The sequence below is a fragment of the Bos indicus genome, chromosome 4 (genome assembly GCF_029378745.1).
Source record: "Bos indicus isolate NIAB-ARS_2022 breed Sahiwal x Tharparkar chromosome 4, NIAB-ARS_B.indTharparkar_mat_pri_1.0, whole genome shotgun sequence".
Taxonomy (NCBI): domain Eukaryota; kingdom Metazoa; phylum Chordata; class Mammalia; order Artiodactyla; family Bovidae; genus Bos; species Bos indicus.
In genome coordinates this window covers 76,998,006-77,055,761 of record NC_091763.1, presented here as the reverse complement: position 1 = coordinate 77,055,761, position 57,756 = coordinate 76,998,006, and the positions used below count along the sequence as shown (strand labels likewise).

Here is a 57,756-nt window from a genome sequence, read left to right as displayed (position 1 = left end):
TGTGGGATATAACCCGTCGTCTCCTGCATTGGCAGATGATCCTTTACCACTGAGCCACCAGGGTAGCCCTACACACCAAAATCTAATATGCAATTAAGCAGGAAGAGAAGGGGACGACAGAGGATGAGATGGCTGGATGGCATCACTGACTCAATGCACATGAGTTTGGGTAAACTCCGGGAGTTGGTGATGGACAGGGAGGCCTGGCATGCTGCAATTCATGGGGTCGCAAAGAGTTGGACACGAGCGATTGAACTTAAAGCGGTTTAAGTAGGGAAATTTATAGATGTAAATGTCTACAAATAGAGAGCTCAGTCAACCTAACTACAACTAAAGGCAGTAGAAAAAACTAAATCCAGAGCTCATGGAAGGAAATAACAGAAGAGCGAGTAGGAAAACAATAGAGAACCATTGTCAGCAAAGTTGTTTGCTTTGAAAAGCAACAGAATGAACAAACCTTCAGCTAGACTGACTAAAGGAAAAGAAACAAATGACCAAAATACGAAATGAAATCCAGGGAAATTACTAATGAGCTCATCTTAGGAGGATCAGTCAGTCAGTTCAGTTGTTCAGCTGTGTCTGACTCTTTGTGACCCCATGGACTGCAGCACCTCAGTCCTCCCTGTCCATCACTTACTCTGAAGCCTACTCAAACTCATGCCCACTGAGTCGGTGATGTCATACAACCATCTCATCCTCTGTCATCCCCTTTTCCTCCCACCTTCAATCTTTCCCAGCATCAAGGCCTTTTCAAATGAGTCTGTTCTTTGTATCAAGTGGCCAAAGTATTGGGAGTTTCAGCTTCAACATCAGTCCTTCCAATGATTATTCAGGACTGATCTCATTTAGGATGGACTGCTTGGATCTCCTTGCAGTCAAAGGGACTCTGAAGAGTCTTTTCCAACACCACAGTTCAAAAACATCAATTCTTCGGCGCTCAGCTTTCTTTGTAGTCCAACTCTCACATCCATACATGACCACTGGAAAAACCATAGCCTTGACTAGATGGACCATTTTTGGCAAAGTAACATCTCTGCTTTTTAATATGCTATCTAGGTTGGTCATAACTTTTCTTCCAAGGAGTAAGCGTCTTTTAATTTCATGGCTGCAGTCACCATTTGCAGTGATTTGAGGGCCTCCAGAAATAAAGTCAGCCACTGTTTCCACTCTTTCCCTACCTATTTTCCACGAAGGGATGGGGCTAGATGCCATGATCTTCGTTTTCTGAATGTTGAGCTTTAAGCAAACTTTTTCACTCTCTTCTTTCACTTTCATCAAGAAGCTCTTTAGTTCTCTGTCTGCCATAAGGGTGGTGTCATCTGCATATCTGAGGTTATTGATATTTCTTCTGGCAATCTTGATTCCAGCTTGTGCTTCTTCCAGCCCAGCATTTCTCATGATGTACTCTGCATATAAGTTAAATAAGCAGGGTGACAATATACATACTCCTTTTCCTATTTGGAACCAGTCTGTTGTTCCATGTCCAGTTCTAACTGTTGCTTCCTGACCTGCATACAGATTTCTCAGGAGGCAGGTCAGGTGATGTGGTATTCCCATCTCTTTCAGAATTTTCCAGTTTATTGTGATCCACACAGTCAAAAGCTCTGGCGTAGTCAATAAAGCAGAAGTAGATTTTTTTTGGAACTCTCTTGCTTTTTCGATGACCCAGCGGATGTTGGCAATTTGATCTCTGGTTCCTCTGCCTTTTCTAAAACCAGCTTGAACATCTGGAAGTTCATGGTTCACATATTGTTGAACCCTGGCTTGGAGAATTTTGAGCATTACTAGCGTGTGAGATGAGTGCAATTGTGCAGTAGTTTGGACATTTTTTGGCATTGTCTTTCTTTGGAATTGGGATGAAAACTGACCTCCAGTCCTGTGGCCACTGCTGAGTTTTCCAAATTTGCTGGCATATTGAGTGCGGCACTTTCACAGGATCATCTTTTAGGATTTGAAATAGCTCAGCTGGAATTCCATCACCTCCATTAGCTTTGTTCATAGTGATGCTTTCTAAGGCCCACTTGACTTCACACTCCAGTATGTCTGCCTCTAGGTGAGTGATCATACCTTCATGATTATCTCGGTCATGAAGATCTCTTATCCTTAGGAAGGTAAGAGAATATTATAAACAGTCATGCACCAACAAATTATATAACTTAGGTGAAATGGTCTAATTCCTAGAAACACAAATAACCAAAACTGACCCAACAAGAAACAAAATAGGAGCAGACTTACCAGTACAGAGATTGAAACAATAGTTAAACCTCCTCCAACACAGAACTAAGTTCTGGGGGCACATGGCTTGAAGGGTGAATCTTACCATGTAAAGGATTACACCAACCTTCCTCCCACTTCTGTAAACATTGACAAGGAGGGAATACTTACTGTTCCTTAGAGGCGGCTCCCTACGTTGCCAGCCTTGTCTCCCTCTAGGTTTGGCGGTCTGTGTCCTCTCCCTGGGGCTTGCAAAGTGGTGCTAGTGTAAAGAACCTGCCTGCTGAAGCAGGAGAAAAGAAATGAGAGTTCAATCCCTAGATCAGGAAGATCCCCTGGTAGAGGGCATGGCAACCCACTGCCGTATTCTTGCTGAATCCAATAGACAGAGGAGACTGGTAGGCTACAGTCCATAGTATCAAACAGAGTTGGAACCACTGAAGTGACTTAGCACGCACAGCCCACACACGTCCTCTCCTTGCAGTAGGGGGCTGCCGTGCCACCTCGTTCCTCTTAGCTCCACTCACTGCAGCCCCAGCCTCTCTGCCTTTCCAAGCTTGGATGGCCATTGAGAGTGTCCTTACCTGCCACAGGTTCAACGAGAGAAGGCAGGGATGGTAGGGCAGTGGTTGGAGGGAGAAGTCTAGACAGCATTAAGCAAGTGTTTCATCAGCCCAGGGACTGTGGAAGATTTTTTTCTTTTTTTTGCTGTTTACTTTTTGTGTTGGAAGTCATTGGCCTAATCCATTTGTTTAACTTGACATACAGAAGTGAGTTCTCTAAGGCCGTGCACCTGTGAATCCACTGTCGCAGTGACGACAGAATTTTCCACCACTCCCCCCACCCCCTCAGCTATCGCCGATCTGACCTCTTTCACCAGAGATTAATTCAGCCTGGACTTGAGCCTGATATAAGTGAATCATCCCTTGGTTAGCTGCCCCTTCCGTAAAGTTCATGTTTTTATTTCCATGTAAGTTGCTCCTGTTTCCTCATTCTTAGCTGTGACTAGCAGTGATTGACACTGCTCCCCCAGTGAGACACTCAGCTCTTTCTGGCCAGGGCGCTCCTCTATTAAAACCATCTCCATGGGGTGTTAGCCACCACCCAGCTGCAGGTGACTGTGACCCACCCAGAACCAGCTTGCAAAAGAAGGGTTCAAAACTACCATCCTGAAAGGGCCACCAAGGACCTTGGGGTGAGACAGGCTGGGACCCTGGGCCCTTTGCTGCAATGCTGGTACCTGGACAAATGTCTCTTTGAGCAACAAAATACAAAGATACTATATGGGACTAAAAACAACTGGGTGTATGTGCAGCTGGAGCAAATTATGGACAAAAAGATACAAAGAGCCTCAAAACCCAACTGCCACTTTTGAAGAGCTGGGAGGAAAAAGTGGGTGTTGGGAGTGAAAGCAGGGTACTGCGTATACCCCCTGCACTCAACACCATCCAAGGGATATGCAAACCACCTAAGCCACGCCTCCAGCTCAACCCCTGAACATACCCCTACCCTCACTCCGTATAAGGAACCAACTCACGCCTCCAAACATTTCATCTCTACATACTCCAACATGCACCTTGGAGAAACAAAAATGTTCTCTGCTACCAGTATCACACCTAAGAAAATGAACAGTAATTCCACAGCCTCATCTATTACATTCAAATTTCCCATTTGTCCTAAAATGCAGCCCCCAGTTTTTTGGTTACACTGGGTCTTTGTTGTGGCTTACACAGCGAAGACACATGTACCCCAATGTTCAATGCAGCACTATTTACAATAGCTAGAACATGAAAGCAACCTACATGTCCATCAACAGATGAATGAATAAAGAAGCTGTGGTACATATATATGATGGAATACTACTCAGCCATAAAAAGGAACGCATTTGAATCTGTTCTAATGAGGTGGACGAAACTAGAGCCTATTATACAGAGTGAAGTAAGTCAGAAAGAGACATGTAAATATCATACACTGACACATATATATGGAATCTGAAGAGATGGCACTGATGAATTTATTTTCAGGGCAGCAGTGGAGAAACAGACATAGAAAACAGACCTATGGACATGGTGGGAGGAGAGGAGGGAGAAGAGATGTATAGAGAGAGCAACATAGAAATTTACAATACCGTTTGTAAAATAGATGGCCAATGGGAATTTGCTGTGTGACTCAGGGAACTCAAACAGGGGCTCTGCAACAGGCTGAAGGGTTGGATGGAGATGGAGTTCCAGGAGAGAGGGGACATGGGTGTCCCCTATCTATGGCTGATTCTTGTTGATGTATGACAAAAATTCTGTAAAGCAATTATCCTTCAATTTAAAAATTAAAAAAAGACACCCCCCCAAATGCACCCCCTCTTTTGGTTGCACTGGGTCTTTGTTGTGCTTACAGGCTTTCTCTAGCTGTAGTGCACGGGGGCTTCTTTAGTTATGGAGCACAGGGTCTAGAGCACACAGGCTCAGCAGTTGCGGTGCGCAGGCTCTCTGGTTGAGGCACGTGGGCTTAGTCGCACTGTGGTGTGTGGGGTCTTAGTTCCCCAACCAGAGATCGAGCCTGCATCCCCTGCATTGGAAGGCAGATTCTCAACCGCTGGACCACCAGGAAAGTCCCCTGAAATGCATTTTATCACTTTTCTTTTTCAATCTGGGATCCAATCAAGGTTTACTTTTGCAACTGGTTATTGTATCTCTTTAGTCTCCTTTAGTCTACAACAGTCTTTGGCCTTTTTTCCCCTTGCATTGAATTTTTTTTAACGGTTCAGATAAGTCACATTGTAGAATGTCCCACACTCACCTGGCTGATCCCTCCTAGCATTGCTCAGTTTTCTCCTTTATCTCCCATGTGTCCTGTCCCTACCAGGGAAGTCTAGAGCTTGATTAAACATTCCTGAGCAGAGGAGATCATAATTTTTATCTGTTCTTCCCCACAAGACTGTGAACTCCGTGAGGGCAGGGACCAGATATCTCCTGTATCCCGATTTATTCCGACGCCCAGAACATTTGTCAACGAGATTAAGGCAGAAACAAATAGGGTGGATGCAAAGCTGCCTGTGGGAGGTGCTGTGGCCTGGCCCACACTCCCCAAGGGCTGTCACATCTGCCCATTGCTAAGCATCTCACAAGCACACTGCGCTCTTGTTGGCATCTTCTCCATTTAGGTGTCCAGGGGGCATTTGCAGGTTTGATTAAGGAAGAGTTCTGCCCTCTGCTTTGATGCTTGATAGCAGAGCAAGACCTAGATGTGGTAACCTTGCCCTCCCCTGGAGAAGCAGCTTCCTTCCTGGCTCCCCTGAAGCTCCTTATGGCCCCTTCCGGTGCTGAGACCCTGGCTGGCTTCAAGGGGCTGTCTCCTCTGTCCTGCTCTTCCCTCCTGCTGCTGGATGTGGGCGGGGGTCAGGACTGGACCAGGAGGTGAAGGACGGTGGAGCAAGCTCCGCCAGATGGACTGGCCAACCGACCCTGCTGACATCAAAAGAGACCATGTGACCTGAGCTGGTGTTGTTTGGTGTTTCCAGTCTGTAGCCAAAATCCCTCCTGACTGCGATGGAGTGGGACCACAGAGCCCAAGTTCTCCAGAGGTTGGGGTCTGCTCTTTTTCCCCAGGAGCCCATATAAGAAGAGTCTGAAGTGGAGCTGCTGCCTACTCCCAACAGTGTCACTTGACTTTCTTCTGCTTGACTTTCTTGCAACCCGAGCAGGAAATGCTGCTTTTGTATAGAAAATACACACTCATGATAAAAAATAAAACACCAAGGCAACAGGAACCCTCATTCACAGCTGGTGGGAATGCAAAATAGTCCGTCCACCTTGGAAAACAGTTTGATGGTTTCTTATAAAACTCAACACGCTCCTACTACACAATCCAGCAGTCAGACTCTTTGGTATTTATGCAAAGGAGTGGAAAACATGTCCACACAAACTTGCAGAGATGTTTATAGCACCTTTATTCACAATTGCCAAAATCTGGAAGCCACCAAGATGTCTTTCAATAGATGAATGGATAAATAAACTGTGGAACAATCAGACAATGGAATATTATTCAGCACTAAAAAATAAGCCATCTGTTGTACACCTGCAACTTTTATAATATTGTGCATCAACTACACTTCAATAAAATTTTTTAAAAAAGAAATAAGCAGTTGAACTACATAGAGGAAACTTAAACACATATTACTAAGTGAAAGAGTCAACCTGAAAAGAATACATACTGTGTGATTTTCACTATATGACATTCTGGAAAAGACAAAACTATGGAGACAGTAAGAAGATCAGTGGTTGCCAGGGGTTGGGGGCTGGGAGATGAACAGGTGAAGCACAGGGGATTTTTAGAGCAATAAAAATGTTCTGTGTAATCCTTAACAGTTCAGTTCAGTCACTCAGTCATGTCCGACTCTTTGCAACCCCATGAACCGCAGCACACCAGGCCTCCCTGTCCATCACCAACTCCCGGAGTTTACCCAAACTCATGTCCATTGTGTCGGTGATGCCATCCAACCATCTCATCCTCTGTCGTCCCCTTCTCCTCCTGCCCTCAATCTTTCCCAGCATCAGGGTCCTTTCAAACGAGTCAGCTCTCTGCATCAGGTAGCCAAAGTACTGGAGTTTCAGCTTCAACATCAGTCCTTCCAATGAACACCCAGGACTGATCTCCTTTAGGATGGACTGGTTGGATTTCCTTGAAGTCCAAGGGACTCTCAAGAGTCTTCTCCAACACCACAGTTCAAAAGCATCAATTCTTCGGTGCTCAGCTTTCCTTATAGTCCAACTCTCACATCCATACATGACTACTGGAAACACCATAGCCTTGATTAGACGGACCTTTGCTGGCAAAGTAATGTCTCTGCTTTTTAATATGCTGTCTAGATTGGTCATAACTTTCCTTCCAAGGAGCAAGTGTCTTTTAATTTCATGGCTGCAATCACCATCCACAGTGATTTTGGAGCCCAGAAAAATAAAGTCTGACACTGTTTCCACTGTTTCCCCATCTATTGCCCATGAAGTGATGGGACCGGATGCCGTGATCTTTGTTTTCTGAATATTGAGCTTTAAGCCAACTTTTTCACTCTCTTCTTTCACTTTCATCCAGAGGCTCTTTAGTTCTTCTTCACTTTCTGCCATAAGAGTGGTGTCATCTACATATCTGAGGTTATTGATATTTCTCCTGGCAATCTTGATTCCAGCTTGTGCTTCTTCCAGCCCAGCGTTTCTCATGATGTACTCTGCATATAAGTTAAATAAGGAGGGTGACAATATACAGCCTTGACGTACTCCTTTTCCTATTTGGAACCAGTCTGTTGTTCCATGTCCAGTTCTAACTGTTGCTTCCTGACCTGTATACAGGTTTCTCAAGAGGCAGGTCAGGTGTGGACACTTGTATTTATATGTTTGTTAAAACCCATAGAAGGGACTTCTCTGGTAGTCTGGTGGTTAAGACTCTGTACTTCCAAAGCAGACGGAACAGACGGTTCCATCCTTGGTCAGGGAACAAAGATTCCACAAGACATCAGGCATGGCCAAAAAAATCCCCAAATCCCATAGAATATACAACACCAAGAGAGAACCCTAATGTAAACTGTTTGGGTCAGTACAAGGTGTTGATGCAGTTTCATCAGTTGTAACACATGCACTGTTCTGGTAAGCGATGTTGATAATGGGGGAGGCTGGCAGGGCAGGGGATGGGTGGGTGGGGACAGGGAATGTACAGGAAATGTCTGTACTTTCCCCTCAATTTTGCTATGAGTCTAAAACTGCTTTTAAAAATAGTTTCTTTTTAGAAAGTCTGTTAAAAAATTGACGTCTTATGTATTATTTGTAAATACAATTCTTAGTTATTGTTACTGACTTAAAAACAAAGCAGAACAAGGACTTCCCTGGTCATCCAGTGGCTAAGACTCCAGAGCAGAGGGCCTGGGTTCGGTCCCTAGTCATAGAACCAGATCCCATAAAGCTGAAAATAAGACCTGGAGCAGCCAAATAAGTAAATAAATAAATGCCTTTAAATAAATCAAGTCTCTGCCTTATGACACAGGCCGTCACTGGGTCTGGCTCCACTGACTGTTGTCTTTCTAGATGATGGGTCACTTTATCTAGTGTTGTTTTTTTTTTTTCCTTTTCCTTCTTTTTTGTGTCTATATTTAGAGTTCTCCAGAGAAACCGAATCAACAGGAGATACGTATATTTGTTTGTTTATTATGAGGAATTAGCTCACATGATTATGGAGGCTGACAAGCCCCAAGATCTGTGGGGTGAGTCAGCAAGCTAGACATCCAGGAGAACCAAAAGCGCAAGTTCCAGTCCAATGGCAGGAAAAAGTCAATGCCCCACTTCAAAGGCAGTCAGGCACGAGGCATTCAATACTGAATTCCAGACACAGTGTGTAAAGAGCAGCAGCGGCTGAAGTAAAGGGTCAGGACACCCAGGAAATGGAACATCCTTGCTTGTCAGCTGTTGGGCTCAGCCTGCCTGGCCTGTGGGTGAGCTCTGTTGCGGCGTTAGATTCAGTTCAGCACAGACAGCCGGACTGGGCCTTCCTTTGCTGGAATCGGCATCTGAGTGTGTGAGCGTCTCTTGCAGCGGGCGCTGGGCCCCTGCACCGTGGGGGGTGGTCTCACTCTGCTCTTTCACCTCCTGGTGCAGCTGGCCACGTCCTGCTGTCAGGACATAGAGGCCCCACATGCCTGTCCTTCAGGAGGTCTTGGCTCTCCTGCCACATCCCCAGTGGCACGTGGTGTCAGGGCTGGCATGGTTACTCTCAGGCTCCAGGAGCCCCACATGCTTGAGCCTCAGACCCAGGTCTCACTCGTTGTCCCCTCAGGGGCAGACAGTCACTGCCGGGTGCTTACTGCCAAGCCTCTGTCATTGGAGGGTCCCTCAGGCCCCTGTTCCTCCCCCAGAGCCTCAGGTAGTCTCCATCTCCTGGACCAGCCTCCACTCTTCCTCATGAGCACTTGGTGATGGCCTTGGAAAACAGGGGGTGTGTGTAAAGTTCCCTGTGCCCAGGGCTGCCAGGCACCTGATGCTTTGCCACCAAAAGCAGTGGCAGAGCTGACTTCAGGAGCTGCTTGTAACCCCCATACCACCACCCAACCCCTGAACTTGGTTTAATATTCTGCTGTCTCTGTCCTGGAACCCTTGATAATTTTTTAACAAGGGGCCTCACATTTCATTTTGCTCTGCGCTCTGTACATGATGGGCTTCCCTGATGGCTCAGATGGTAAAGAATCTGCTTGCAATGCAGGAGACCTGGGTTCGATCTGTGAGTCAGGAAGATCCCCTGGAGAAGGGAATGGCAACCCACTCCAGGATTCTTGCCTGGAGAATCCCCATGGGCAGAGGAGCCTGGTGGGCTACAGTTCATGGGTCGCAAAGACGGGCACGACTGAGCAACTAAAACAACAACACAACCGTATGTGCTGTAGCTGCTCCTGGGCAGTGGGCTGAATGGTCCTTGCCTCAGTTTCCTCTGCTGGCTCTGCCTTCACCTGCTGCAGTTCTGCCTTCAGCATTAGAGAAAGAGGCCTGGATGGTCACCACAGGGACTTGGCAGAAATCACCCCAGGAACCTGGAGAACTGGGCTGTGTGGGTAAAGTGACCTTCCCTTTCTGGTAGGACTCAAATACAAACCCAAACTGAGTGTGACTTATCACACAGCCAAAGATGAGATCAAGATAATGGCTACCGCCTGGGAACTCAAAAAAATTCATGACACTCTCAACAGAATGAAAAGGCAACCTACAGAATGGGAGAACATATTTGTAAATTATATATATGGTAAGGGATTAATATCCAGAATATGTAAAGTCTTCCTAAAACTCAACAACAAAAAGCCAGACAACTCACTTAAAGAATAGATTAGGCTTGAACAGATATTTCTCTGTTCAAGGAAGACATATAAATGGCCAAAAGCACAAGAAAAGATGCTCAACAGCACTAATCATTAGGGAAATGCAAGTCAAAACCACAACAAGGCACCGCCTCACACCCATTAGGATGGCTCTTGTAAAAACAAACAGAAAATAACACGTTGGTGAGGATGTGGAGAAATTGGAACTGTTGTGCATGGCTGGAATGAATGAAAAATGGTGTAGCTGTGGAAATGGTGCAGTATGGAAGTTCCTCAAAAAATTAAAGCAGTATTATTGTCTGATTCAGAAATTCTACTTCATAGAATATGCACGAAGAGATTGAAAGAAAGGACTCACCAATGTTCATAGCAGCGTTATCCACAATAGCCAAAAGATGGAAGCAACCTAAGTGTTCATGGATAGAAGGATGGATAAACAAAGGAATATTATGCAGCTACAAAAAAGAAGGAAATTCTGACACAACCTGAATAGAGCTAGAGGACATTATGCTAAGTGAAATAAGCCAGTCACGGAAGGACAAATACTGTATGACTCCACTTATGTGAAGTTTCTAGAATAAGCAAATTCATAGAGGCAGAAAGCAGATCTATGGGTGCCAGGAGCTGGGAGTGGAAGATGGGTAGTTAGTGTTTAATGGGGACAGTTTCAGTTTGGGAAGATGAAAAAGTTCTGGAGATGGATGGTGGTGATAGCTGCATAGTAATAGGAATGCACTTTATGCCTATAAACTGTACACTTATTAGTTAAAATGGCAAACTTTATGTTACATATATTTAACAGGATTTAAAAAAATTTTAGGATGTGGCATGACAGTGAGTAGCACAGGACCCAGAGCCAGGTAGAATGGGCATCAACCCTGGCTCTCTCTCTCCAAGGAAGTTACTCAACTTCTCTGAGCTTGTCTCCTCTTGTGAAAAATAGCGAAAATAATAGTACCTACTTCAAAGGACTGCTGTGAGAATTAAATAATGATCTTAATAATGGCACCCAATTCCTCCTGGAATCCTGACTTAACTATCGTAAGCCATATTTATCCATATTTATCCTTTGGTTACTGTGCCCTTTTCTGTATTAGGGAAATGCCCCACCTTCTGAGTGGGAAATACATGAGAACACCAGACACCACTTTTCCCAGCCTCCTGTGATCCGGGGTGATTGGGGAGATTGGAATGATCAGGGCTCCACTAAGCAGATGCAATCCCCACTGTGCCATCAGATCCAACATTTCTGGTGGGGGTGGGGCGTGGTCCTCCCCAGCCAGGCTGAGTGGGGTTTCTCCCTGTGCCCTATTGTGCAGGTTTCCTGAGGACTGAGAACGCCCCCATCCCTCCCAGTCTATCCCTTTTCTGCTGGGTGACAATAATTGGTGCCTTGGATGCTGCCTGTTATCTCCCAAAGCATCCATTTTGCCTTCCTTCTTACTAACAGAAGCCGGGTGGCTCGGTTGGCAATGTGCCCAGATCAAAATATTCATCTTCCTGGATTCCTGCAGCCAAGGGTGAAAGCCACTGGGCGGGGCTCCTGGGAAAGCTTAGCCAACAGGATTGTGCTGGCGTAATTCTCGGGCTTCTTCCCCTTTCCCTTTCTCCCTCTTCCTTAGTCTTCGCGGCAACCAGACTATCTTGAACATGAACTTGGGGCGATGCAGGAGGGGAGGGGAGGGGAGGTGGTGGCACCATCCGGAACTGTGAAGTGACAGTCCTGAGGACAGAAAACCAAAGGCCCTAGGGCCCTTGACATGTAGACTGGAGTCCTGCAGCTTCTTTTTTATGTAAAAAAGCCACTCAGTGTTTGTTACATTTTATATTTGTTTTATTATATTTTCACAACTGATATTTAACTTATTAAACTATCATTTTAAAACCTAGTTCTTTAGCTTGTACATCATATTAGTCTCTTTATAAACATGGCAGATTTGAATTCTTTTACTACATCTTCCAACATTTAAACTGCATTTATAGGTGTAATACATTTGGTTTCCTTTTAAAGTACTTAATTGTCCAAATTAGCAAAGAAAAAAACCACCTTGAGCAATAAATAGTTCTAATAGACTTTCGGATATGTTGAACCTAAAGTTCTCTTAAATGTTTAAACACCATATATAAACTTTATAGTATTTCCATTTCAAACCACAAGTCTAAATCACTTTTTAACTACAGAATTTTAAAAGCAGTTGCTGGGTGGAAACAAGGAATTACTAAAAAAGGGTACAAGGTACTTGGGGTAAGGGACATGTTCTAAAATTAGACTGTGGGGATATTTGCACTGCTCTGAATTTGCTAAAAAATTACTGAATTGTATGATTAAAACAAGTAAATGTCATGGTATGTAAACTACATCTCAATAAAACTTACACACCATGAAATTCACTTGTTAAAAGCTGTTAAAAAAGAAATGCAGGGACTTCCCTGGCAGTTTCTGAACCAGTTAAGACTCTGAGCTCCCAATGCACTGGGCCTGAGTTTGATGCCTGGTTAGGGAACAAGATCCCACATGCCCTAACTAAAAATCCTGCATACCACAACTAAGACCTGGCGCAGCCAAATAAATTAAAAAAAAAAAAAAAAAAAAAGGAAATGCAAGGAATCCCCTGGCAGTCAAGTGGTTAGAGCTTTGAGCATTAACTGCGGAGGGAATGGGTTCGATTCCTGGTCAGGGAACTAAGATCCCTGCATGCTGGGCAGTGCAGCAAGGAAAAAAAAAATTGCATATCTAAGTCAAAGAGAGAGAGAAACCTACTGCATGTTTTAACACCTGACTCAGATCAATAATGGCCAGGCTGGCCTGGCTGCAGACAGACTCCTTTTGGCCTGCCGCAGAGGCCCCCATCTTGGTCCTGCACAGAAAAGTCGGCCTTCCTTTCAATTTGAATGAATCCTCAGCTAAATAAACATCTTTTCTGTCCGCATCTGATCATCTCTGTATGTGGTAGGCATTCTGAACTCCTGTATAGACTTCCCAGGCCCACATAACTCTCAGGGGTGGGAAAGTGGTCCTGCTGGAATTTCGACCATTCCATGCAGCTTTCCTAACTTCTAACCACAGCTCAGTAGGCCCATCTACTCAGCGCCACTCTGATCAGCGCCCTGCCCTGGATTTCTATTGTTGAAACCGGCTCCTGCCTGAGGTTTCTCCTGCTTGCCACTGAACACATTCTGAACAGCAGGATGGGTACCTGGGGCTGAGAGCTCAGAACCCTGCAGCATGATGGGGTCAAATGCCAGCGATCATAAAGCAAATGAATCTCAAGTTTATAAATGCGAGGTCCCTGGAGGCCTTGGCTAGGGCAGCTTGGGGTTAAGGGTGGGAGCAGGAGTCTGATGACATGTATGGAGTGGGGAGTGATTGGACAGATCACAGAAGCGTGGACTACTCTTGCGAGTGAATTAGGAGGGAAGAGGAGGGTGGCAAGGATGTGGTCTTCAGGGACTGGTGGATAAGGAAGATCCAGGCAGCCAGAAGAGCTGCAGGAAGCTCTTTTCCTCTAAGGGGGAAAGGAAGAGCAGACATGGAGCTAGACAGCCTGGATGGGCCTGGATAGATGTGGACAGGAGCGAGGATGGAACCAGCAAGGAGTGAGGGTGCGGGCAGGCATCCTCCGCAAATGGGTGGACAGTATGATGGGGCTGAAGTGAACGTCTTCAGCTCCTGAACGATGATTTTCAGTGAGGAGCTGCTTGTCAAGTGGCTGGATGATTACTGATGCCTGAGTGGGATGCAGAGTCATTAGCTCTGAGCAGTGTGTGCAAATTAATTAACAACCCCACTGACGAGTCGCACTCCAGGGCCTGCTTTTGTTTTTGTTTAAGCAGTGTGGCATGTGAGATCTTAGCTTGTCCACCAGGGACTGAACCCTTGCCTCCTGCCGTGGAAGACCTGAGGACCACCAGGGGAGTCCCCAGGGCCAGGTTTTGGTTGGCCCCTTCTTCATGGATTTATGCATTCATTCAATACGTGTCTTCTGAGTTTTGAAGCTGCAGAGCAGACCCAGTACCTCTGGGAGACCTAAGGAAGATTTCCCATGGGGACCACAGGGTGAGGTTTGGTGGCACAGGCCACAGGCAAAGAAGGAGTACTGGAAAGGCAGGGTGGGGGTGGCAATGAGAAACTCAACGTGGCAGGAAAAATCCCAGTCAGGAGGCTGAAGAGCAAGTTAAGACCAGACTATGAAGGGGCTGCCTGGTCACTATGGGTGACCAAGAGGTTGTACAACTTGGGAGTTACAAAAGCAGATTACTTTGCGAATGACCATTCTAGAAATAACAAGAAAAACCTGGGCCAAGTAACCAGTTAGGAGGCTACTGCAAAAGGCCAAGCCAGAGTTGTTGCGGTGGGGAGGGAGAGCAGGCCTAGGGGACGGGGAGGCCTGGGGAAGAGGGGTAGGTGGCAGAGCTCTGTCTGAGGGTTTATTCTTGAGGAGAGACCCAGTGGGCAGGGAGGAGCCACCTGCAGCTCTGGAGTAAATGTGGGCCTGGAGCTTGGTTGAGAAGTTACCTGAGAATCTGAGCCATGAGAGTGAATAAGGTTGACCATAGCCAATGTGTAAGGAAGAAAACAAGATCATATATATGACTATGACAGGACAAATGTGTGGAACAGTTCAAGAGGAAAAGGTCAGGGTTGGAGAAATGGGAGAGAAAAGTCCAGCCCATCAAGGAAGCAGGAGGTTGTGCCTGATGGAGAGTCATATCAGGGAAGATGAGGCCTGGAGAAAGCCATGGGTATGTGGGTTGTGATGTCACTGCGGGTCTCAGCAGAAGCCACGTGGCAGAAGCACAAATGAGGCCCTGGGCAAGAAGTGCATATGAGACAAGTTACCATCTTCCGTCATCTACCATGAAAAAAAAGTAGCCTGTTTTTATAATTTTGAATAACCTGACCTTTCCCTGTTACATTCTCTCTAGAGATATTTTTGAAGTAAGCATTTGTTTATAATATGCTCCATGGACAAAGTCACAGACTTCTGCTTACCAGTTGGTGGTTGGTATAGTACACCTCCAGCTAACCAGATCAGGGCTCTGTTGAATTCAGTTGGATTTGCTTTTGGTCAGAATCATCCAAATAAGGCACTGGACGGCCTCACATTCCTGAGGTTCTATGTCTGCTCAAATTTTACTCGGTAAGGAAGTCCTATTCAAGAGATAATACTAATAAAGGATCCCCTACAACACTGGCTCCCCCTTTAACAAACAAAACACGTGCATATTTATTTTCTTGAGTGTACATATGGTATACCTGTGTGAAGTGAGAGGATGGTAGTAAAGAGAAGACTAGACTTTGAATAGTAATGTGAGGGAACCCATAAGTGATGCCCTTACTATTCATTCATTTATTTCTTAGGAGGGGTTCCTAATTGCTTTAAGATTCAGAGTGAAGGAGATAGAAGCTGAGAGAGTTTACCCCTGAGGGTCTTGGGTCATTTTTTCTGTACCAGATAAGGACAAGCAGCTTCCTTAGGGTCACAAAGCAAAAGGTGATGTGGAATGAGCAAAAAAAAAGGCAGTTCAGTTTCCAGTTCTGGCTTTGTTAATACTCCTAAACTGGTTATTCTGAGCAAGCTATTTAACATGGAAGATGCTCACTTTCCACTTTTCTGTAAATGGGGATTATGGGGTGGTTGTGAGAACAAAACCACACTCTATAAACTCTGAGCACATGTAAGCTCACAATGCCATTATTAATAATGATGGCATGATGCCAGACACTGGATTTCATCAGTCATAAATTCTCATTTGCTTCTCAGATCCCTATCCTGGTTTTGCAGATGAAGAAACTAAGTTTCAGAAATACTAAATAACTCTGAATGTTGCAACTAAATGTTGGAGGATATATAAATTTTTTTCTCAAGGTTTTCTGAACAGAAGACCAGGGTCATATAAGTGCATTTAGTACTAGTAATAAAAGCATTATTAATATCTTTGACTAAGGGAATTCATTTTTAAGTTGTGCTTTGTCTTTCACCCAGAACTCAATTCTGCCTCTGAAAGACGGGGTGCGGGGTAGAGAATTTAAAAGATTTAAAAGGAAGGCAAAAGTGCGCAGTGTGTCTTTATAGATAAGTGTCTGCCAGCCTCTTGCTTTAATGTCTTCCTCCTGGAGAAAATTCAAGTAGAGTGTACAAGATATTTTCGGAAAGTAGGACAATTTGGAAACATTTCATAACCTCTCAGACTAGAAGGGAGAGGGGGAAGCAGAGAGGGAGGTGACTGGGCCTTAACCTCATCTGCAGTGAGAAAATGGTGATGGCCAAGGCCACCTAGCCTCCCAGAGAGGCGCGCTCCCTGGACCCCAAGCGACCTTGGCGGGCGGCGCGACCTTGAGGCCTTCGTTCGCCTCAGTTGCCCCCTCTGAGCAATGGGGAGACGTCCTGGTCGCGAGGCCGGGCAGGTGCACGGCCCTCCAGCTCCCACCGGCCCACCAGGACCATCGGCACTCCCGATCCCCATCCCCATAGCAGTCGCTAGCGCGCGACCTCACGCCGCAGCGCGGAGACGGAGCCCGCGGGCGGGAACCTGCCCGCATCGCCCAGCACGCACGCGCGTCTCCGGTCCTGCCTCTAGGGCGCCATCTCTACTCATAGGCCAGCCATGCCGTCATTTCGACTGACCCGTGGTCGCGATTGGCCAGAGATGAGGCGCGCGACCGGCTGTAGGCGGGGCTTGAACTGGCTATAAAAGAGGAGGGCGGCGGGGCTCGTGCTGCCTTGCAGACGCCGCCACCTCGGAGCTTCCCTTGCCGTTTAGCCATGGTCAACCCCACCGTGTTCTTCGACATCGCTGTCGACGGCGAGCCCTTGGGCCGCGTCTCTTTTGAGGTTGGGGCAGGCGGCGACGAGCCGGGTGGGCCCGAGCGGGCGGCGAGGGGAGAGGCCGAGTAACCGGGTGCGGGCACCCTGCTTGAGGAACGCGGGCGGCGCGGCGCCATTTCCTGATGAGGGGCCATTTTGGGAGGCCGGGGGCGGCGGGTAGACAAAGGCGGGGCAGGCGGGGCGGGCGGGGGAGGGGCGGCCGCGCCCTTCCGGCAGCGCACGTGCTCGGGCTGCTAGCTGTTGGTCGCCACGCGGGACCGCAGGCCCCAGAGGGTCGACAACGCCCTAAACAGAAGGCAGACGCCGGCCCCAGGCCGCTGCCACGGTCGCGAGGCCACTCTCGAGGCTCGGAAGCGGCTCCCTTCGCGCTGACGCGACGGTCGCACCTGAAGGCTGCTTTTCCCGCCCCGGGCGCGTCAGGGTCGGTGGGGTTAGCAGTCTAGCCTTGGTCCCGGAGGACGCCTGCTAGTTCAGGGTTGGGTTATAGGGCTGCGGGGCTGGCAGACTCTAGGGTTTCCCCAGATGTCTTTAAAATCTTGAAATAAATGTAAAAAGAGGCCCCTCGTGCCCTTCCCGGCCCCCACCCCGAGCGGAAATGCACAGGCGGCCTTCCCTCCGCTGGCGCCGAGGCCCGCCTTCCGCTGCGGTGACGGTGGGTGGGTGGGTGGGTGGGAGGCGCCCGGGCTCCTCCCGGTCGTCGTCCTGCAGAATGGGCTAGTCCAGACTGGCTCCGCGGCAGGGCACCTCTGATGGTTTCTTAACTAGTTAGAGTACTTATTAATCAGTTTGTGGTTACAGCAAGGTAGCTAAGTTACTCAGCCTGCTCTTGAAACGGTAAATGCGATTCCGTTCCAGTTAACCGGTAGGTCTTGAAGTGTCCAGTCGCTAAATCGTGTCCAACTCTGACCGCATGGACTGCAGCACGCCAGGCTCCTCTGTCCTGCAGTCTCACTTAGGGTGTAGCCCTAAGTGGTTTTATCCTCCTTAACGACCTCTCAAAAGCTGTCAGTGGTTAGTTTTAGGATCTTATCCCAAGGATGGATAGGCCCCCATACAGATCATGAGGGCAGAGGGTTTCCAGTCATGATAACTGTCCACGTTGGAGACACATAGAAGACGCCTAAACCCTGTTAGAGAAAACATTAGGTCCTATTGAGTCTGTACCCTACTCGTACTGTAGTCAGAGCTAAGAATTGGTAAGGGCCCATGTGGAAGCTTGCCCTGAGGTAAAACTCTAAGGAGAAATAATAGATCCTATTGATCTACGCCCCACTTTTATCTGTAGTCAGCTGATAATTGACTGGGAGCCACGTGGAAACTGCCTAAGCCTTACGCTTCCTAGCGTGTCTCCGGTTAGCCAGACGGCTTAATGGAAATGAGATAGGAGCTCTTGGCATATCCATTGGTGAGAATAGAGATGGAACTGCCAGTACGGACTTTTAACTTTAGTAACGGTTTACCAGGGAAGCGGTTGAGTACAGGATTTGAGAAACGTTAGACTTAGGAGAGACCATATGTTTTACATACAATACTTAGAAGCTAAGTAACTAGATCTAAGAAACATACAGGATTTCAATAGATGATTTAGTCACAGATCTCTGGAATAGTTCATAAAATATTTTAAAGGGTTTGTTTAAGCGTGATGTTTAAGCATTTTTGGCCAGAATGTTTTTTATATATGCAGGAAAGGTTTGAAGCAGTTGTACTAGAAACCAATCTTTATTTTTTACCCCACTACTAGGTAAGGGACCTGGAAACCAAGAAGTGACTGCTCATCCAATCCATAAAGCTATGTTAACAGATTGGAGGTAGTAGCATTTTCATTACCAGTGACTGAAATTACACCTGTTTACTCCCTGATCAAGCAGGAGTACTTGCTATTCCTGAAAATCTTGTCCTTAGGTTCAAACTGAAGTTGGGGGAGGTGATGTACATTTGAGAAGCCATATATCTGTTCAGAAGTAGGTGTGATAACACGTAAAAGTTTTAAGTCACTTTTTAGAAGCCTCACACTATTTGAGTCATTGCTGGTTCTGGATTTTTGGCACGTCTTTGGGTCTCATGTTGCTAACCCAACACCACAGGACTTAAGGCTGTCAGGAACAGTTCTTATTTGGGATTCAGAGCAATTACTGAAGAAGCATTATGTTCTTGTGAGAAAACGAATTTATGATTCAGAAACCCCTAAAGACAAGGGTACTAAGCAACAAAATATGCAAACAGATGTTGTTAATTAACTGTCATTTTTGTCTTACAGCTGTTTGCAGACAAAGTTCCAAAGACAGCAGGTTAGTTTAACAAAGGTATTCTGATTATTAACTTCTGTGTGTGTGTGTCTCCCTTTCTGTCCCTATATATATATGTATATATACTTTTATTTTAACAGAAAACTTTCGTGCTCTGAGCACTGGAGAGAAAGGATTTGGTTATAAAGGTTCCTGCTTTCACAGAATAATTCCGGGATTTATGTGCCAGGTATGAAATAGACTGATACTTACTTGGGTTGTCTTAATTTAGGATTGAACTAGAATACTCCAGAATGTGTATATATGGTTTGTCTGCACTGGTGCCAGTCTGCTGTTAAACTTTTCTGGTGCATTTGTTTGTTTTATGATTTTGCACTGATAGGATGCCATCTAAATTGCTATAGTTCTATAATGTTATTTAAAAAAATATGTGCACACATGAAGTGCTATTCTACCATTTTGGTTCCAAGTGACCTTCTAGTTTTATTTATTTACTATTCATTTATTTGGCTGCACTGGGTCTTGGTTGCAATGTGTGGGATCTAGTTCCCTGACAAGGAATTGAACCTGGATCCTCTGTACTGCAAGCACTGGACCACCTGAGAAGTCCCTTGACCACCTTATTTTGAACTTGAGTCTTAAAGTTTGAATCTTGTAGACATGGCATGTTTTCTGACTGTGTCCAAAAGTGACATGTTTCTCTTTATGTTCACAGGGTGGTGACTTCACACGCCATAATGGTACTGGTGGCAAGTCCATCTATGGCGAGAAATTTGATGATGAGAATTTCATTTTGAAGCATACAGGTCCTGGCATCTTGTCCATGGCAAATGCTGGCCCCAACACAAATGGTTCCCAGTTTTTCATCTGCACTGCCAAGACTGAGTGGTAAGACAGGAGATGGCAAAGGCACCCTTTCCCTGCTGTTGCCTGCTCTAAGGTAGTGGAAGGGCATGGACCATAGTGAAAATTTCTAGTGTGCTTATAGAAAGTAAGTGGAGATACTCTAGCAAAACAGGGCATTTAGCTGCTTGTTTTAGTTACAAGTGGTGCTTTTATCTAATTTGCTTGTGATTTGTTGGTTCTTTTTAAGGGATCCGTTCTAAAATTAGGATTCTTAACAGTGGAGACTCTTTATGTTTCTTAGACTGGCCTAAAGCAATCTATTGGTGTTGCCAACTTTTTTTAGGTAGAAGAATAAAAATGTTTCCAGTATTTAACATCTCTGGTCACAGGTAATAATGTTTTTTATTCTGTTCTAGGTTGGATGGCAAGCACGTGGTCTTTGGCAAGGTGAAAGAGGGCATGAATATTGTGGAAGCCATGGAGCGCTTTGGGTCCAGGAATGGCAAGACCAGCAAGAAGATCACCATTGCTGACTGTGGACAAATCTAATAAATTTGACTTGTGTTTTACTTAAGCACCAGACCATTCCTTCTGTAGCCCAGGAGAGCACCCCTTCACCCCATGTGCTTGAAATATCCTATAATCTTTGTGCTCTTGCTACAGTTCTTTGGGTTCCATATTTTCCTTATCCCCCTCCAAGTTTAGCTGGATTGCAAAGTTAAATTTATGATTATGAAATAAAAACTAAACAATTATCTGTCTTTGTTTGCATTAGAGTATTGATGTAGGTTTCATTTTAAGCAGCAACAGGTTACTTCTAAGACAAAAGTTGTGTTTAGAATCAGCTTTTGTTCAGTTGCTAAGTTGTGTCTCATGACCCTATGGACTATATTAACATGTCAGGCTTCCTTGTACATGGGATTTCCCAGGCAAGAATACTGGAGCAGGTTGCCATTTCCTCCTACCCAGGGATCAAGCACATGTCTCCTGCCTTGGCAGGTGGAGTCTTTACCATCAAGCCACCAGGAAAGCCCCAAATCTGCTTTATTAAGGTACAGTTTCTTTACAATCAGTGTCTTAATGCTATTCTCCCCCAACCCCACCATGATCTAACCTAGGTTTTACATATTTGAAAGTTGCTCAGACATGTCCGACTCTGCGACTCCATGTACTGTAGCCTATCAGGTTCCTCTGTACGTGGAATTCTCCAGGCAAGAATACTGGGATTCTTCCCTACCCAGTGTTTAAACCCAGTTCAAGCATTGCAGGCAGATTCTTCACCATCTGAGCCACCAGGGCAGTCCCTAGTTTGCTGTGTGTTCAGTTGCTCAGTAGTGTCCTATTTGCAGCCTCATGGACTGTAACTCACCAGGCTCCTCTGTCCATGGAGTTTTCCAGGCAAGAATACTGGAGTGAGTTACCACTTACTACTCCAGGGGATCTTCCCAACCCAGTGATGGAATCTGCATCAGTGGATTCTTTACCCCTAGTGCCATCTGGGAAGCCTATTTGATTGTCTTTTTAATCTAGAACAGTCCTACTTTCTAACAATTTCTATTAATATTAAAAACTATTGGTATTATAATGTGTAATATACACTACATAATATACCAGGTGGCGTAGTGGTAAAGAATCTGCCTGCCAATGAAGGAGATGTTAAGTAGATGTAGGTTCAACCCCTGGGCTGGGAAGATCCCCTGGAGGAGGGTATGGCAACCTACTTCACTATTGTCTGAAAAATCCTCTGGACAGTGGAGCCTGGTGGGCTACAGTCCATGGGGTCACAGAGAATCGGGCACGACTGAAGTGACTTGGCAGGCAAACAGGTATATACCATATGCTGTATATATACCATAAAATTCACCCATTTTAAGAGTACAGTAGTGAATGCAACCATCCCTGTAATTCACCACACTAGGAAGAACCTCATGCCCATTTGCAGTCCCTCTGACTTGTACTCTTTAAGTCCAGCACATTGACCTGGAATATCATTGACACTGGAGCTGCTGCCAATGTCTCCACTTTGTGTTACCTGCTTGTTCTACTTAATTATCTGTAAACTGGAAATTAGAGAAGGTTCAATGGACACGAGTTCAATGTTTAAGCAGAAAGGCATCGTTCAGTCAGTTATTTGTGCCTGACTCCGTGACCTCATGGACTAAAGCATGCCAGGCTTCCCTGTCCCTCACCAACTCCTGGAGCCAACTCAAACTCATGTCCATTGAGTCCGTGATGCCATCCAACCATTTCATCCTCTGCATCTCTTTCTCCCGCCTTCAATCTTTCCCAGCAACAGGGTCTTCTCCAATGAGTCAGTTCTTCACATCAGGTGGCCAAACTATTGGAGTTTCAGGTTCAGCATCAGTCCTTCCAATGAATATTCAGGACTCTTCCTTTAGGATGGACTGGTTGGACCACCTTGCAGTCCAAGGGACTCTCAAGAGTCTTCAACACCACAGTTCAAAACTTCTTTGGCACTCAACCTTCTTTATAGTCCAACTCACATCCATACGTGACTACTGGAAAAACCATAGCTTTGACTAAATGGACCTTTGTTGGCAAAGTAATGTCTCTGCTTTTTAATATGTTGTCTAGGATGGTCATAGCTATTCTTCCAAGGAGTAAGCATCTTTTAATTTCATGGCTGCAGTCACCCTCTGCAGTGAGTTTGGAGCCCCCCAAAATAAAGTCTTTCCATTGTTTCTCCATCTGTTTACCATGAAGTGATGGGACCGGATGCCATGATTTTAGTTGTCTGAATGTTGAGTTTTAAGCCAACTTTTTCACTCTCTTTCATCAAGAGGCTCTTTAGTTCTCTTTCTGCCATAAGGGTGGTGTCATCTGCACATCTGAGGTTATTGATATTTCTCCCAGCACTCTTGATTCCAGCTTGTTTCTTCCAGTCCAGCGTTTCTCATGATGTACTCTGCATATAAGTTAAATAAGCAGGGTGACAATATACAGCCTTGATGTACTCCTTTCTCAATTTGGAACCAGTCTGTTGTTCCATGTAGGTTCTAACTATGGCTTCTTGACCTGCATACGGATTTCTCAAGAGCCAGGTCAAGTGGTCTGGTATTCCCATCTCGAAGAATTTTCCATAGTTTGTTGTGATCCACACAGTCAAAGGCTTTGGCATAGTCAATAAAACAGAAGTAGATGTTTTTCTGGAACTCTCTTGCTTTTTCTATGATCCAACGGGTGTTGGCAATTTGATCTTGGCTTCCTCTAACTTAGCTAAATCCAGCTTGTACATCTAGAAATTCACGGTTCATGTACTGTTGAAGCCTAGCTTGGAGAATTTTGAGCATTCCTTTGCTAGCGTGCGAGATGAGTGCAATTGTGCAGTAGTTTGAGCATTCTTTGGCATTGCCTTTCTTTGGGATTGGAATGAAAACTGACCTTTTGCAGTCCTATGGCCACTGCTGAGTTTTCCAAATTTGCTGGCATATTGAGTGCAGCACTTTCACAGCATCATCTTTTAGGATTTGAAATAGCTCAGCTGGAATTCCATCACCTCCACTAGCTTTGTTCGTAGGGATATTTCCTAAGGCCCACTTATCTTCTCATTCCAGGATGTCTGGCTCTAGATGAGTCTTCACACCATCGTGATCATCTGGGTCATGTAAATCTTTTTTGTATAGTTCTTCTGTGTATTCTTGCCACCTTTTTTTTTGTAGTGGTTTTGCCATACATTGACATGAATCAGCCACGGGTGTACGTGTTCCCCATCCTGAACCCCGCTACCACGCCACCTCTTCTACCTTCTGCTTCTGTTAGGTCCATACCATTTCTGTCCTTTATTGTACCCATCTTTGCATTAAGTATTACTTTGGTATCTCTCATTTTTTTTGAAGAGGTCTCTAGTCTTTCCCATTCTATTGTTTTCCTCTATTTCTTTGCATTGATCACTGAGGAAGGCTTTCTTCTCTCTCCTTGCTATTCTTTGGAACTCTACATCCAAATGGGTATATCTTTCCTTTTCTCCTTTGCCTTTTGCTTCTCTTCTTTTCACAGCTATTTGTAAGGCCTCCTCAGACAACCATTTTGCCATTGCATTTTTCTTGGGGATGGTTTTCCTGCACAATGTCACAAACCCTTGTCCATAGTTCTTTAGGCACTCTATCAGATCTAGTCCCCTGAAGCTATTTCTCACTTCCACTGTATAATCATAAGGGATTTGATTTAGGTCATACCTGAATAGCGGTTTTCCCTACTTTCTTCATTTTAAGTCTGAATTTGGCAATAAGTAGTTCATGATCTGAGTGTCAACTCCCAGTCTTGTTTTTGCTGACTGTATAGAGCTCCATCTTTGGCTGCAAAGAATATAATCAGATATTGTTAATTCTGCCTCTTGTCAGTTGGCATATGAGCTTAGACTCAACAGACCATCAGCTGCTCCACTGGAAAGGTACTTTGTACACTTCCTACTGAGTAGGTAACCTGTGGGATGGTACTTTGTCTGTGTGAAGACTCTGTTCCCAGATCTTTCACCTGATTGTTTTATTTCAATATCAATTACTGGTCTTCACCTGAATCAATTAAAAAAAGTTTTTGGCTGCATCACATGGCTTGAGGGATCCTATTTCTCTAGTCAGGGAATCAGGGACTGAACCCATGCCCTCAGCAGTTGAGTGTATGAAGTCCTAACCACTGGACCACGAGGGAATTCCCCTGAATCAATTATTCTGTGGTTGCAAAAAACTGAGAAATCTTTTAATCTCTCCCTCCCTCCTCCTATCACAATAGACTCAAGGATTTTCATTCAATGTATTATGATTGCACTCATTATTTTTGATGTTCAAATCATCCCAAATTTGACTAGTACAAGCCCCCCTAAGTTGACCTCTGTGTCTCTTTGACATAATTCCAGGAGCCTTTAGGCCTTTCTAAAGTTTATGCTTCCATTAGATTACAAAGCAGTTAGAGGCCTGGGAAGTGTCAGGGATATTCACATTTTCAACCCAAAACGAAACTCTTTGTGTTAACACGTAAAATGGAGTTTAGACTTAGATGCATTTTTCACATGCACAAACATGATGATTGGAAATCAGTGGGGCAGTCTCAAGCATTGTAATACATCCAGCACTACCCCCATCTATTGTCAGAGGCCCACAAATTTTCAAACTGCCTTCTGGCTAAAAATCACTGACATAATGAGATAGGATGTAGTTATTTAAAAAACAAGGTAGTGCGTCTCCAGAATAGCATCAACTAGACTTTTAGGTGAAAAAAAAAAAAAGGCAGTAGAATGCAATTTAACATATACTGTTGTGATTAGGCTAAGTCGTGTCCAACTCTTTTGTGACTCCAAGGACTGTAGCCCGCCAGACTTCTCTGTCAATGGGATTTCCAAGGCAGGATACTGGAGTGGGTAGCCATTTCCTCCTCCAGGGAATCTTCCTGACCGGGGATCAAACCCAAGTCTCCTGCATCGGCAAGTGGATTCTTGACCACTGAGCCATCAGGGAAGCCCTATAACATGATAGTTTTTGTAAAAAAGCAGAATAAAGTGTATCTTTGTGCTTTTATATATCCTTCGGAGAATACAGAGAAATGTTTTCCAGTGGGTGTCTTTGGGTAGAGGGGTGAAGGCCTATGGGCAGAGAGGACTCTCATCACACATTCCTTTTACCTGTACTAAATATTTCAAATTTCAAAAACATTAATTTTAAAACAAATCTATAGTATAGTTTGTCCTCCATATCCACAGGTTTTTTTTTTTTTTTTTCTAATTTTATTTTAAACTTTACATAATTGTATTAGTTTTGCCAAATATCAAAATGAATCCGCCACAGGTATACATGTGTTCCCCATCCTGAACCCTCCTCCCTCCTCCCTCCCCATACCATCCCCTCTGGGCCGTCCCAGTGCACCAGCCCCAAGCATCCAGCATCGTGCATCGAACCTGGACTGGCAACTCGTTTCCTACATGATATTTTACATGTTTCATTGCCATTCTCCCAAATCTTCCCACCCTCTCCCTCTTCCACAGAGTCCATAAGACTGTTCTATACATCAGTGTCTCTTTTGCTGTCTCATACACCGGGTTATTGTTACCATCTTTCTAAATTCCATATATATGTGTTAGTATACTGTATTTATGTTTTTCCTTCTGGCTTACTTCACTCTGTGTAATAGGCTCCAGTTTCATCCACCTCATTAGAACTGATTCAAATGTATTCTTTTTAATGGCTGAGTAATACTCCATTGTGTATATGTACCACAGCTTTCTTATCCATTCATCTGCTAATGGACATCTAGGTTGCTTCCATGTCTTGGCTATTATAAACAGTGCTGCGATGAACATTGGGGTACAGGTTTTATGTCCACAGATTCAACCAATCATGGAGCAAAAATATTCGGGAGGGAGCTTCCCTGGTAATCCATTGGTTGAGAATTCACCTGCCAATGCAGGGGACATGGGTTCAATCCCTTGTCTAGGACAAGTCATGTTGAGGGGCAACTAAGCTTGTGCATAACTACTGAATCTACATGCCCTAGAGCCTGTGCTCCACAAGAGAAGCCACCACAATGAGAAGTGCCCACACAACTAGAGAGCAGCCCCAACCCTCCAGAACAAGAGAAAATATGCCTTCAGCAGTGAAGACCCAGCATAACCAAAAATAAATGTTGGAAGGACTAACCTGGTGTCCAGCAGTTAACACTTTGCTCTCCTAACACAGTGGGCCCAGGTTCCATCCCTGGTCAGAAAACTAGATCCCACATGCTGCAAGTAAGAGCTGGTGCAGCCAAATTAAAAAATAATATTGGAGAAAAATATTCCACAAATTTCCAGAAAGCAAAACTTGAATTTACCATGCGCTGACAACTATTTACAGAACATTTACACTGTATTTACAACTATATATAGTATTTACAGTGTTTTAGGTAGTATCCAGAGATGAGTTAATGTATTTGGGAAGATGGTCCAATCTTGTGTGCAAGTGTTACGCCATTTTATGTAATGAATTTGAGCATCTTGTGGATCTGAGTATCCGAGGTGTCCTGGAACCAATCCTGCATGGATTCTGAAGTATGACCAAATTTGGCTCACTTCAAATTATTATTGGGACTTCCCTGGCAGTTCAGTGGTTAAGATTCTATGCTCCTGAAGCATGGGCTCAGGTCCATCCTGAAGGAACTAAGGTCAGGGAACTAAAATCCTGCATGCCACTCAGTGTCAGGGAAAAAAAAAAAATACACACACACATACAAAAAAAACATGTAAAACACACACACACACACACACACATAAACCCTTCCTAGTTACCTGTGAAGGTACAACAGATGAAATATGATGGCTGGGACACACTTTACAACAAGCCAGTAGGAGGAAGTGGTGTACAGATGCAGCAAGATGGACCAAATGTGAGGCTGAGGCCCAAAGAACCTGGCCCAATTGCTCTAGTTTTCTTCCATTAGAAAACAAAAATACAATCCTGGCAACACAGGACATAGCAAATAATTACATTACCAAAATTTGAAGCAATTCTCTGGAGAACTCTATTAAAACTCTAGTAATTCTGTTAAGATTATTTTGCCTTTTCTATTGCTACTTTGTTTTCTAGAAACTACAAAACTTCACACATGATAACTGTAGATCTTCTCAGTATAGAAGCTTCTTCAAAATGTGTGCCAAGATTCAGTAAAATCCACACTTAGAGACAATCCTATAGAACTGTTTCTTCAAAAATTGAATTTTAAGGAAAAAAAAAAGAGACCTATAGATTAAAGAGAAACTGAAGAGCTATCAGTAAAATGGAGACATAGTGTATGGATCCTGATTCAAACAAACCAACTGTAAAATTAGGAAACAATGAGGAATATTTGAATACTGACTGGATATTTGTATTACAAAATGTCTTAGCTGTCTTAAAATAATGGTATTGTGGTTATAGTCTAAAAAGTACCCCTTCTTTAGCGACACATACTTAAGTATGTAGATATGAAAATTAATCATGCCTGGAACGGGATTCAAACTAATCAACATGAGGGCTGAGGAGGGATATAGGTAAAACAAAACTGACCACAGGATAACTGCTGAAGTTGGAGGATGAGTACACGGGGGTTCATCATACTATTCTCTTTATTTTTGAAAATTTCCATAATAAAATAAGTTTTTAAAAATGAGAGTTTTATACTGGTATTGTATTAGAAAACATTCAAGAATTTCCATTGTCAATGAAGACTTCCAGGCAGAAAAAATATAATTTCCTGATGGACCATTAACTGGTACACTAACTTAAATCTTACAATAGTTACTTAGAAACTGACAAAAATATTTTAAAAATATTGTACAAATTACTGAATATTACTGTACCAATAAAAGATCACTAAAAGCTGGAATTTTAAGCCAAAAGCAGACAACTTACATAATCTTCAATTCTAGGTTTAAGTGTGTGGGTTCTGGAGTCAGCCAAATCGAAGTTTGTATCCTACTTCTGCCTTTTTCGATCTACTGGATAAATGTTTTCTGGCAAGCCATTTAACATCTGTGAGCCTCAGTTTCCATACCTTTAAGATGGGGGTAATAAAATTTCATCAGTAAAGCACTTAGTACAGAACCTGCCATATGGTAAGTACTCATTTAATTCAAATAATTTCACACGTATTTCATCAGTTCTTGAAATATTCTAAGATCTCTGAAATTTGGATGCATCTTATAATTGATGGCATATCATGGTTTAATTGGCAGTTTTTCTTTTTTTAGTGGTATGTAAAATAATTGTATATACTACAAATAGGTAGCATCTAAGATCCAATATAATATGGTATCAATGATAGAAGCAGATTCCCAATTTCTGATTTTTCTGAATATATAACCAATTTGAAATATTAAAAATTTCAAAGGATGAGCAAAGTATTTCCAACACAGCACAAACAGTTTTGAGACAAGTTATTTTTTTTAAAAAATGGTTTATCAATTCCATTTTTGTATAAAACACAAGGGAGAAACCTAGCCAATCAACACAACTGTTGCCACATGAAAAGGTACTTTTATCAAACTTCGATTCTAAGAACATACAAATGTTTCTTTTATCATGTCTACAGTAATTGTCTATGGTTTTCCATTTAACTGTTTTAAAAATTCCACATAACCCCATTATTTCTTCTGTCCCGTTACAGTACAGTGACAGGGAGGAAGAGGGCTGGTTACGACAGCTCTCTAAGCAGTTTTCTGCTGTCCCTTCTTTCCAATCAGAGACTTGTGGATGTGAGGGATCACTCCTAGAATGAAATGAAATGAAACGGTATTAGTAGAAAAACTATCAGTTCAGGCCCTCAACCCAAAGAACAATTCACAAAGAATGAAGATTTTTTTTTTTAACTGAAGGATAACTGCTTTACAATGCTCTGCTGGTTTCTGCCGCACAACAACGTGAATCAGCTCTAAGGATACATATATCCCCTCCCTCTGGAGCCTCTCTCCCACCCCACCAGGTCATCACAGTGCACGGAGCGGAGACCCCTGTGCTATACAGCAGTTTCCCACTAGTCATCTATTTTACACATGGTAGTGTATCTATGTCAATGTTACTTTCTCAGTTCCTCCCATGCTCTCCTTCCCCCTACTGTGTTCACAAATCCATTCTCTATGTCTGAATCTTTATTCCTGCCCTGTAAATAGGCTTATCAGTAGCATTTTTCTAGATTCCACATACGGTGTTAATATACGGTATTTGTTTTTCTCTTAGAATGAAGTTTACTTAAGTATCTATACCAAGGGATCTTCATCTTGGGGTCTGGGAACCCCCTCTAAAACTGTATGTAAAATGGTGTGATTTTCTGTTTTTTGTTTTTTTTTTCTTTTTTTTTTTTTGAGAAGAGTAACCACGGCTTTCAAGAGGTTCTCCAAATGTAATCCAAAAAGGATGAAGAACTGACTCATTCAGTTACCCTCAGTCTGACTTTCAAGAGCATCACATTATGCAATTTCTCAAGATGATTTTTTTCAAACACAGTTTAAAGGATACAGAAAATATTTTAAACACTTGGTTTCAAATCTCATCTATGAAATTTAGCTAAAGAACTTCCTTTCAAAAACGGCATTGTATGTGGAGAAGAAATATTCAGATCATGAGAAGAAGCCTAGAATAGTAAGATTTAACACTTTTGGAATTTAACCTTCTATGTTCTCAGTACTGGATCACTGATCTGAATTACGTATTAGTCATAAAGGCCAATAACGTCTACGTTGAAGAGTAAATAATACATACCACCCCCAGCTATGGTAGCTTTGATAAGAGAATCCAACTCTTCATCACCACGGATTGCAAGCTGCAAGTGGCGTGGAGTGATCCGCTTAACTTTGAGATCCTTGGATGCATTACCTGCCAGCTCCAGCACCTACAAAGCACCCATGAGACAGCATATCAAACAAGGGTGAAGTGTTTAAGGATTCTGTTTAGACTTGCAATTATAGCTAAAAGATCACTATAGCATCTACACATAAAACACAAAAGATACATAAATAAACCAACAATAATTTATTTCCAAATTTCTACAGTAAGGTTATAGAACTCTTAGTACTTCATTTGGTCCTTTTATATTAATTCTCTGCAAAATAACTAGAAATGAGCAAAAATCATCAACTTCTATAGCAAGAAATAAGTGTTATTATCCCTTAGCCAAGATTCTAATTGTGAACATCTAGAAAATGATTATATTTTAATATACCCGAGTAGTCTAATTTTTCATAGCCCTTAACAGCTGGAATTTATTGCTTACAACTTGTAGAAAAGTTTAAAAGTATAAAGATAATTCCTTATTCAGAATTTCTAACACCGCTGGGCTTTATAATATGTAGGCAGTATGCCAGAAGCCCTTTATTCTATAATGGGAATTTTCAGCAAGAGTAATTTCAAAGTCCCAGCTGGCCATAAAACTGCATTTCTCTTTTCTCATCCATAGACTGTACTGGCATTATAAAACTTTTGATGGAAACAATACAAAACTAACTCCACAGAGTCTCCTGATTTAAGCAGAGTGGTGGAAAGCCTTGGTATAACATATGGAACAATCAGTATGCTTTAAAAACCACCAGCACTCTCTATTCCATTCTCCTCTGCAACCCTGAGTAGACTGAGGTGAGGTCAGGCACCACCATCTTTTGAAAGCTTTTGCAAGTGATTCTAGTGTGAAACGAACACTGAAAAGTTAATTACCTCCAAACTCAGATTTCAGTATTTCCTTTACTTCTAAAACCCCAAACTTAGATATGTGGAAGACACGTGTTGATTACATATGTGTATATGCTCGTGTGTGTGAGTGAATGTGTATATTTATTATTTAATCTTAACCTAAAAAGTCGTAAGTTCCTAAGAATAAAGAAAATGGGAGTTCAGATGGGACATGAACGTTCTGAAGCAGAAGCCTGTATCTTCACATAAATGAACAAAATGCATACCTTTCTGAAAAGCCTGCAGCTAAACAAATATTAATAAAAACTGATATAAAAGTGATAGAGGAGAAAGGCTCCTAACTAGTACCAACAAAAATATTACCTACACAAAAATCCCTCCTTGTGACACAGTAAAGTTGACACTATCAATGTTAAAGTAAATGGTAAATCTCCAATGGGAAAACAAATGATTTGGTAAAGTTAATGAAATGACAGCAGTGATAATTAACACACAGGTTAAACCTAAACCTTTCAACCTAGCTCCCAAGCACATCTTTCCCAAGTAAGAATCTTCCCCTTGCTTCTACTAGACTGGCTAACTCTATCACTTGACTTGCTTGCTACTCAAATTACTCTCCTGGTTTGGAATGCAGTTGGAGGAGTCTCATGATGTCCCTTTTGTTTTACTTAGGAGAGATTACTATGGAGGAAGTGATGGTCCATGAATTAAGAACTTTTGCCCAAATAACTTATCTAATTTCCTGAAAAGTCAAACTGAGTTATGATACAGCAATTTGTGTGTACAACCACACAGAGCACCAGGATTGATTAGGTCTTTTACCAAATTTCATGTCATCATATCATCACAGTAAGAGTTGTGATGGACTTCCTTGGTGGTTCAGTGGTGAAGAATCCACCTGCCAATGCAAGGGACATGTGTTTGATCCCTGGTCTGGCAAGATTCCACATGCCGTGGAACAACTAAGCCCATGTGCAAAACTGAAGCTTGTGCACCCTAGAGCCCCTGCTCCACAACAAAAGAAACCAATGCAATGAGAAGCCTATGTACTGCAATAAAGATCCAGTGCAGCCAAATTAATAACTAATATAACATTAAAAAAATGTATGATCACACTGGTAAAACTTTACTCCACTTTAAATTTTTATTAACTAAGAGTTATCCTGTAACTTCACCAATACTTTTTTTGTTTTTGGCCATGATGCCCAGCATTTGGGAATCTTTCCTGACCTGGGATCAAACCTCCCTGCAGCGGGGTGCAGAGTCTTTACCACTGGACGGACCATTAGTGAAGTCCACAAATATCACCTACTGCTTATATACATAGTTCAGAATTAGTTTAATTAGCAGTATGGTATTTAAATTATTTTACACTTGTTTGTCAAGTCACTTAAAAATATGGATTACTGATGCTCAGTTCAGGCTTTCCTAGTAGCTCAGCTGGTATAGTTCAGTCGCTCAGTCATGTCCTACTCTTTGCGACTCCATGGACTACTGCACCCCAGGCTTCCCTGTCCATCACCAACTCCTGGAGCTTGCTCAAACTCATGTCCATTGAGACTGTGATACCATCAAACCATCTCATTCTCTGTCATCCCCTTCTCATCCTGCCTTCAATCTCTCCCAGCAACAGGGTCTTTTCCAATGAGTCAGTTCTTTACATCAGGTGGCCAAATTATTGGAGCTTCAGCATCATTCCTTCCAATGAATATTCAGGACTGATTTCCTTTAGGATTGACTGGCCTGCTCCACCTTGCAGTCCAAGGGACTCTCAAGTCTGCCCCAACAACACAGTTCAAAAGCATCAGTTCGTCAGCGCTCAGCTTTCTTTAAGGTCCAACTCTCACAACCATACATGACTACAGAAAAACCACAGCTTTGACTAGATGAACCTTTGTTGGCAAAGTAATGTCTCTGCTTTTTAATATGCTAAGTTAGTCAAAGCTTTTCTTTCAAGGAGTAAGCATCTTTTAATTTCATGGCTGCGGTCACCATCTGTAGTGATTTTGGAGCCCCCCAAAAATAAAGTCTCCCACTGTTTCCATTGTTTGTCCAACTATTTACCATGAAGTGACGGGACAGGATATCATGATTTTAGTTTGAATGTTGAGTTTTAAGCCAGCTTTTCACTCTCCTCTTTCACTTTCATCAGGAGGCTCTTTAGTTCTTCTCTTTCTGCCATAAGGGTGGTGTCATCGGCATATCTGAGGTTATTGATATTTCTCCTGGTAATCTTGACTCCAGCTTGTGCTTCATCCAGCCAGGGATTTCAAATGATTTAACTGCATATAAGTTAAATAAGCAGGGTGACAATATACAGCCTTGATGTACTCCTTTCCCAATTTGGAACCAGTCTGTTGTTCCATGTAGGTTCTAACTGTGGCTTTTTGACCTGCATACAGATTTCTCAGGAAAGGTGGTCTGGTATTACCATCTCTTGAAGAATTTCCCACAGTTTGTTGTGATCCACACAAAGACTTTAGCATAGTCAATGAAACAGAAGTAGATGTTTTTCTGGAACTCTCTTGCTTTTTTGATGATCCAGAGGATGTTGGCAATTTGATCTCTGGTTCCTCTGACTTTTCTAAATCCAGATTGAATATCTGGAAGTTCATGGTTCATGTACTGTTGAAGCCTGGCTTGGAGAATTTTGAGGATTCCTTTGCTAGGGTGTGAGATGAGTGGAATTGTATGGTAGTTTGAGCATTCTTTGGCATTGCCTTTTTTTGGGACTGGAATGAAAATTGACCTTTTCCAGTCCTGTGGCCACTGCTGTGTTTTCCAAATTTGTTGGCATACAGAGTACAATACTTTCACAGCATCATCTTTTAGGATTTGAAATAGCTCAGTTGGAATTCCATCACCTCCACTAGCTTTGTTCATAGTGATGCTTCCTAAGGCCCACTTGACTTCCAGGATGTCTGGCTCTAGGTGAATGATCACACCATTGCAGTTATCTGGGTCATTAAGATCTTTTTTGTATAGTTCTCCTGTGCATTCTTGACACCTCTTTTTAATATCTTTTGCTTCTGCTAGGAGAAGGCAATGGCAACCCACTCCAGTACTCTTGCCTGGAAAATCCCATGGGCGGAGGAGCCTGGTGGGCTGCAGTCCATGGGGTTGCAAAGAGTCGGACACAACTGAGCGACTTCACTTTCACTTTCATGCATTGAAGAAGTAAATGGCAACCCACTCCAGCATTCTTGCCTTGAGAATCCCAGGGACGACGGAGCCTGGTGGGCTGCCGTCTATGGGGTCGCACAGAGTCGGACATGACTGAAGCAACTTAGCAGCAGCAGCAGCAGCAGGTCCATACCATTTCTGTCCTTTATTGTCCTAACTTTAAAAGTGAGCACACCAAAGTTCTGTTTGACACTAGTACTGGCTGAAAAATCCATCTAAAAACTGCTATTAAAAGAAACTAACAAGAGTGAGTCTTTTTGTTTCAAACTCATACTCCATGGGTTTCAGCCATTTATGTCTAGGACAACTCTGGGATTCCAACACATAATTATTTCCACCACTAACCTCAGCAGTGAGGTACTCCAGAATTGCAGCACTATACACTGCAGCAGTGGCACCGACCCTTCCGTGGCTCGTGGTACGAGTTTTCAAATGTCTATGGATGCGGCCCACGGGAAACTGAAAGAGAGACCATCAAAACGGGAAACACTGAAGTTTTAACATCACGTTACTGAACGTAACGAACAGCCGAATGACATAAGTAAATCAAGATAAAAAATCTGGTTACATTTATTAGAAGCCAAAATTATTTGCCAATTAACAGTTCTTTGGGGTTGTAAGTTAGTATGTCCTAATAATTAGCCCCAAATGGTCATGCCTAATTTTACACCCCCTGAAGACAGAATTTAAAAACAAACAAAAAACACAGTTTTACAAATTAATTCCTGCATAATATGGAGTCATTATACAAAATAAAGAGAAACTATGCAGTATAGTCACCAACTGCACATTCCACAGGGCCTAATAACTGTTATTTCTATTTAATTAATTCCTTCACATAACAGGCTCATGTGACTATGAACCTCTACCACCTTCTTTAGGCCCCAACTTCATTCTTCCTTCCTCAGTTTCAAGAGGTAACCTGATAGTTAAGAAAACCAATATTGTGACTTCCTACTTTATGAGAATAGGTACTTTCTCATTTCTACAATACCCTAATCCCACTTGTCTATGCCTCTGACTACATCCACCCCCACCCCCTGACTTTAAGGACCTTCCTCATCCTTACTGCTCCATCATTCAACAACTCCATTACCTCCTTTTTGCTGGCTCCTTTTCTGCACAGTTCAAAGGTCTCTACACGTCTAGTCTAGTCTACTGTAACTGCCTCCACTTACAGCCTAAACATCCCTTTTCAAAGGCAAAATTTAAAAGTAAACTTGAAACCTCTTTCTTGTCACCCATTTTCTCCCAATCCAAACTTGGCTTCTGTTAAACACCATTCTTAAAGATCAACAATAACATTTTAATTATCAAATCTACTAGCCACTTCTAGATTGCATGCTTCAGAAGAAAATGCATGACTGTTCTATTTACATTCCTTCCCTAATTCTAAGGTCCCCAAGACCAGGATCTATGCCTTACTCCCTTTTAGATCCTCAGTGATTGACATGTTGTCTGACACAGAGGACCTTGAAAACCATTCTTCTCAGGCCACAGGGATTACACAGTTCTAACAATGACTACTCCTCAGTCTTCATTGTTTGACTCAAGTATGTCAAATACGGTGAGGAGTCCACCAATGTCTATTTGTTCTTTTCTCAAGCACTACTGAGGAAACTCATCCATAGCACAAACTACCCATTTTACTTAAGTGATTTTAAATTTGTAATTCTTTTGATCACTTCTCTTGGAAAGCTAGACTCAAATCTACAACTTTTGGATATTTTCACATGGATATTTTACTGAATTTCCAAATGATTCCACTTAAATTTTTATTTTATAACTTGCTCCTACTACAAACTCCCCTTAGGGTCTAGGCCTTAGAGAAACTTCTGACCTTCCTCTCAAACCTGTACCTCTCCTCTCATTTTTTAGGAGCATATATATGCCTTCTATTCTTTTCCATCCCACTCAAGTTCAAGTTGGAGAAGGAAATGGCAACCCACTCCAGTACTCTTGCCTGGAAAATTCCATGGATGGAGTAGCCTGGTAGGCTACAGTCCATGGGGTTGCAAGGAGTCGGACACGACTGAGCAACTTCACTTTCTTTCTTTCTTTTTATGGTTCCTTTTGGAGAAGGAAATGGCAACCCACTCCAGTGTTCTTGCCTGGAGGATCCCATGGACAGAGGGGCCTGGTGGGCTACAGTCTATGGGGTTGCAAAGAGTCAGACACGACTAAGCAACTAACATACACACACACACATATAAGTTCAAGTATGCGTTACCTTATTCCTAAACCACTGCAATAACCTGTAATCTGTCTTCCATCTGCAACTTCAAGGTAAGGATACTGCAAATAAATTCCACTTGGTTTTTTTTTGGCTATGCAGCTTGCAGGATCTTAGTTCCTTGACCACAGATCAAACCCGGGCTTTTTGCAGTGAGAGCACCAAGTCCTATCCACTGGACTGCCAGGGAATTCCCTCAAATAAATTCTAATTGATATTTGCATGATGCTCCAAAACAGAGAAAGTACCCATAAAGGGTAAGTTCTTGCCCCTCCACTTCCTTCAGTACCATTCAGAAAATGTCATCTTCTTCCTTAAAAATTTTGCATCACTACCTTATAGTCTGGCCTTCAAACTTTCCTGTTTAAAAAGTATCTCTTATATGTAAGGCAATTAATTCTTACTCACCCAGAAAAATTTGAGTTTATGGATTAAAGTTGCAGCAATTCATATATATAAAATTTGAAATTACCTAGTGTTCTTGAGTATATATAACTTAGTCTACATTTGAAGGTATTGGGAAAGACTCAGAGAACTACTGGACAGTCCATTCTTCTATTTCATCCTGAAAGCTGATATACCACTACAAACACCTTCTTCAAAACGAAAGCAACAGCATACTCACTTCAATATGATAGTTTATAAAAGCACTAGAAACATAATTATTATCTAGAAATAACAGATTTTAAGACAGCAAAATCACCAAATTTGCCTAAGATGTTTTCCTAACTTGTCACTGCTTAGAAAAGAGTACAAATTAAAAGGCTGTTGCTTTGTTGTTTGTATTTTGACCAATTAATTTCATTATCAAAGGTCAATAGTACACTTTTGTAATTAAAGAAACATTTGAGTCATGAGTTACAACTGTTAAGAAATTAATTTAATAATGAATCAGTTACCTGTAGCCCAGCTCTCTGTGAGCGAGACACTGCCTTGGCCTTGGCCTTCCCACTGTCCTTTCCAGCTTTGCCTCCAGCCTAAGTGAAAAAAGTTCCAGATGAAGAATCAAAAATGCTATTTCAAAAATATCTAGGAAACAAAATTTCTTCTAGTTTTATTTTAGGTAGCTAAAAAAATTCTCTTTCAATTTTAAATATACATGCCATATTGCCATTTATTGATTTATATAAAGATGAAATCAAAACTTAAATATTTACTTAAAATGAGATTTCTAAAAATTTGAACATATTTTTCAAATTTCAGACTGAAGAATATTCATCATCAATGTAACTCTTATGTTAGAAATAGTTCATAATAAAATAATTTTTTAAATGTTAGCATCTATCATTTCCATAGAAATATTCAGAACTTACCTCTTTTGAGAGGAAAAAAAATACCATCTTGAGAAAAAACAACAACCCTCAAAAAATTAAACGCAGAATTACCTTATGATCTAGCACTTCTGGGCACATACTCAATAATTGAGAGCAGGGACTCAAACATATTTTGTATACTATTTGCTATTTTATTCACAGCAGTATTATAAATAGCAGCTAAAAGAAACAACCTAAATGTCCATCATGGAAAACTGTGGTATATACTGTAAGAATGAAGGAAATTCTGATACATGCTACTGCACGAATAAATCTTGAAGACATGATGCTAAGTGAAATAAGCCAGTTGCAAAAGGACCAATATGTCTGATTCCACTTAACACGACCTACCTAGTCAAAATCACAGGAACAGAAAGCAGAAGGGTGGCTGCCAGAGGCTGGGAAGAGGATGGAATAGAGACTTGGCAGGCATTTAAAAAATTGCAAAATGGTCACTGTTATGTGTGTTTAAAAAAAAAGAAAAGACATTCAAACTTATTCTTAAGGAGTTAAAGAAAAAACACTTTCAAATGATAGAAATGTTTCTCAAATAACCTGAATGTTCACAAATAGGACACAGTATATAAATGCAATGGAATATTATACAGCCATTTCAACAAATGAATTATAGACATGTGCTGATATGGAAGAAATCACAATACATATTTGGGTAAAAGGCAAGGTATGTGCAAGCACAGTGAGCTTTTGTTTATGTAAAAATGAGGTACTGCAGAGTATGTGTGTAACATACACTTCTAGAAGGTCACACAACACACCAGAAAAGTTATTTGCTACTAGGGAGGGAATATTAAGGATCTGACTTGAGAAGGAAACCAATACTCCCTTTTGAACTGCTCGATTTTACTATTTAAATCTATTTCTTGTCTGTTTAAAAAAAAAAAAAAATCAGTTTACAAAACTGGCCAGTTGTTTGAGGGTATTTGTGAAGTAGAAATGGCATATCCCTTTTGTAATGCTTTATTTTTAGACTAAAAATCAACTATGTATGCCCCATACCCCATGTCTCAGCTGAGCCAATGTTTATCTCTCAAATCTATATTTAAGGGAAAAAAATAAAAGGCCTTGGCAGTTGTTAGGAGCAGGAACAAAAAATGAATAATTAGTATCTGTCTTAAATTTAATAATCTAGCAAGAGAGACTGATTTAAGTTTAACAAAGAGAACTGAGAATCTTTAGATTTCTACAAGAATGCCTCATATATTTTTAATAATTTCTGACCATGCTGCTATACAAGAAAAAGATACTGCATCATCTTTGGATTTCTGAGGTCAGTTCAAGTAACCATGTGTTTTCACTTATTCTTCAAATAAATCTTTTCAGCTCTATTTGCCCTGATGTAAAACATAAGAAACATCTCAACTAGTGCATGAGGCTAAAACTATAATCATTATTTCTCTATGACTGAATTATGAAACACAAAGTTATCAATAAAAAAGTTATTAACTGCAAAACTCCGCAGGTTTCCCAATTTACTTATCTTAAGCAATTCTATCCCTACCGTTTCAAATCCATTACATTTGCTGTATAACCTATTTGTTTTCTAAGGAAGTAGGCAGGAAATCAGTTTTTAAAAATCTCAGTAAATTAAATGACTATTTCCGTGGCTTGGAGAGTCCAGATACATTTCTTATACTCAACAAAAACAAAATTTTAATTAAACTTGTGAATATAAAATTGCATAGTAAATGAATACTTTCGTTTCACAACCTCCTCAAAGTATAAACACACCTTCCCAACTTCGCACAATCATTTTAATACGTTTGCTGAGAAACAAAATACAAGCACGATAAAATTTTTTATTCTGAAAACTGAGTTAGTATTAACCTGGGCTAAGCATCTCCAGGTAGAAAACATGCCTATGGAGGCCAATGGAGTATATTTCATTCAGAAAAAGTTGCAAACTGGATGTCAAGCAAGTTGCAAATTTGTTTAACAGATACATGTTCACTTCCCATCACGTTTAAAATTTCAAAACAAGAATGACAACTCCACGCCTCCTGTATTTTTAGCCATGCGAACGTGTATGTATTTTTAGCTGCTGGTAAAGGGACAGCCAATATATGGTAGGTTGCTAGAGATTAAACGAATGACACCTTTTGAAACCAGCAAGCATCACGAGAATTGTCGGCTCGAGCAAATCAGTTTACAGAGCAGATGTAATCTATGCCAGAGTCTGCCTGTGAAAGCGCTTCCGTTAACGGCACAACTACAAGTTACAGAGCCCGGGTGCTACCATCCACAAGGTCGACTCCAGATCTAAGACGCGAGAACGTCACAATAACCACAATTTCTGTTTGTGGTTCAGCCTCGGGCAGGGCTGTCTCCGGAGGGCGCTCGGGCGGACACCACTCATCGCCTCGGCTTTACTGCTTCACTCCCGCGCAGGGCACGGCCCCCCTCCAACGCCTTTCCCTCTCAACTTAACAAGGAGCCCGGTTCCCTCCATTCGCGTTTCTAAAAAGCCGCACTTTTCTTACCAACGCACAATTTAGGACTCAAAGTCAGTCGCAGCAGCAGCGGAGGTGCTGTGGAGCCGCGAGGGTTGTCCTGCTCAGGGACACCCGGCCTCAGCCCGCGCACCTCGATTCGCGCCGGCGCCGCGGCGAGCGAGGCCGGGACCGCTGGCAGCCCGGGCGCCTGACGCCCGCCCCACCGATGTCGTCGCCGCCTGACGCCCGCCGCCTCAACAGGTAGCCGCGCCACTCGGCCATCGCCGCCCTCCCGGCCGCCCCGCAGCCCTCACCATGGTCTCGGCCGCTCGTGCCCTCGGTCCCGCCGAGCCGCCGCCGCCGCTAGCGCAGCACCGACCGCCGTTGCCGCCGCGGCCGCGAGAGCCCGGACAATAACCGGGGCCCGCCTCGCGCCGCCCCGGCCAATGCCCGCTCGCCTTGCTCGTTTGAACCCCGTCTGCTGCCCAATCGCGCACTTCCTTCTAACCAGGCCCCGCCTCTCAGCCCCTCCTCCCTAACGGCTGTTTGTTTTTGCACACGGCCCGCGGAGGCGGAGCCTCCTACTCCTACACAGACGCGCCTGTGCGCGACTGGGGGCGGAGCCAGACTCTGTTCTCCGCCTGTCTACAAGGCCCAACCTGATGAACGGAGGAGCTGACCAATGAGAGCTGAAGGCTGGCGGAAATCAGCCGATAAGAACATCGCCCGCGAGCAAGGGAGGCGGACCTTAGGGAAAGACAGCACGATTGGCCATGGGTGGACAGATCGGTGGCTGCGCTGGCTTTCCCGCTCTTTCTCAGCGTCGATTCTAGGGTTTCTGAGATTTGCTGAGATTTGATTGGGAAGTAAAGGGTCGTGTTCGTTGCTTCTCCTCGTGGTTTTTCACAGATTCCGAGGATTTCTCTGTGCTAGCGGGGACTCGCTCCGCGGTGGGCACTATTTCCAGGCCTGGCAGCCCTTCTCCGCAGCGCCTTCCCGTTGGCCTTAGGTTAGCTGCTCGTTGCAAAGGGAGAGAAATTCGGAAATGGGGTTGGAGTCCCCGCGCCCGCTGCGAACCTGAGGGACCGGCGCGAAGCAGGGCTTTCTCACTTGTCAGCCTACGGCTGCTCCCCACTCCCCGCAACCGCGGCAGCCCCTAGGCGGTGTGCTGGCCCGATCATCCCCTGGACCGCACCGCCCCTGGTTGCCAGGTCCCAGGCCCAGTCTCCGGGCCAGTTCTCACCCGCTGCAGTTAGGAACCTTTGCTTCTTTTCACAGTTGTCTGCATTGACCGCGCCGGGCAGCGTTCCGAGTGTGTGGAGCCGATGGTCCCCGCGGAGATTTTGTTCTGGCGGGATTTACCAAGGCGGGAATTTCAGAAGTATACCAGATGGGCAGATCCTATCCCAAAATGAGAATTCTCTTCTGACATGGAGAAGTAACGTGGGGTGGGGAGACCCCTGATTCTCTAAGGAAATGTAACGAGTTCCAGGAGAGGAAAAGGCAGAGTTTCCACATAAGAGTTTGGAAAAATATGAGTGAGTTCAGTTCAGTTCAGTCGCTCAGTCGTGTCCGACTCTTTGCGACCCTATGAATTGCAGCACGCCAGGCCTCCCTGTCCATCACCAACTCCCGGAGTTCACTCAAACTCACGTCCATCGAGTCGGTGATGCCATCCAGCCGTCTCATCCTCTGTCGTCCCCTTTTCCTCCTGCCCCCAATCCCTCCCAGCATCAGAGTCTTTTCCAATGAGTCAACTCTTCCCATGAGGTGGCCAAAGTACTGGAGTTTCAGCTTTAGCATCACTCCTTCCAAAGAACAACCAGGACTGATCTCCTTTAGAACGGACCGGATGGAGTGAGGGTGTTTGGAAAAATACTGAGTGAAGGTGTAGATGAACGTGAGGAAGGAGGTGCCTGAAGACAGGGGGAGGAAACCCTGAAAAGGTGCAAGAGTTGGGAGTCAATTCAGTAAGCAATAACCATTTTTAGTTAATTGCTGCTCCTCCTTTCGTGTTTTTGGCCTCAGTGGATGGCATTATACGTCTGCCAAGGCATCCATCTGTGACTTCACCTTCAACCAGTCACCTAGTGGTTTGTTGGCACTGTTTGAAGGCACTGTGCTAGGTCCTTGGGATTCAGGGATTGGCAAAATAGACTTGTCCCTGCCCTAACAGTCCTTGATAGCAGGGGTGAGATGTTAAAGAAGTAAACAGACAAATGTGTGAATTATAATAAATGCAAGTGCATAGTAGGAAAAGAAGGTGTTTTGAGAGGAGAAGTGGAGGAGATGTAATTTACAATGTTCAGCCCCTAAGTGGTGTCTAACCCTTTGTGACTGCATGAACCGCAGCATGCCTGGCTTGCCTGTCCTTCACTATCTTCCTGAGCTTAGTTAAACTCATGTCCATTTAGTCAGTGATGCCATTCAACCATCTCATCCTCTGTCATTCATTTATCTTCATAAGGTGTAATTTAGCAGTGTTCTGTGAAGAAGAAAGCAAGTATAAAGGTTCTTGAGGTGAGAAAGAAATGTCACAATGAAGGGACTTTAAAAGCAAGCTGGTGTGGCTGTTGCAATTCTATCCAGATCCCTCTACTTTCTGAATATCAAATCTGGCTTCCCCCCCACCCCCACCCCTGTGTATTAACACTGATTTAGTTTAGCATGGACGGAGGAGCCTGGTAGGCTGCAGTCCATGGGGTCACTAGGAATCAGACACGACTGAATGACTTCACTTTCACTTTTCACTTTCATGCATTGGAGAGGGAAATGACAACTCCAGTGTTCTTGCCTGGAGAATCCGAGGGACGGGGGAGCCTGGTGGGCTGCCGTCTTTGGGGTCGAACAGAGTCGGACACGACTGAAGCGACTTAGCAGCAGCAGCAGCAGTTTAGCATTTGCCATTTTTCACCTTAGTAGTGCAAAAACCTCTTAACAAATGTCCTATCCTTTTCTTCCTTCACTTCACTTTTTCTTAAATACAATTCTTGATATATTTTCCTTTAACCTCATTGACTTTAGAATAAAATCAGATCCTTAGCATGGTGTAAAAGCCCTCCATTTTTCTGGCTTTTGCTCATCTCAGGTTTTGTTTATTCTCCTTACCACCCCTGAAACTCAATCTTGCCTTTGCTCATGCCTTTGCTTGGAACATTCCTCCATCTTAGCTTCTTTTTGGCTAACTTTTAATCATCCTTCAAGGGCCAACCCAAATACCACTTTCTTCAGTATGTCTTCCTTGACAGCCCTGATTTGGATGCCTTGTATCACCTAGTATATTCTGCTATCATCAGTCCTTGTCATGCTCAATTGTGTTGATCTCCCTTGGTTGTCACTCTGCTTGGTACAGTACTTAGTACCCTGAAAATGTCACTTGGCAAATGAAAAGAACTCATTTTTAGATAGGCAGTGTGGTCTGTGGAAAGATTTGAGTTTGAATCCAAACTCCTTACTAGTTGTGTGATCTGGGTGAGGGATTTAATATTATCTATTTTGTCATTTGTAAAACTGAGAATAGCAAAACCTATTTTACAGGTTGTGAATTAACACTAATTCAATGATGTATAAAAAGGTACCTAGTATGTAATAAACTGGAGAAGGCAATGGCACCCCACTCCAGTACTCTTGCCTGGAAAATCCCATGGACGGAGGAGCCTGGTAGGCTTCAGCTATGGGATCTTGAAGAGTCAGACACGACTGAGAGACTTCACTTTTACTTTTCACTTTCATGCATTGGAGAAGGAAATGGCAACCCACTCCAGTGTTCTTGCCTGGAGAATCCCAGGGACGGGGGAGCCTGGTGGGCTGCCGTCTATGGGGTTGCAAAGAGTCGGACACGACTGAAGTGACTTAGCAGTAGCATGTAATAAATAGCCAGTAAATATTAATTTCTTTCCTTAACAGGAAGTTCATTTTCTCACTTGCCATTCTCCATTTCATTGATTCACATTTTGATGAAAACGGAATCAGGTTGAAAGAAACTGGTTCTCATCACAGACAATAGTAATCTCTTTAGTGATTTATACATCCTGTTTAGGAATTAAAGAAGTATATCGAAGCCCACAGACTTAGGGAAAATGGATGCAAATTTTCTGACACCTGTAAACAGAAAAACTGCCTATTAACTCTTTATGAAGCAAGTGTGTTAGTGAATAAAATCTAGTTTACAGTGAACTGGGGTTGCAAAGAAGGCAGTATTGACTCATAAGGAGCACATCTAACCAGAGAATCTTAAGTATTAGCATCTATAAATTATAAACTACCAAACATTAACAAATTATTCACCTTTGTTAGATTTAACCCAGTAAGACACAGTGTGCTATTGTTGTTTAGTTGCTAAGTTGTGTCCAACTCTGCGACCCATGGACTGTAGCCCACCAGGCTCCTCTGTCCATGGGATTTCCCAGGCAAGAATACTGGAGTGGGTTGCCATTTCCTCCTCCAGGGGATCTTCCTGACCCAGGGATCAAACCCCCATCTCCTGCTTGGCACTGAGCCACCTGGAAAGCCCCAGTATTGGTTCTCAAAATGTGATCCCTAAACAGCAGCATCAGTACCACCTAGAACTTGTGAGAAATGTAGATTCTGACCTCCAGCTTACACCTACTGAATCAGAAACTGCGGTGGGGCCCATCAAGCCCTTCATGGGAATGTGGTGCACACTAAAATGTGAGAACCACTGGTATAGTATAAACTATGGTCTATAGCTCAGTGTTGACTGATTATTGCCTAGTAGTCTCCTCTGAGGAATTGTACTTGCTCAAAATGAGCTGCATCACCCAAGTTTAACCCCTTTACAGCAGGCAGCCTCCTTCAAAGGACTGGGGTGGAAGTAAGATAGCTGCCCAGCTGCTTTGCCTTAATTTGGGACAACTCTCTAAAGGGTCATTCCAGGTCCAGAATTTTCTGTGTGATTAACACCAGTGTTTGAACTGTGTGGCAGTTCAACTTCTCCCTCTACTTAATCCTATTTCCTTCATTTTCTCATAATAATGTTGCCAAGAATATCACTGTGGAATCACAGTAAACTTCATGAAGGTAAATTAGAATCTGGGGGTTGTTGTTTAGTCACTGAGTTGTGTTGAACTCTTGCAGCCTCATAGACTGTAGCCTGCCAGGCTCCTCTGTCCATGGCATTTCCCAAGCAAGGATACTGGAGTGGGTTGCCATTTTCTTCTCTAAGGGCTTATCCTGACCCAGGAATCGAACCCACGTCTCCTGCGTGGTAGGCAAATTCTTTACTAGTGAGCCACCCCAGTGAAGCCTCAGAGTCTGCTGGGAAGCCTGATCTAAGACGATGGCCATTCTCTGAAAAAATTTAGTTAGTTTTTGATAGGGCAATATATTCACACGTACAATATTTTAAAGGTTCGAAGGATATACAGTGAAAAGACCCTTCCCATCCCTTACCCAATTATCCATTTTACCTCGATAGGCAATGTCAGTATAGTAGAAATATTTTAGCCTTTAGAGAGGAGGGTCTTAATCATTACATAGATTCCAGGAGTTTTTAATTTCTATGTTTAATTTTAAATTCCCCTTTAACACTGCAGTACTCCCCTCAAATAATATAAAGCTGTTAAGAGACAGAAATTTTCTTTTAGTCACTCTAGTTATAGGACAAATTCTTTTTATTTTTGAAAATATTCCTGGAGGTTGATGCCAGATCCCAGTAGCTGGGCAGCCATTTACATGAGCCAGAAGCTGTCAGATTCTAATGAGGTCAGTCAGGATGCAGTATCCACCTACCTACATTGAGCTTTGTGATTCTGAGGCTGGGACTCTGCAAACATTTCTGCTTTGCCTTCTGCTTCCCTGCTAAGGCTTTGCCCGTTAGGAGCACTAGAGGGAAACTGTAAGAGTGGAGGAAGAAGGGACTTGCTCCTTTCTGTTCCTCTGAGCATCATCACCCACTCAGTGCTTCTTTACTCTGGCAGCAGCGGTTCCTTTTGTAAAAGCAGCTAAATCAGTTTTCTCAACAGTCTCATTCCTCCCTCCCCCTTCACCAGCAACCAGCTCCTTTCCCAGAGGTTTGAGTTCTCTCTAGTTCCACGGGGCCCTTCCTCTAGGTTTCTAAGGTGTTCCCTTTGTTTCTTCAGGGTAGCTATTTGTTAACTTCCATGACACCTTAGAGTTCTCTTTTTACCATTTAGCAGTTAACAACTTTATATCCAGTTAACAGTACTCTGTTAGTACTCTTTGTTAAAATAATTATATGTTTCCTGCACACTGTATGGACCCTGATTGATGCTAAAGCTGAAATTCCAGTACTTTGGCCACCTCATGCGAAGAGTTGACTCACTGGAAAAGACTCTGATGCTGGGAGGGATTGGGGGTAGGAGGAGAAGGGGACGACAGAGGATGAGATGGCTGGATGGCATCACTGACTCGATGGACGTGAGTCTGAGTGAACTCCGGGAGTTGGTGATGGACAGGGAGGCCTGGCGTGCTGCGATTCATGGGGTCGCAGAGTTGGACACGACTGAGCGACTGATCTGATCTGATCTGATGAGATATATATATATATTTCTAACTTTTTATTATGGAAAGTTAAAGATATACAAAGTAAAGAAAACAGTAAAATGAACCTGATGTACAATGTCATACAATTGTAATGATCATTAATTCATGGCCACATTTATTTTATTTTACGTTCACATTTACATCTGCCCCTCCCCTAAGTGGGTTACACTGAAATGAATTCAAAGTAAAGGAAAGGGACAATAAATATTTTTACAGGAAAATAGTTTCCTTACAAAAACGGGTCATCTTGAATTTGTACAATATACATTCATTGCTTACCTAAACAGGAAGACAAAAAAGAAGAGCAGGACTTCCCTGGTGGTTTAGTAGTAAAGAATCCGCCTGCCAATGTAGGATATACAGGTTTGATCCCTGGTCCAGGAAGATCCCAAAGTACTGCGGAGCAACCAAGCTTGTATGCCACAACTACTAAGCCTGTGCTCTAGAGCCTGGGAGCTGCAACAGCTGAAGCCCCTGGGCCTAGGGCCTGTGCTCCGCAGTGAGAAAAGCCATTGTAATTAGAAGCCTGTGTGCTACGACTAGAGTAGCCCCTGCTCACCACAACTAGAGAAAAGCCCACAGTAACGAAGACCCAGCACAGCCAAAAACAAATAAATAAATATTTTTTTTAAAAAAAGAGCAAACAAAAAACAAGCAGAACCAAGAAAACAAAGATTTGGGAAAAAAAAAAAAAATGGAGAAGGAATTGGCAACCCATTCCAGCATTCTTGCCTGGAGAATCCCATGGATGGAGGAGCCTGATGGGCTACACCCATGGGGTCTCAAAGAGTCAGAGACAACTGAGCGACTAACATACACACACACACACACACACACACACACACACACACACACAGAAATAGAGAATAAGATCAATAGGAAAAAATGAAATCAAAAGTTGGCTCTTTGTAAAGTTCAACAAAATTGAAAAATCTTTAGAAAAGAAAAAAGATTCAAATTACTAAGAAGTTAAAGAGGGTAAATCACTACTGAGCTTACAGAAATAAAAAGGACTATTGGAATCCTTTTGAACAACTGTGTGCCAGCAAATTAAATAACCTAGATGAAATGGGTATTCTTAGGAAGAAATAAACTACTGAAACTTACTCAAGAAAAAAATAGAAAATCGATAGACCTATGACAAATAAAGAAATTGAATTAGTGATTTAAAATCTTCCAACAGGAGGCCAGCCCTATGCTCTGTGATGACCTAGAGTGGTGGGATGGGGAGTGGGGTGGGAGAGGCACAAGAGGGATGGGAGATATCTATCTATGTATGTATCTATCTGTGTGTGTGTGTGTGTGTGTGTGTGTGTGTGTATATATTTGTACTTATGGTTGATTCAAGTTGTTGTGTGGCAGAAACCAACACAACATTGTAAAGCATGTATCCTCCAATTAAAAAAAAAAAACTTCCTACAGAGAAAAGCCCAGTCTTTACTGTTGTATTCTATCAAATGTTTAAAGAAGAATTAATACCGGGCTTCAATATCACAGTAATCCAAGTCTATGCCCCAACCAGTAACACTGAAGAAGCTGAAGTTGAACGGTTCTATGAAGAACTACAAGACCTTTTAGAACTAACACCCAAAAAAGATGTCCTTTTCATTATAGGGGACTGGAATGCAAAAGTAGGAAGTCAAGAAACACCTGGAGTAACAGGCAAATTTGGCCTTGGAATACAGAATGAAGTAGGGCAAAGACTAATAGAGTTTTGCCAAGAAAATGCACTGGTCATAACAAACAGCCTCTTCCAACAACACAAGAGAAGACTCTACACATGGACATCACCAGATGGTCAATACTGAAATCAGATTGATTATATTCTTCACAGCCAAAGATAGAGAAGCTCTATACAGTCAGCAAAAACAATACCAGGAGCTGACTGTGGCTCAGACCATGAACTCCTTATTGCCAAATTCAGACTTAAATTGAAGAAAGTACGGAAAACTACTAGACCATTCAGGTATGACCTAAATCAAATCCATTATGATTATACAGTAGAAGTGAGAAATAGATTTAAGGGCCTAGATCTGATAGAGTGCCTGATGAACTATGGAATGAGGTTCGTGACACTGTACAGGAGACAGGGATCAAGACCATTCCCATAGAAAAGAAATGCAAAAAAGCAAAATGTCTGGGGAGGGCTTACAAATAGCTGTGAAAAGAAGAGAAGCGAAAAGCAAAGGAGAAAAGGAAAAATGTAAACATCTGAATGCAAAGTTCCAAAGAATAGCAAGAATAGATAAGAAAGCCTTCTTCAGTGATCAATGCAAAGAAATAGAGGAAAACAACAGAATATAAGTTAAATAAGCAGGGTGACAATATACAGCCTTGATGTACTCCTTTTCCTATTTGGAACCAGTTTGTTGTTCCATGTCCAGTTCTAACTGTTGCTTCCTGACCTGCATATAAGTTTCTTATAGGAGACATTATATATTCATAAAGATGCTGTCTTAATTCTGAGCAAAATCTTCAAGATCAGAAGCAGCTAGATATAGGTATAATTTTTTTAAATCTACAAACAGAAATACCTCACTACAGGTCATATAACAAAACCAAGTTTTCTTATTCATAACAGTAATCTCTTAACATAAAACCTAAGGGTATGGGTACCTCTACTCAGCTGAATGGATTCTCAGCAATCATTTCATTTTTGAAAAAAATTATTTATTGGCTGCACTGCACAGAATGTGGGATCTTAGTTCCCTTACCAGGTATCAAACTCATGCCCTCTCCTTGAAAGGCAGAGTCTTAATCAGTGGATTGCCAGGTTAATCCCCAATCACTTCATTTATTGATTTATTAATTTTTATGCACATTGTTTACCTGAAAGAGAAACACAAAGTAGAAAAGATCTGTGAAATGCAATCAGTAAATGCTCATTTTTCAGACCTCATTAAATAAAGACATTTTTCTCTAAACCTAGAGGCTGGAGAATTTTTTATTTTACCACCAGAGAAGATGTGTGTGCCTGATTGGATGGAACCTAAAATAATGAAAATTAAATTACTTTTCAATTTAATTTTTCCATGAGTTGTTGGCTTTGTGGCACAGCTTAACAATAAGGTGTGTACATTAGAAAATATCACAGGCAATAGTTATCAGTGTACCTAACATGAACTCCTTATTAAACCTATTTAGTTAATATAACATTTTTTCAATGTCTATCACTACATACGTAAATGTGATGGCCATTTAATACTGTTGAGTTTTTTTTAATTATCAAAAAATTTCAGAAGGATGTATGCTAAATTATGTAACAGTAGTTACCCTTAAAAAGTGGGTTTAGGGACTTCCCTGGCAGTCCAGTGGTTAAGACTCTGAGTTCCCACTGCAGGGGCTACAGGTTGGATCCCTGGTTGGGGAATGAAGATCCCACATGCTGTGTGGCTCAGCAAAAAAAAAAAAACAAAAAAAAACAAGTGCATTTGAAGGAAGAGAGCACATTCATTTTTGTTTCTTTACAGTGATTCTCTTCTGTTCATACTTGTTAAATTGACTGCATTCATTTTTATGATGAAAGTTTGGAGATTATAACTGCCAAAAATGATGCCCGCCAATTATGAGGGGTACCGAATAAACAGGCAAAGGACAAGGCAGTTTTGAGGGTTGGACATCTAGGGACAGCTTCCTGGTAGAGTCCTGAAGGTGAGAAGATGGGGAAGCCCATGTAATGGTTGTGTCTTGGCCAGTCCTGTACGCATAGGCTTGAGAGCCTCACTCCACCTTCCCCAACATCTGTTCCATAAAATACCTGTGGGAATCCAGGTCTAGAGTTGCATGTGGACCACTGCTTATTCTCGGCTATTTCTTGGTTTGACACCTAAGATAGGGAAAATACAAAATGACATAGAAAAGAGGTATTTTCAGATCCATATTGCTTTATGTTGCTTATTTCATAGTGAGTACCTGATTCCAATCTGCTCTGGCAACATGACATTGTAACCATTTGTATTCTGATGAGGACATGATTTTAACATATAGAGGGTGGGCTGCTGGTACTTATGATTGAAATGGGGATCCTAAGCTGTTTGCCCTGATAGAAGACTAGAATTTTATTTTTGGTCATTGATACAAATGAATCAGACTGGTATGTTTTTATCTTTTTTTTTTTTTAAACTAGAGGAACTATTTTAAATTTGGTTCTCAGAGACCTTATCCTGAAAACATTAACATATGACCCACCGTTTCTACATCTAACTGCCTTTGGGCAGAAACTTGACTCAGTTCTGCAGAGTTTTGTGAAATACCTGTGGATTCATCATGTGTCGTCTTAGGCTCCCAGCACAGGAATGCACTCCTTTCTGTGGCTCTGCGGTGTAGCAGCTGAGAGGACCAATTTAGATGTGTGCTCACTCTTGCCGCTAATTAGTTTGGAGACCTTAATTGGGTCCACTGAGACATCTTCCAGGGTACCACAGAAGTTGAAGAGAAGTTACCTCTTGTGTGGAGAACATTTTTATTTACAGTTTTGGTAATTTATTTATTTATTTGGCTGTGTTGGGCCTTCGTTACAGCACACGAGATCTTCAATGTGGCATGTGGGCTCCAAAGCTCACAGGCTCAGTAACTGTGGCACACAGGCTTAGTTGCCCTGTGGCATGTGGGATCTTCTCAGACCAGGAATTGAACCCATGTCATCTGCATTGGGAGGTGGATTCTTAACCACTGGACCACTAGGAAGTCCCTACAGTTTCTTTTTTTTTTAATTTATGCTTTTAGTTTTTCTGTTTAGTTCATTTGCATAGTGTATATATTTTTTAATTTTTAAAAATTGGAGTATAATTGCTTTACAAAGTTGTGTTAGTTTCTGCTGTACCTGTTTTTATCAGCTAGTGTACATGTATATCCCCTGCCTCAAGAGCCTCCCTCCCCTCCCCCCATCCCATTCTTAGTATAGTTTCACTTGTCTTCTGTAAGGAGTGAAAGGCCTGGGGCAGGAGGCTTGCAAATCAAATTCTCTATTGCTTGGATTGAGGGAGACTCCTTTACTCAGATCTCATTAGGAACTGATTTACGGAAATAGAGGAAAACAATAGAATGGGGAAGACTAGAGATCTCTTCAAGAAAATTAGAGATACCAAGGGAACATTTCATGCAAAGATGGGCTCAATAAAGGACAGAAATGGTAGGGACCTAACAGAAGCAGAAGATATTAAGAAGAGGTGGTAATACACAGAAGAACTGTACAAAAAAGATCTTCACGACCCAGATAATCACAATGGTGTGATCACTCACCTAGAGCCAGACATATTGGAATGTGAAGTCAAGTGGGCCTTTAGAAAGCATCCCTATGAACCAAGCTAGTGGAGGTGATGGAATTCCAGTTGAGCTATTTCAAATCCTGAAAGATGATGCTGTGAAAGTGCTGCACTCAATATGCCAGCAAATTTGGAAAACTCAGCAGTGGCCACAGGACTGGAAAAGGTCAGTTTTCATTCCAATCCCAAAGAAAGGCAATGCCAAAGAATGCTCAAACTACCGCACAATTGCACTCATCTCATACGCTAGTAAAGTAATGCTTAAAATTCTCCAAGCCAGGCTTCAGCAATACGTGAACTGTGAACTTCCTGATGTTCAAGCTGGTTTTAGAAAAGGCAGAGGAACCAGAAATCAAATTGCCAACATCCGCTGGGTCATCGAAAAAGCAAGGGTTCCAGAAAAACATCTATTTCTGCTTTATTGACTATGCCAAAGCCTTTGACTGTGTGGATCACAATAAACTGTGGAAAATTCTGAAAGAGAAGGGAATACCAGACCACCTGACCTGCCTCTTGAGAAACCTGTATGCAGGTCAGGAAGCAACAGTTTAGAACTGGACATGGAACAACAGACTGCTTCCAAACTGGAAAAGGAGTACATCAAGGCTGTATATTGTCACCCTGCTTATTTAACATATATGCAGAGTACATCATGAGAAATGCTGGGCTAGAGGAAGCACAAGCTGGAATCAAGATTGCCGGGAGAAATATCAATAACCTCAGATATGCAGATGACATCACCCTTATGGCAGAAAGTGAAGAAGAACTAAATAGCCTCTTGATGAAAGTGAAAGAGAAGAGTGAAAAAATTGGCTTAAAGCTCAATATTCAGAAAACTAAGATCATGGCATCCGGTTCTATCACTTCATGGCAAATAGGTGGGGAAACAGTGGAAACAGTGGTTGACTTTATTTTTCTGGGCTCCAAAATCACTGCAGATGGTAATTGGAGCCATGAAATTAAAAGACGCTTACTCCTTGGACGGAAAGTTATGACCAACCTAGACAGCATATTAAAAAGCAGAGACATTACTTTGCCAACAAAGGTTCGTCTAGTCAAGGCTATGGTTTTACCAGTGGTCATGTATGGATGTGAGAGTTGGACTATAAAGCTGAGCACCGAAGAATTGATGCCTTTGAACTGTGGTGTTGAAGGAGACTCTTGACAGTCCCTTGGACTGCAAGGAGGTCCAACCAGTCCATCCTTAAGGAGATCAGTCCTGGGTGTTCATTGGAAGGACTGATGTTAAAGCTGAAACTCCAATACTTTGGCCACCTGATGGAAAGTGCTGACTCATTGGAAAAGACCCTGATGCTGGGAAAGATTGAGGGCAGGAGGAGAAGGGGACAAGAGAGGATGAGATGGTTGGATGGCATCACTGACTCAATGGACATGGGTTTGGGTGGACTCCAGGAGTTGGTGATGAATTGGAGGCCTGGTGTTCATGGGGTTGCAAAGAGTCAGACACGACTGAGCGACTGAACTGATGGAAGGGTGAGCAAGAAGGAGGACCTACGGGGCCTTGTCAAAGCCCAGTGCTGGTGCTCACTAGCTGCATAAGCTTGGGGCACAAGCCCCAGCAATGGGACCTCTCCCCTCCCAGGTCCTGTGTGGTGAGAATGCAGACCAGGGCTCTGAGCAAACTCTCCTACTCCTTCCTTGCTCTGTTCACCTACGCTGGCCCACTTCCTCCCTGGGGTCTGGGGAAGTAGCTTCTCAGGATCTGAGACTGCACAGAGGTGTTTTACTGAGGAAGGAGATATGTCTAGTAAATCTGAGCTGCAAACCATCGGAGCCTCCTTAAGTTCTAGGGTCACAGGGATCAAAACATTTTACCCTAAATATACCTCAGTCCAATGTAACTTAGTTCCTCCTAGTTCTTCCTAAAAGCTTTTTTTCCTCTGGAATAAACTGTTAAGCTCCATTTGGATCATGGACCATATTTTCTACACCTAGTGTCACACCTGGCATATAGTATGCATGAATTTACAAATGGTATGATCTCACAAAGGTTATTAAAAAGATTTCAGTACTGACCACCAGGTGGCTCTCATTTTCCTAAGACCCAGTGTCTTCTCTGGGGAAACGGGACACTGTTGCAGGGCCTTAAGGATTTTTAAGTGTTAAAGATACTATCTCAGACTCACACTATCAGTTTAGGACAGATTCGGGGACAGAACCTAGCTCACAACATCCAAAATACCGAAACTATGAGGTAACAGCCCTATTCCTTGAGGCACTGGCTCCAATAAAACTGCAGACTATATAGCCTGGTTACATTTCATCCTTAAATTTGAGGTGACAACTTAACATCAAGAAAAAAAATTCAGCAGGGCTACGGCAAACTGATGCATCAGGGTAAAGGCTTCCTGACCTCTTGCCACCTTAAGTTGGTGGCAACAGCTAATTTTTCCTAGAACTTTCATGATTTCTGCTGCAGAATCCCAAAGTGTGATCCTCAACCAGCAGCAGCAGCACCTGGGAACTTGTTAGAAATACAGCTTCTCAGGTTACACCCAAACCTGCTCAGAAACTTGAAGCAGCTGAGCTGGTGGTGGTTGCGGGGAGGTGACTGATGCACACTAAAGGGTTCTCTCTGCTAATAAAAGCCCCACATTACCCCAGCGAGGAGACTACCAATGCAATGCTTGATGATTCCATTTGCAAACTTTTCTCAAGTTTAGTTACTTGGGGGTTTAAGTGGACTTCGTGTGGGTAACTTAGGCAACATATATATGTTACATAAAAGCATAATTCATATAACCAGGCTAGTTCAGCGGGTCTCAGAGTGATCCAGAAACCTCCAGCAGCCCCAAGACCTTCAGGGAGTCCAGAAGTGTAAACTACTTTCCTAATTGTTAGCTGCTTTGTTCACTTTCATTCTCACAAGTTTATATTGTTTTCCAGAGGCTAAATGATGTGATGTCACTGCTTTGAGGCAGATGGAATGTGTACTGTTGTCTTAAAAAAGTTCTTTTTAATATGATAGGTATCAATTGATACAGGCCTGAAATAGGATTGCTCCTTGAAGGTCTTTAGTGAATTTTAAGGAAGTAAAAGGGTTCCTGAGACCAAAAAGTTTGGAACCACAGCCAGGATCTATCAATACAAAATTTTTATTTTTCCTTTAGCTTGGGGTATATAACACTGGTTTAACCTACTTTCTAAGCAGTTAGTTATGATAAATGACAAATCAACACAGGAGTTTCTTTACAGCCATTTGAAGTGATAGGGCCTAAGAGCAGGCAGAATAGGAAGAAATTAGGGGAAGCAACAAGCACTTCCTCTGGAATATGAACCAAAGCATGAAACCATTTGCAACTTTGATTTACTCCATAGACTGCTTACTAACTAGAAAAGGGTTATGCAAACCCAGAGGGTCTGGAACTAAATGGCTGTATTTCAGATGAAATGTGCAAACAGCTTTTAAATCACTTCAAGTGGAAACTCACACAATTCCAGACCCATTTATGAACCCCAGTAGAGGGTGTGTGCTATTTCCCTCCCAGTCAACACGTAATTCCTTAAATGAGACAACCAGCACAAGACTGTCATTCACGTTTCCGCATACTTTATTTGTTACAAACATACAATTTTTTAAATATAGACTGTAAAACTCCATTTGCAAAAGTCTGTTATTGTAAGGAGTGCACACCAGCAGTAAGGATTCTTTTTTCTCTATGAGTTTTTCTGTCAGTTTTGCTAGTTAGTGGTAAATACGGGACCCGCCATTTTACAGACTGACTGAAGCTTTTGGCTGTATTCACATTGTTCTTTTGAAGCAGCCCTGCTCGTCTCAAAATTGACCGGAATCAGCTTCAACCTCCAGGCAGTGAGATCAACAGCCCGTCTAAACTATGCTTTTGAATGGTTTCCAGGAAGTATGAGTTCTGAATGGGTACTGCACTTCACGGATTTGTTTGAATTGCCCATGCAGCTGTGTTTGTTAAAGTGCATTCTTCTTTTAAAAAATAAGAGGAATAATCTTTACTCTTTAACCAAGGTACTTAAAAAAAATGAACTTTTTGGTCTCTCAGCAGATATTCCCAAATTGATCCTATCACTACAAATTTTAGTGTTCTATTTACAAATATTTATAGGGTAACAGGTGGAGGGGACCTTATAAAATTAAAGGTGCAGCTTCTCTTGAAGCAGAAATCAGTTCTACAAATTCATACATAGGAGTACACACTTGGTTTACAATGCACAAGCATTTGGATATTTACAGAGACTGAAGACATCCCAAAAAACCCTCTTTAAAGTAACTTCCAACCTAAAGTCTAGTTGTACATCTAGATCAGGAAGCTCTGTCTCCTGCTATCAAGATTTGGTTTTAATTCATTCTAATTATGTCTGTAGATTCTCTATGGGCAGGACATCAGTCCCAACTTTGGAATGAAGAATCATCTAGTCTAAGGAAGCCCCTGGTAGATCTGACTGGCAGTGAAGGTTACTATAGAAAGTGTATTATTTGGAAATATGTCAGAAAATGGACAGACTTCAAAAAATGGACTTGGAAAAACATCTGCATAGAGGTGCAAGACAGAATAAATACTAATAATTTTAGAACTTTAGAAAAAGAGAAGCCCAAATATACTGATAACCACAGTCATTATTCCAATTATTGATAATCAGTGGAAAAAACCTCAAATTTACTTGCCTGCTACTGTAACATGCACAGCTCTCAAGTATGCCCTGTACTTATTTAAAATCAGTTTCTGGACTTCTGCCCGATCTATTAGCTTCTAGGAATACAGGCAGCTTTTGAAACAGAAGTGACATGTAGGCTAGGAGAAAAGGGTTTATGCCTCATACCTGAACAGTTTAAGATGCAACTCTCAAATTTCTACAAATGTTTTTGTTTTGCAATTTTCTTTCTCTACCTGCAGTTATGTATGTCCTTGAAAAAGGGATTTTTAAAAGCGAAGAAATCTACCACTTGCCACTCTACTTCCAAATATGTATAATAAAGACTTTTTGAGCCAGCTTGATCTTGTAATACAGGGCAAGAATGGGGATGAGAGTTTAAGAAATGAGACGATCTACATAAATTTTCTTGAAAGATTTACTCACTGATGTCTTTGAAGTAGGGAAGGAAAAAAACAAACAAACTTATGTCTTCTTCAATATGCTAGTGGACAATGAACTTGGATAGGTTTATTGCTTTCTTTCCAATACTCTGGGCCCACATTTCATCACACTAAAGGTATGATCAGCCCTCTCTTATCCATGTCAGTAGGCATTTTATATATATAATATGGGGAAAATGAAATTTGCTCCTAGACTCAAAATCCCATGTTAATAAAGTAGTCATATTCTTTTATCAAACCATGTTAGAATCACCTACGGAAAAAAATAACATTTCTGCATCAAATAAAGCTTTGCCCTCCTGTAATTAGAAGTCCTATTAAGCAGTGACACTACCAATACAGCATTTGCTGTTATTTTAACATGGCTTTACCTATCCCCATTGCAATGTCTAATTCAAGAGGCATGAGTTAATTTTCAAATGAAGAGTAAAAGATTGCAAATAAAGGCGATTACATTGATGGCATATTCCCTATTTCATTAGGAAATATAAAATACATTCATAAAGGTCTTAACTTGGATCAGGGGTACAGATATCAACTAGATATCAATTTCTAGATATCTAGAAATTACTAAT

General features: G+C 42.5%; 3 protein-coding genes across 4 annotated transcripts in view; 1 reads left to right on the top strand and 2 right to left on the bottom strand.

Moving 5' to 3' along the window:
• Positions 1 to 16,756: 16,756 nt before the first annotated feature.
• Positions 16,757 to 20,740, top strand: PPIA (peptidylprolyl isomerase A). Of its 2 annotated transcripts, none has more exons than XM_019958921.2 (5): positions 16,757 to 16,893; positions 19,145 to 19,175; positions 19,274 to 19,362; positions 19,849 to 20,021; positions 20,396 to 20,740. In XM_019958921.2, exons 1-5 carry the CDS (start codon positions 16,825 to 16,827, stop codon positions 20,526 to 20,528), a joined length of 495 nt encoding a protein of 164 aa, XP_019814480.1. In that variant the 5' UTR covers positions 16,757 to 16,824; the 3' UTR covers positions 20,529 to 20,740. The 2 variants fall into 2 exon arrangements, with proteins under 2 accessions (XP_019814480.1, XP_070644102.1); XM_070788001.1 differs by having other exon boundaries at positions 16,828 to 16,960.
• An 8,138-nt stretch (positions 20,741 to 28,878) lies between these two features.
• Positions 28,879 to 40,771, bottom strand: H2AZ2 (H2A.Z variant histone 2). Its single transcript, XM_019958920.2, has 5 exons — positions 40,617 to 40,771; positions 37,439 to 37,516; positions 34,652 to 34,765; positions 30,200 to 30,329; positions 28,879 to 29,210 (listed from the first exon to the last, which is right to left on the bottom strand). The coding sequence occupies exons 1-5, from the start codon at positions 40,617 to 40,619 to the stop codon at positions 29,149 to 29,151; spliced, it is 387 nt and encodes a 128-aa protein (XP_019814479.1). The 5' UTR covers positions 40,620 to 40,771; the 3' UTR covers positions 28,879 to 29,148.
• Positions 40,772 to 55,645: 14,874 nt separating this feature from the next.
• PURB (purine rich element binding protein B) overlaps positions 55,646 to 57,756 on the bottom strand; it is an 8,486-nt gene continuing 6,375 nt past the window's right edge. The window contains exon 1 of the mRNA XM_070788000.1: positions 55,646 to 57,756. This exon is cut by the window's right edge and continues 6,375 nt beyond it. The gene's annotated coding sequence lies outside the window, so the exon portion shown is untranslated.

Bases quoted from the DNA above. Each gene is read 5' to 3' on its own strand.
- H2AZ2 (XM_019958920.2), bottom strand. The intron at 30,330-34,651 runs GTTAGTGGTGGA...GGTGCTTTGTAG, and splicing joins TGGAGTACCTCACTGCTGAG to GTGCTGGAGCTGGCAGGTAA. The intron at 29,211-30,199 runs GTATGTATTATT...ATTTCATTCTAG, and splicing joins AGCTACCATAGCTGGGGGTG to GAGTGATCCCTCACATCCAC.
- PPIA (XM_019958921.2), top strand. From the start codon at position 16,825: ATGGTCAACCCCACCGTGTTCTTCGACATCGCTGTCGACGGCGAGCCC. The intron at 19,363-19,848 runs GTATGAAATAGA...TTATGTTCACAG, and splicing joins TTCCGGGATTTATGTGCCAG to GGTGGTGACTTCACACGCCA. The intron at 20,022-20,395 runs GTAAGACAGGAG...ATTCTGTTCTAG, and splicing joins TGCACTGCCAAGACTGAGTG to GTTGGATGGCAAGCACGTGG.